Consider the following 72,089-nt stretch of genomic DNA (forward strand, 5'->3'; position numbering starts at 1 on the left):
TCTTTTTGCTACTTTTTCTTAACTTTGGCTTTTTGGATTTTACATGCCCGGTACTACGAGATTGGGCATCAGGCTTGGAAGACGATGTTGATGGCATTTCATCGTCTATGTCATGACTAGTGGCAGCAGCTTCAGCATTAGGAGGAAGTGGGTCTTGATCTTTCCCTACTTTATCCTCCAAATTTTTGCTCTCCATTATATGTAGCACAAGATACTGCAGAATGTGTGAACTTGGTAATATTGCAGTACCAATGGACTTATACTGCTGGATTGGTTTTGCAAATTTGGTTATAATTACTTTTTTTTTTTTTTTTTTTATTTTAATATTTTTTATAACTTTTTTTTTATTTTTTAAAAACTTGGGAATGATGGGGAAATAACTATGCCCTTAGAAGCACAGAGCACAGGACACAGCACCACTGGACTGAACAGGACACAGCACAGGACCCAGCAGCACTACTGAACTCAGCAGGACAGAGCACAGGACACAGCACCACTGGACTGATACTGCAGAATGTGTGAACTTTGTAATATTGCAGTACCACTGGACTTTTACTGCTGAATGTGTGAACTTGGTAATATTGCAGTACCAATGGGCTTATACTGCAGGATTGGTTGTGCAAATTTTGTGGTAATTAAAAAAAAATGTAATTAGTTTTTGGTATTTTTTTAAATAACTTTTTATTATTTTTTTAAACACAGGGGAATATTGGGGAATTAACTATGCCCTTAGAAGCACAGAGCACAGGACACAGCACCACTGGACTGAACAGGACACAGCACAGGACCCAGCAGCACCACTGACCTCAGAAGGACAGAGCACAGGACACAGCACCACTGGACTGAGCACAGCACAGCACAGCACTGAACAGCACGAGATATAGCAGGACAGAGGACCACCTAACACACCCTCCATCTACCCTGATCAATACCCGAGTGAAGATGGCGGCGACTAGCGGGGAATTTATAGGATCCGAGTATCGCGAGATCCGACAACGGGATTATGAGTCAGAGCCTCAGTTTCAGATTTGAATTTGGCGCCAATACCCGGATCTGTCTCGGATCTAACTCGAATCGGCAATGTTCGGGTGGGCTCGGATTTCATAAATCCGAGTGCGCTCATCTCTAATTCACAGTGATAGATTCTCTTCCTGTACATCTTAATGTACAAACTCCCCCATTGGCTCAACCTTTTACTCTACTAGATGTACACAGCTTACACCCTTATGCTCACTGATCCCATCATCGCTATCATCCCAACCATAGCCGGATTAAGGGGGGGGGCACAGGGGGCAAGTGCCCAGGGCCCCCCTCTCTCTGAGGGCCCACCGCCGCCAGTATTACTTCATCTGCTGTAAATTGCTGTCTCACAGCAACTGACAGCTACCGCTCCGTGCCCCCCTCTCTCCTCTCGCGCAGGGGTGGGGGCCCGCGAGCGGGGGAGGGGGGGTGAAATCGAAAGTTAATAAAAACATCCAGCAGCTTCTCTCCCAGGCGGGAAACTATGTACAAGGACAGACAGAAGATGGAATCAGGCAGACATGGCTTGTGGCATAACAGGAATACTAGATACACAGACAATGCAAACTGAAATTGGTGGTCAGTGGCAGCAAGGTGTCTGGATAATCCATTATTTATTGCTTACCCATGTCAATATGTACTGAGATTGACTCTACAACTCAGTGCATATATGATTTGTGAAGCTAAGCAAGCTAGCTGGGGTTTACATTTGGATGGGGACCTCTCAGTGTGATGAGACGAATAGATCCCGTTTCAGAATAATAGTTTTTTAAATGTACTAATTTTGTTTATTGATGTGAGGAATATGGGTCTTTATCAAATAGATGTCGGATTTATCCTGATGTCTTTTTATTTTATTTTATTAATTTTTATGCTTTATATAGTGATTAAGCTGCTTTTGTGATATCTATATATGTGTACACTAATATATTAAATTTTAGAGGAAAAAGGGTTTGCAGCTATAACAACTTATGAAGACAGAGATTAAGAGATATTGAAACACGGATTTTTCATGAACACACCAAAAAAATATATAAAAACTTTCTTCCTCCTGCAAACGATAGTGGAATCGGGTCATGTGACCATTTGGAGATTGAAAGTAATTAATGAAACAATTGGACACAGGGCTGGACTGGCCATCGTGCTCTTCTGGCAAATGCCAGAAGGGCCGATGGCTATTTGGGCCGGCAGGATGTCTGTCCGAGCAGCGCAGCTCACTGTGCGCTGCTCGGCGGACAGTGTCAATGCGATGTGCGGCCGCGTGATTTTAATCACATGGGACGGCACCTGTCACATGGTGCGCGTCCCATGTGATTACTGGCTGCGCATCACATTGACACTGTCCGCCGAGCAGCGAGGTGACAAGGTAAGTGTGTCTCTGACTTGAGGGGGGGGGGGGCTGGCTGTCACTGTCACTAGTCTCTGACTTGGGGAGGGGGCTGGCTGTCACTGTCAATATGTCTCTGACTTGGGGGGGGCTGGCTGTCACTGTCACTATGTCTCTGACTTGGGGGGGGCTGGCTGTCACTGTCACTATGTCTCTGACTTGGGGAGGGGGCTGGCTCTCACTGTCACTTATGTCTCTGACATAGGGGGAGGCTGGCTATCACTATGTCTCTGACTTGAGGAGGGGGCTGGCTGTCACTGTCACTATGTCTCTGACTTGGGGAGGGGGCTGGCTGCCACTGTCACTATGTCTCTGACTTGGGGGGGCTGGCTGTCACTGTCACTATGTCTCTGACTTGGGGAGGGGGCTGGCTCTCACTGTCACTATGTCTCTGACTTGGGGGGGCTGGCTGTCACTGTCACTATGTCTCTTAGTTGGGGGGGCTGGCTGTCACTATGTCTCTTACTTGGGGGGGCTGGCTGTCACTGTCACTATGTCTCTTACTTGGGGGGGCTGGCTGTCACTATGTCTCTGACTTGGGGGAGGGGGCTGGCTGTCGCTGCGTCTCTCACTGGTGGGGGGCTGGCTGTGTCTCTCACTGGGGGGTGTGTGTGTCTGGCTGGCAATTGTGCGTGTATCAGTACATTGTGTGGAGTCTGGACCTATGTATATATATATATATATATATATATATGTATATATATATATATATATATATATATATATATATATATATATATATATTTATTAGTGTGTGTGTGTGGGGCCATGTATATATTAGTGTGTTTGTGCGCGCAGTATTTTAATATGATATGTGAGGGAAGGGAGGATCTTAATATAGTGTGGGAGGTAGGCTATTTAATGGTGGAGTGTAAGTGGAGGCTAACTATTTAAGTTGAGGTGAAGGAATCTTTAATTTCATGTTAGGGTGGTTTAGGGCTATCAATTGAATATGGTGCTGATTTTGGGGTGAAGGGTTATTTATTAAATGTGAATTTGAATTATTTATTGCTGGCGATGGTTGTGGAAAATGGCTATATTTATTAAACTATAATGCTATTTAATTTATTGCTTAGACTGTCTGCAGGGAGGGAAATGTGTTTTGAGTAAATGGGTATATTGTTAATTTAATGTTGGGGCTGGTTAAAGGGAAATAGGTATACTTATTAAATGTGAATATTATTATTGTGGGGACTGGAGGGAGGCCTAATTATAAAACGTGAGTTGGAGTTTTCTAAATCTCATGTACCCCTTTTTTTCAGAATTGGGCATCCAATATTCCAGGATAAAGACAAGAAAGAACTGAGCTAAAGAAACCAGCTGCTACAAGCGGTGAAAGGGACCAAGATAGGTAGGAGAGAGCAGGACAGTTGGCAGACTGAATCTGGTGGGGCAGTCTTGAATTTGGGTGACTGTCTTACTTAGTCAGGATTTGGTCCGACTGCAAGGACAGTTGGGAGGTATGTCCCACTTCACAACTTACTGCTTGTGAAGGCAGAGCTGTGTGTTCTAACAGTAGTGCACACAGTATTCCCTGTGTATTTGTCTAAAATGATAACCATGTTACATAATTGGGGCCCTGCTGTCTTAAATACCCTGGGCCTCCTGAGCCTTAATGCAGCATGTTAGGGGAAGGGAACTGATAGCTGCTCTCAATTCCCGGACAGGACACAGCCTGCAGAGGAAGCCGAGGAGCTCCAAGTATCACAAAATTTGGTAATCTCGTGAGACAAAGAGCTTCGCTGCTCGCTCAACAGGAAGTTCCCACCCTTATGGATGTCAGCAGTACCAGAAGCATCCCCAGTGGGCTGGGGATGGCGTGATGTGGCTGGGAGGGCGTGATAAATGTAATGTTTTATTATAATATATGTATCAATGCCACATGTTGGCCACACCCAAAACACAATGTGGTCACGCCCTTTTTGGCGCCACCGCTACGCGGCGGCACAAGCTTTCTTTTATTCTGGAACTGAGGTGGACCTGTGTACTTTAAATGCCAGGGCTGATTTTTAGTCCCAGTTCGGCCCTGATTGGACACCTGTGAGATGCTTTAAATACGGCTATCGTTAACTAAGCTATACTTGCTTCTGATGAAACAGCTGAGGAGCTGAGAAACGCGTCAAGTTGCTGATTATATGAGTTTTGGCCATTGAGACCCCGGGGACTCCACACCACAAGTACGGATTGTCATTTACTGCTATTTGTCACCTAAAGGGGTGGAAAGCTCTATAAGCGCTGTATGCGTCGGACTGATAGGACCGAAAGAACGTCAGGTGAATTTCTCCTGCTAACTATACGGGACTTGCACTCATGGTTAGTGAGAACCACGATCTCCTGAATATGCACACGCACCTGTGCCCAAGAATTAGTTGAGAGAGAGGAACCTTTTCCTATTAGTTATTTGGGATATTTGAACATATCCTATATAAGGGACTTTGAGATTAAATTCCACAGGCTGGAATCTCTTTACACTCAGGCGATTCTACGTTTCTATAACTCTGGATCAGTATGGACTATATATATATCTAGGTCCTTAATGTTAGGAACCCCTCTAGCCGGTACAGCACAACCCGGAGTCTGCTCTGCCAGTCAGGTGTTCACTGGAGCCCCTAGTGGTGGGCACAGACTTGGCTGCAGACTAGCAGAGGTTCGTGAAGTGCGTACCGACTAGGGGGAACCCAGGTAAGCGGAGTGGAGTCCAAGCAGAGGTCAAGGGCCAGCAGCAGATAGCAGATCCAATAAACAAGCCGGGGTCAGGGGTCACGAGCAGACAGGATAGTCGGTATACAAGCCAGAGGTCAAGGTCACGAGAAACACAGGCAGGGTCCAAATCCAGGCAAGGGGTCATACACGGGTAGGCAATAGGATTTCCAAGAGACAGGAACAAGGCACAGAGCAGGTCAGCAGACTGGAACAGAAACTATAACCGGCAGTGAGGCTGCAGACCTCACTGCCTTAGCTCTGAATCATGCACCGCCCCTGTATTGCTAATCAATCAGCCCACAGGCTGATCTATTACACCTGCGCCTGGCTACTCAACCTGCCGGAGCGCCTACAGCCTATTTTCAGCGTCCAGCCGTTGCCCTGGCAACGGTCTGCCCGAAAAACCGGAAGTGACGCCCGGTCGTCATGGCGATGGCCGGGACGTCGGAAGAAAAGGAGGAGGGGGACAGAATGATGGCAAAGGAGGGGGACAGAATGATGGCAGAGGAGGAGGGGGACAGAATGATGGCAGAGGAGGAGGGGGACAGAATGATGGCAGAGGAGGTGGACAGAATGATGGCAGAGGAGGGGGACAGATGGCAGAGGAGGGGGACAGATGGCAGAGGAGGGGGACAGAATGATGGCAGAGGAGAAGGGGGACAGAATAATGGCAAAGGAGGGGGACAGAATGATGGCAGAGGAGGAGGGGGACAGAATGATGGCAGAGGAGGGGGACAGAATGACGGCAGAGGAGGGGGACAGAGGGCAGAGGAGGGGGCAGAGGAGGAGGGCAGAGGAGGGGGACAGAGGGCAGAGGAGGAGGACAGAGGGCAGAGGAGGGTGACAGAGGGCAGAGGAGGGGGACAGCGTGAGAGAGGGCATAGGAGGGGGACAGCGTGAGAGAGGGCAGAGGGGGCAACGTGAGAGAGGGCAGTGTGCCTGGATACAGAGGGGGCAGTGTGCCTGGATGCAGAGGGGGCAGTGTGCCTGGATGCAGAGGGGCATTTTTGCATACAACTAAAGAAGTATTTCTGTCGTGACCTAAATACTTATTGCAATTTTTTGACCCAACTACTTCTAAAACAGGACTGCTCAGTAATTATTTTGGAGGGGTGCCTTGAAAAAATTTGGAGACTCTAAGGGTGCCGCGAACTGAAAAAGTTTGGGAACCACTGCTCTATGGTATTAACCTTTTACTCTTTGAATTTTATTAGACTACTTAGATGAGATAGTCTTGTATACTGTATATATTTATACGTGTCTATGGCCATATTCACTGTCTATGTTATTAATGGTTAATAAAACACTATTATTGAAATGTATACCTAGCGCTCCTATTTTTTCCTTTTTTGGTATATTCTGTTTTTTTAGGTCCAGAACCTATTAGTGACGCTGCTGGTCTACATTTCTAAGATTGATACCTAGCGCCTAATATTTGTGTGTTATCTGTTGCTGATTGGCCTTAGACAGGAAGTGCTCATTTCACTTCCTGTCTGAGCAGCTTGGAGTGATGCAGCAGAGAGCAAGCTAAGTATCTGTGTGTCTGTCTGTCTTCCAGTCTTCCATTGTGCTTGGAATTTCAATTCACCAATGCATATCTCCCAGCATTTATAAATGGAAAATCGGGCCAAAACAAACTCCAATATGATTTACGTAACGCACACCCTCAATTTACACTCACACACTACCCAAATCTGCCCATTCATTAATTATAAAGCCCTTCACACTTCCCTCTAACTTGCCCCTTTCAATGTCCACAAATAGCTGGCATGTCCCCATGGCACCCACTCACCATAGATGGCGTGAGTTGTGGAAAACATGCTCTTTAAATCGATATTGTCCTGCTTAAATTGGAACAGTGGAGAGGCATGCTGCTCACACTTCAATAAATACAGCAATAAAGAGCAATGCACCTAATATTGCAGAACATGTAGACCCATAATCAGCCCTGAGCTCAATAATAATATAAATGGCAGAGCATTGCAGAGCTGGGGTCACAATGTGTAACTTGATCTTGGGGCTGAATTAAATACGTTTAATTTGACCACAATATGGCAGGGCATGTTTTAATGCATGGTGCTACATAATGTAGGAGGATACCCCTAATGTAATGCCATAGTGTGGGTGCATTTTATGATGTTGTAAAGGTCATTATTGATTTATTCTGTGACCTTAGGCAAGCATATATTTTATGTTCTAACATAAAACATATATATGTTATTACAATGCTGCCCTGCTTGTATATTTGAACAGCCAGTTTGCCACTATGTTTGATTGACAATATAATTCAATACATCTTGGGATATAAATTGCCCTTTGCAAATGTAAGAGAAGTAATTTTAAGCAACACTCACTTTTACCTTTGCAGTCTGGGTGGGCTGACTGCAAATGTAGACTTAACCTCATGTGTCAAACTCCCATTGACCAATAGATTGTAAGCTTGCGAGCAGGGCCTTCTCACCTCTTTGTCTGTTTTCCCCAGTTTGTTTATTAGTTTACTATGTTTGTCCCCAATTGTAAAGCGCTACGGAATATGTTGGCGCTATATAAAGAAATGATGGTGATGATGATGAGGGCAGCAGGGGGCTTGTGGCAATATAATGTGTGTGAGGGCAGCAGGGGGTTTGTGGCAGTATAACGTGTGAGGGCATCAGGGGGCTTGTGGCAATGTAGTGTGTGTGAGGGCACAAGGGGCTTGTGGCAATGTAGTGTGTATGAGGACACAAGGGGCTTGTGGCAATGTAGTGTGTGTGAGGGCACAAGGGGCTTGTGGCAATGTAATGTGTGAGGTAGGTAGTGGCTAATTAATGGGTATTATTTTGTTTGTGGGGTGATGGTGAGGCAATTTAATTTAATAGTGGGGTTGGTGCAGACTTATCAATGTAGGTTGGGATGATTAATTTAATGTTGGGGTGGTTTGGGCGCTATTAATTAAATGTGTGTCAGAGTTTTGGAAAAAGGATTGCTATTTCTTAAAAGTGAATGCAAGTTATTTAATGTATGGTAGGAAATTGGTTTATTTAATAAATGTGATTACTATTAATTTAATGTTGGGGTTGTTTGGGGGCTGTGGGTCTTTTTATTAAAGATGAATAAAAATATTTTACAGTCGGCTGGTTACAGGAAAGGGGCACTAATAATAAAACATGAATTGTTTTGATTTAATGTCGGACTGCATAGAGGCAGGGAGGCCTACTGAGGGGGACAGAGGGCAGAGGAGGGGGCAGAGGAGGAGGGCAGAGGAGGGGGACAGAGGGCAGAGGAGGGGGCAGAGGAGGAGGGCAGAGGAGGGGGACAGAGGGCAGAGGAGGAGGACAGAGGGCAGAGGAGGGGGACAGAGGGCAGAGGAGGGGGACAGCGTGAGAGAGGGCATAGGAGGGGGACAGCGTGAGAGAGGGCAGAGGGGGCAACGTGAGAGAGGGCAGTGTGCCTGGATGCAGAGGGGGCAGTGTGCCTGGATGCAGAGGGGCATTTTTGCATACAACTAAAGAAGTATTTCTGTCGTGACCTAAATACTTATTGCAATTTTTTGACCCAACTACTTCTAAAACAGGACTGCTCAGTAATTATTTTGGAGGGGTGCCTTGAAAAAATTTGGAGACTCTAAGGGTGCCGCGAACTGAAAAAGTTTGGGAACCACTGCTCTATGGTATTAACCTTTTACTCTTTGAATTTTATTAGACTACTTAGATGAGATAGTCTTGTATACTGTATATATTTATACGTGTCTATGGCCATATTCACTGTCTATGTTATTAATGGTTAATAAAACACTATTATTGAAATGTATACCTAGCGCTCCTATTTTTTCCTTTTTTGGTATATTCTGTTTTTATAGGTCCAGAACCTATTAGTGACGCTGCTGGTCTACATTTCTAAGATTGATACCTAGCGCCTAATATTTGTGTGTTATCTGTTGCTGATTGGCCTTAGACAGGAAGTGCTCATTTCACTTCCTGTCTGAGCAGCTTGGAGTGATGCAGCAGAGAGCAAGCTAAGTATCTGTGTGTCTGTCTGTCTTCCAGTCTTCCATTGTGCTTGGAATTTCAATTCACCAATGCATATCTCCCAGCATTTATAAATGGAAAATCGGGCCAAAACAAACTCCAATATGATTTACGTAATGCACACCCTCAATTTACACTCACACACTACCCAAATCTGCCCATTCATTAATTATAAAGCCCTTCACACTTCCCTCTAACTTGCCCCTTTCAATGTCCACAAATAGCTGGCATGTCCCCATGGCACCCACTCACCATAGATGGCGTGAGTTGTGGAAAACATGCTCTTTAAATCGATATTGTCCTGCTTAAATTGGAACAGTGGAGAGGCATGCTGCTCACACTTCAATAAATACAGCAATAAAGAGCAATGCACCTAATATTGCAGAACATGTAGACCCATAATCAGCCCTGAGCTCAATAATAATATAAATGGCAGAGCATTGCAGAGCTGGGGTCACAATGTGTAACTTGATCTTGGGGCTGAATTAAATACGTTTAATTTGACCACAATATGGCAGGGCATGTTTTAATGCATGGTGCTACATAATGTAGGAGGATACCCCTAATGTAATGCCATAGTGTGGGTGCATTTTATGATGTTGTAAAGGTCATTATTGATTTATTCTGTGACCTTAGGCAAGCATATATTTTATGTTCTAACATAAAACATATATATGTTATTACAATGCTGCCCTGCTTGTATATTTGAACAGCCAGTTTGCCACTATGTTTGATTGACAGTATAATTCAATACATCTTGGGATATAAATTGCCCTTTGCAAATGTAAGAGAAGTAATTTTAAGCAACACTCACTTTTACCTTTGCAGTCTGGGTGGGCTGACTGCAAATGTAGACTTAACCTCATGTGTCAAACTCCCATTGACCAATAGATTGTAAGCTTGCGAGCAGGGCCTTCTCACCTCTTTGTCTGTTTTCCCCAGTTTGTTTATTAGTTTACTATGTTTGTCCCCAATTGTAAAGCGCTACGGAATATGTTGGCGCTATATAAAGAAATGATGGTGATGATGATGAGGGCAGCAGGGGGCTTGTGGCAATATAATGTGTGTGAGGGCAGCAGGGGGTTTGTGGCAGTATAACGTGTGAGGGCATCAGGGGGCTTGTGGCAATGTAGTGTGTGTGAGGGCACAAGGGGCTTGTGGCAATGTAGTGTGTATGAGGACACAAGGGGCTTGTGGCAATGTAGTGTGTGTGAGGGCACAAGGGGCTTGTGGCAATGTAATGTGTGAGGTAGGTAGTGGCTAATTAATGGGTATTATTTTGTTTGTGGGGTGATGGTGAGGCAATTTAATTTAATAGTGGGGTTGGTGCAGACTTATCAATGTAGGTTGGGATGATTAATTTAATGTTGGGGTGGTTAATTAAATGTGTGTCAGAGTTTTGGAAAAAGGATTGCTATTTCTTAAAAGTGAATGCAAGTTATTTAATGTATGGTAGGAAATTGGTTTATTTAATAAATGTGATTACTATTAATTTAATGTTGGGGTTGTTTGGGGGCTGTGGGTCTTTTTATTAAAGATGAATAAAAATATTTTACAGTCGGCTGGTTACAGGAAAGGGGCACTAATAATAAAACATGAATTGTTTTGATTTAATGTCGGACTGCATAGAGGCAGGGAGGCCTACTGTGTTCACTCATTGCTAATATTTCTATATGTCATGTACCTATTCTATTTCCAAACAGGGAACCAACATGCCAGGATCCAGACAAGCACAACTTGGACCCAAGCATCAGCAACAAGTATTTAAAGCGGGAAAAAACAGGTAGGAGAGAGCAGGACATTCTGCCAACTGTCCTGATTCTGGTGGGGTAGGCCTGAGTTTAGGGACTGACCCACTAAGTCAGGACTTTGTCCCGACTACAGGTACAGTTGGGAGGTATGTCCCACTTCACACTGCTCTACTCATGAAGGGGGAGCTGCCTGCACCTAACACTAGTGCACACAGTATTGTCTGTGTATTTGTCTAAAATTATAGCCATAGTGCACTTTAGGGGCCCCTCTGTCTAAAGTGCCCCGGGACCCCCAGAGCCTTAATGCAGCTCTGATCCCAACAGCTTGCTCTGTGTCCTTCTTGTTATGGGCAAATTCTCCAAACAGTCAAAAGCTCAATTACTAAAAAATGCTACATTTAGTAGCTTCCTATATTTCTTCCTCACTATATATTGCCACGTTATTTAAATACCACTGTTTTGTATCATTAGACTGGCACTTGAATGATTAATCGTGTATTAGGAATAGACATCTGAACTAGTGGAGAAAAAGCTGGTTGCTGCATGACTCTGAACAGCAGACCCCAATAAACAAATATAATTCTTGCTTTTAACATCCCAAGTCTTTCAATCTAAATGCAATTGTTTGAGAGGAAGTATCATTGACATCTTTAATAAGCGGCAACATAACAGGGTGTTCTGTGACTCTGAGAAACACCTTACAAAAATAATATATTTCTTGCTTTTAACATCTCAAGTGTTTCACTCTGAATGCAATTTTGTGAGGGGCAGTATCAGTGACATCTTTAGTAAGGAGCCAAAACACAGGGGGCCTAATTCATCAAGGCATGCGTAACCCCCATTCAGAATGATACGCATGTATTTAGGTTTTCTGTACTCCAGAATTCATCAAGGATCTCATGATATGTTGCTAGATAAACTCGGTGGCAACGCCAAACTGGCATGGTGTACCACTGCGACTGACTGCGGAAGTGTTCCGCTACAGAATACAGTACACCTGTATGGTTGAGTACACTAGACATTTCTATTGCCTGCTTGTTATAAGTAGGATGGTTGAACAGGGGAGCTCTTAGAAGCAGAATTTGCATCATCTACCAGTGTTTTGGTTTTATGTGAATCCTAATAAAGAAATGCAAGTTGCTCAAATCAATTTATAGGCTATAGCAGGTGCATGAAAGGGTGGGGTTATCCTAAAAGGAACAAACACACAGAGAGATCGCCCAGCACACTGCTATAGCCAGCAACATATCTGCCATTTTTACTGTAGATAAAAATGCAAAAGTCTTAGTTGTACACATTTTACAAATGTATGTTAAAGCCACCCGCCACTCCACGGCGCTTTTGCTAATAGGGTGGTCCTAACTTTAAACAATGAGAGTCCCATTTATTTGGGCCATACATATGTGTTTTTAAATTGAGAGCTAACTTACCAAAGAGGTACCCTGGAAGCCTCCAAATAGCAATCCAATGTCAGCACTCCCCCTCAACTACTGACACCAACATGCCTCTCAGATAAATAAAGAAATGGAAGTTGCTCAAATCAATTTATGTGAATTATGTGAATCCTGCAATATATTTCACCCTTCATGTAGATGACCAATAAATGGTATTTAAAATTATGTTTACACCGTGTCTGTGTTTCATTTACCAGCACAATTGTGGCACTATTATTATTTTTTTACTGATTTATTTATGGCGATATTGTGACTGTATCCTAAATGATGATAATGACATAATCAGTGTTGGACTGTGGTATGAAGGGCCCACCAGAGAAATGCAATTGTAGGGGACCATAAAATATTGTTTGTGCAGGATGGGCTTAGCCAGCCAGAGGGGATGAGGCCACCCACTAGAGGGGGCTTGGTACTATTTAATTAAATGGGCACCACTCTAGCTCCTCAGTGCTGTGCCCCATCTTCCATTTCAACTGCTTTTTCAAATCCCCCGCAGCCAGTCTGATGTTGGTAAATAAGTCATCACATCATTCAGACAGCAGAAGATTTGAAAACAAGGTCTCAAGTGGGATTATTAACTACTACCAAAAGAAAATAAATAAATTAATAAAGTTTAATTTAAAAAAATAACATTTTATATGATACTTTATATATTATCTATATTTTAAATATTTTGTACCAGAATCTTAAAACTAAAAATATTTATAATAATAGCAATGTATAAAAATAATATACATGAACTTACCCATGTCAACTTTAATGCAATCTCTTCTTTCTTACTTTTGCTCTCTCTTCTGTTATCTCTCTTCTGATGTCTCCAGTGCAGCTATGACAGTTGTGCAGGGAGAGTGGCGTAGCGTCTGGTATGGGAGAATGGTGGCAAGCAGGGCCGGACTGGCCATCTGGCACTTCTGGCATTTGCCAGAAGAGCCGATTGCTCTGTGGGCCGGTCCCGCTCCCGGGTCCCGCTCTCGGGTCCCGGCACTTTATGTTTCGAGCGACCACGCGGCCGTGAAGAAGCCAACGCAATCTGAGGTTCAGCTGTCGAGTGCAGCGCAGAGTGAATGCCAGCAGGCTGATGAGGTAAGCGTTTTCGATTGTCTTTTTATTATATCAGTATCTGAATTCATTTCGGGGGATAGGGACAGGTACTGGAGGGGAGGGGGAGGAATAAGTAAAAATGACTGCAACGGGGGGAGTAAGTGAACATGTGTACAGGGGAGGGCTGAGTGAGTGAACATGGCAGCTGGGGGGGGTTGAGTGAGTGAACATGGCTGCTAGGGGGGGTGCTGAGTGAGTGAACATGGCTGCTGGGTGGGGTCTGAGTGAGTGAACATGGCTGCTGGGGGGGTCCGAGTGAGTAAACATGGCTGCTGGGGGGGGGGCTGAGTGAGTGAACATGGCTGCTGGGGGTGCTGAGTGAGTGAACCTGACTGTTGGGGGGTAGGGGGAGTGAAATTGTATGTTAATATAGTGTGTACGTCATACTTGCCTACTTTCAGTAGGCAACGTCCGGGAGAGGGGCGTGACTAATTGGTGGGAGGGAGCAGGGCGCCTCGGATCGCTTCATTTTGGCCCCGCCCCACGAGTTAAATTACGTTTGTCGTGGGGGCGGGGCCAAAATTACGCGATTCTCTGTGAATTCCATCATTTTAACAAGGGAATTCCGGGATGTGGGAGAAATGCCAGCTCTTACGGGAGCCCAGGAAACTGACCCGAATTTCGGGAGTCTCCTAAACTTTCCGGGAGAGTTGGCAAGTATGGACTGTACGTGCTATGTTAATATAGTGTGTGCGTGCTATGTTAACATAGTGTATGCGTGCGTGCTATGTTAATATAGTGTGTGCGTGCGTGCGTGCTATGTTAACATAGTGTGTGTGTGTGTGTGCTATGTTAATATAGTGTGTGTGTTTGTGCGTGCTATGTTAATATAGTGTGTCTGTGTGTGCGTGCTATGTTAATATAGTGTGTGTGGCCGCAGTATATTAATTAGATGTGTGTGTGTGTGTGTGGCCATAGTATTTTAATATGACGTGTGAGAGAAAGGAGGATCTTAAAATAGTGTGGGAGGTAGGCTATTTACTGGTGGAGTCTTGGTGGGGGCTAATTATTTAAGGTGAGATGACGGAACCTTTAATTTAATGCTTGGGTGGTTTTGGGCTATTAATTGAACATGGGGCTGATTTTGGGGAGGAGGGCTATTTATTAAATGTCAATATGAACTATTTAATGCCGGGGCTGGTTGTGGAAAATGGTTATATTAATTAAACGTAAATGCTATTTAATTTATTGCTGGGACTGTTTGGAGGAGGGAAATAAGTTTTGATTAAATAGGTATACTGTTAATTTAATGTTGGGGCTAGTTGGAGGGAAATAGGTCTACTTATTAAATGTGAATATTATGATTGTTAGGAATGGAGGGAAGCCTAATTATAAAGCGTGAGTGCTATTGATTTAACACCGGGGCTGGTTGGAGTTTTCTAAATCTCATGTAACCACTATTTTCAAACTAAGGCATCCAACATCCCAGGATCAAGACAATAAGGAACTGAGCTAAAGAAACCAGCTGCTACAAGTGGTGAAAGTGACCAAGGCAGGTAGGAGAGAGCAGGACAGTCTGCCAACTGTCCTGAATCTGATGGGACAGCCCTGAATTTAGGAGGCTGTCTCGCTTAGTGAGGATTTGGTCCGACTACAAGGACAGTTGGGGGGTATGTCCCACTTCACAACATACTGCTTGATCTGTGTGCATTTAACAGTAGTGCACACAGTATTGCCTTGTATTTGTCTAAAATTTGTCTAAAATGATAACTGTTATGTAATAGGGGCCCCACTGTCTTAAATACCCTTGGCCCCCCGAGCATTAATCCAGCTCTGGTTAGGGAAAGGGACACAGCCTGCAGAGCAAGCCGAGGAGTATCACAAGATTTGGTAATCTCGTGAGACAAAGAGCTTCCCTGCTCACTCTACAGGAACTTCCCACCCTGATGGATGTCAGCAGCACTAGAAGCATTGATAACTACAGTGGGCTGGAGGTGTCATAATGTGGCTGGGAGGGCATGATAAATGTAATGTTTTATTACAATATATGTATCAATGCCCCATGTTGACCACACCCCAGCACAATGTGGTCACGTCCTTTTTGGCGCCGAAGCTATGCGGCGGCACACAATTTATTTGTTACTCGCCAATGGAGGTGGGCCCCAAAAGTTCCCAAATTTCTCTTGCTGGTCCTGTACATACTATTTGCTGATACTGGTAAGCCCTATGCTACAAATAGAGAGTCAAGCTGCACGTAATGCATTTGTATCTCACTGGATACTGTATAACAATGACCTTTACAAAAAGTACTGTAAGATTATTATCTGGAATAGAGGTGGGCCTGTGTGATTTAAATGCCAGGGCTGATTTTTAGTCCCAGTCCGGCCTTGGTGGCAGGTGAGGTACTGCAGCAGTGATGTATGGCAGAAGGAGAAAGATGGGGGGGCAACAGATAGATACAAAGGGGAGCAGGTAGACTGTGTATTCCCCAAAAAATGAACTCACACATAGAAGTAACCAAACTTTCACCTCTATTGTGCCTATTATGTAAAACTGCTTGGTTGTGTTTTAATGATGATGAAAATTCCGACACAGAGGAGGCCTACAAATAAAACCCAAATTCCCCAAAAGTCAATTTCAATATAAACAGACTTACCTCAATACTGACGCTGCAGATGCGATTGGAGATCTGCAGCGATCTGCAACTTATTCTGAATAGACACCTCTCTGGCACTACACTTTCACGTCACTGCGACCTCTATGGATATTAATTTAAAGCGGCAATGTTGGGTTAAGTGTTTGAAAACTTAACCTGCGGGGTCCCGACTGGTGCGATCAGAGATCTGCAGTGTCGGTTATTGAAATCGTGTTTTGGTCAGTTCGGAGGTTATCTGTATGCCTCGTTGGTGGCGGATTTGTAGATTACCACCGATGCAAAACATGACTCTGACACACACTAGTACATGTCTCCTACACACAAACACACACTAATACATGTTTCATACACACAAACACATACTTAATGTCACGAGCCGCGGCGGTACGCCGCATCCTGGCGTGCTCTAGCAGCCGGGCACGTGCATTAGTTTCAATGCACTGTTATTCTTTCTTGGGCTTATCTCTGTGGCATAGAGTAGGAGGGTGTAGGGACATCCTCCAACACCAGGGGGAGCTCTCCTATGATTTTAATTGGTTCATTTATATAATTGATACATGTTCCTGGTTTATGTTATTATCAATGCCAGTTCTAAGCTAGCAATTAATTAGCAGCCTCTTGAGGCTGATTGTCAGCCCTGTCCTCCTGTTTTTTGATTGACACATCAAAGTATTTAAGGCAGGGAGGGCTTAGCCTCACTGCCGCTTATAGCGTCCAGTTTCTCTGAACATGTGTTACCCTGACCCATTGGCCTGTACCCTGGACCCCGCTGTGTTGCCTGTGACCCTGACCTTTTGGCGTGTTTACTGACTATCCTGCTTGCCTGTGACCCTTGACCTTGGTTATCATCTGACTATCTGCTGCCTTCTATTCAGCCTCCTGGCCTGCCGCTACGGGCTTGTATTACCAATTCACACTAAGTCTGGAGTTAAGTCTTGCGGGCATCTGAGTACCGGTGAGCATATAAAGTTCTAAGGGAAAGGCGGCTGCTATAGGTGAAGACCTCCACCATCTGGTTCTGTGAGTTGGTGATCAGACCGTCAGCCTAACTTAATACATGTCTCCTACATATACTTAATACATGTCATACACACAACACACACTAATACATGTCTCATACTGAGAAATGTGATTTTGCTAAGCTGACGCCATCTTGTTGCCTTTTAGCCATTTTGTTTTGTTATAGCTTAAATACAATTAGATGCACCTGTTTTGTAGGAGTAATTCATTATTTGCAAGGCTAAGCTTATAACCTAGGACATACCAGACAGGAGATAAGCCAGCCCCCCCTGGGAAGTTCTAGTGTGGATAATGAGAGAATATACTAACATCTGTGTGAAGGGAACATGAGTGGTTAAAACCTTTTGGGGCGTAGTTTTCTGTAATACGTGATTTTTGCTATATAGATAGGAACTTGTAACTAATAAAGCAGAGTTTATTTGTACACTCAAACCATGCAGTGTATTTAATTCTCTCCAGCTGATGAGCTCATAACTGATAATCTGACACTTACAGGTGAACAATCTGATATAGATTCGACAATACACACAAACACACACTAATACATGTCTCATACACAATAATACACGTCCCTTGGTCGCTGTCCACAGTTCTATTGGCAAAACACCAATGATCTGCGGTGGTATATGCGCTTTTGTGCCAACAGGGATGAGGATGGATGTCTGGCCAGGTGATGTCTCCAGGTGCCATGGCTCCTTACTAAAGGGCAGTGTGGTGATCAGATCAACATATTGTTTTTTAAATAAATAAAAAAATTAAATATTTGGGAGTGTTTAATGTTCCGTGCCAACACTGCATGTCTGGTACTAGTCCTGGGAAGGGTATTGGGCATTACATGTTTGATGCATTGCTATGCAATGCTTCATGTATGCACTGAGCACTAAACGATGGCCCCCACAATACTAGTAGTCAGCGCTGTACATATATGTAGTGCCCTTTGGAAAGCTTGTGTAGGGGCTGGTCTAAGGGGAGATGGAGAAGGATCTTTGCTGTTAAGCACCATGGGGAATAAAAGTTAAGAGAGAATAAGAAAAATACTCAATTTAAATCTAAACAGAAAAATACTGAAGCTTTCATTTTATGCACAACTTATCATAAATGCATGTGCAGTCCTCATGAATTATTTAATTAAATAGGGTGTCTATATTCACATAACTCTACATTAAGAAACTGATTGCTCTCTATGTATTATAAGCACATACTCCTTCCCAGGTACTGTGCTATTAGCAAATAACCTATTAAAAAGGTCTAAGCATTGTTATGAGTATAATAGGAGCTTCATACAAAATATTAAAGCATTTGTCCCTTCTGGCTGTAATCCTTAACAATGCCTAGACCTTCTTAATGCTTAAACCTTTTTAAGAGATAATTTGCAGTTCATAGGAATGAGTATGTTGTTATGTTATATGGAGAAAAATCAGTGCTGATTAATTAATTAATTAATTAGTGTTGATTCTTAATGTACAGTTATGTGAAGTAATACCCTCATCTAATGCAAGATACTTATATTTAATTATATCAGTAGGATGGCATTGTGCATGGGTAGAACATGTCCCCTCAATTTCCAGCGACCAATGCTCTGTAAAATAAATACATTTAATGAACTATTGTAGACACAGATAAATGGATGCTAACAATATACATTATTACACACAGTTGAATATGTGAAGATGTTGCAGAACATATAATAATTTGTCCTATATGCTAGATAAGTGTCACATCAAGATGATTGGTCTAATATAGGAGGAAATGTCCTTCCTATAGGACTATAACAGCTAAACAATTACACATGCAACCAGTGCTCACATAACATAATACATGTCTCATACACACTGACACACAACCTCTCTCGTACACACTGACATACACATGTCTCATACACACTGACACATACATGTCTCACACACACATTTGTCATACACTTACCTTTTCCTGCTGTGCTGCTCCAGCTTCCTTCATGGCAGTATGGATAGGGGACATGTCTATGCTCTGATTGGCTGAGTTACTGTGTCAGGCAATCAGAGCACAGCAGAGGCAGTGAGGCGGGGTCATCGGGTAGTGGGTACCCCTGGGGATCTCCCTGGAACCCCGCTGGGCCAGTCCAACGCTGGGTATAATGGCTTTGTGCCCATGATAGTGTGTGTTGAATGCAAACTATTGTCAACCTTGTTCATTACAATAATAGAATGTCATATTTTTTTTAGCCCTGTTACCTAAAAATGTCTGGGAGTGAATATAAAGTAGAAAGGGACAAATGTATATTGGATATTAGTTTACATTAAAAATGTCCCTTCATTATGTCATTATGGTACAAATTTAAATGAATATACTGTACGTTTGAATTTTTTTACAAAAATACACACACACCATTGTTTGGAACAATTTTATTTTACTATATAAACAAATAGAAAAATAAACTCAACCACTTAAAATTTGTCAATAAGTTCTATACTTTTTTTTATATATATATTTTGATTTTTTTCTAATAAAACAGAAAACATGGGGGATTGTCAGCAGGGTGAGAGGGGTGGGTGGATATCCAGGTGAGGGGGCTGCCAATATGGCTGTTTACTTGAGCTGTTAAAAAGAATGTAATAAAAAAAGGTTAGCAGGCTTAGGTAATTTTGACAATATATATATTACTTCTGGCATCGTCCTTGTCACTCTCCAGTGACATTGCTGAGGTCTATTGCTCACAAAGAAAACAGGAAAGGTGGCAGTGTTCTTATCAGTCTCCAGAGACATAGCTGTGTGCCATTGCTCATTCAGAAACAGGAGGGGTGGCAGTGTCCTTGTCACTCTCCAGTCTGCAGTCACATTGCTGAGTGCCATCGATATGGCCTCCGATTAGTCCACAGAAGAGAAGGAGCACCAAGCAACTCCTGGCACCAGTCATGAGGATACTAGACCCTCTATGTCATCTGCTAAAGCCTATGTGCAAGTGCATAATGGTTTTAAGTAGAGATGCTCACTGACCCCCTTGTTTTGGTTTTAGTTTTGGATCTGGATTACCTTCGGGTGTTGGGTTTGGTTATGGTTGTGCCAAAACCGCCCTTGCGTGTTTTGGTTTTGTTATTTTTTACAAAATTCAATTTTTTAGGCTAAAATCACATAATTTAGGTATTATTTTATACCTACATTATTATTAACCTCATTAACACTAATTTCCAGTCATTTCCATTCAATTTTTACCATCTCACAGGTCACAATATGCTTTTCATGCGGTTAACTTGCTGAACAGGAGCTCCTTGCATCTCTTCAGATCTCGGTCAGTTGGAAACAAAGAACCTACTTAGGTCTTAAACCTAGGATCAAGCATAGTCGCCATAACATAGTGATCCGATTTCAAGATTTTATTAACTCTTGGATCATGGCGAAGCGAATTAAGTACTTGATCTACAAGGCCAACATACTTTGCGGAATTGCTTTCTTTCATCTCCTCTTTCAGTTTCTCAAGCTGCTTTTCCAAAGGTCGAGTTAAGGGAATGACTTGGCTCAAGCTAGCAGTGTCTGAACTCACTTCACACATCACAACTTCAAATGGTTTCAGAATCTTGCAAAACACAGAAAGGATTTTCCCCTGTGCAAGACTGAAATACATTCCCCCTTCTTTCCGAATGTCATGGCTTGTGCAATACGCTTGTATGGCTTTGCGCTGTTCCTCCATCCTCTGAAGCATGTACAGGGTAGAATTCCACCTTGTTAACACCTCTTGCTTAAGTTGGTGGCAGGACAAATTAAATTGTTCTTGTAGCTGCTGCAATCTCCTACATGCTGTGGCAGAATGCCAGAAATATCCCGAAATGTTACGGGCCACATTACTCCTCTTATCATCCATGGATCAGTCTACAGATCAGGAGCATCCCTGTACCGGTACTGGCAGTAGTAGGACTTTCTTAACCTTGACTAGTAAAAAATGACTTGCGGAAACAAAGTGTAAAAAAGTTCAAAATCCAAACACTGTTTGTCAGTCTAAAAGAAAACATAAGCTCTTGATATACGGATTCAGAGAATAGTTTCTGATAAGCTTTTATGAGCAGGGCCCTCTTTCCTACTGTCTAGCTACCTACTGTTCTGCTCAAACTTCACTATAATCGCTATACCTCTGAAGACATGGTATTACTGGTTTACTGTTCTGATATACTGTTTGTATAGTGTACGGTGCTGCAGAAATCTTGTGGCGCCATATAAATAAAAGATAATTATAATAAAAATAATTTGGTGATTTGTCCCAAAAAATTTAAATAGTTAACATTCCAGAAACTGACCCGCAGAGACAATAAAATTATCAGACTACGCCCACTTTCTGCTGATAGGGGTCCTTCTACTGCTGGTAATTATACTAGAATGCCCATTGTAACAGAGAGTATTCAACACGGACATGCATCTTTCTTATCTTCCCAGGCACCATCTTCTCGCTCAGACTGTAGGTCTGTCACTTCCAAAACAGCCACATTAGTGCATGAGAAGAAAGCTGAGGATAAAGAATAACTTGGGCACTCACAGAATCCTAAGGAGAGTCTAATTTCCACCATGTGTTGGAAGAACTCAGGAATGTCATAGCAAAATGGCTAACCCGGCAAAGACTCTCCTCAGGACTTCTTATTGCCGATAACAGAGCAAACATTATGTGTGCATTACGACTGGGTGAGTTTCAACACATACCATGCTTTGCACACACAATAAACTTGGTGGTGCAGAATTTCATACAAAAATGAGAGGTCAGTGCAGGAGATGCTGTCCTTGGCCTGTAAAATTCAGCGACTGCATGTAGAACATTGCAGAGCTGCAAATAAAATATCATCTGCCTTCCACTAACTGAAGCAAGAGCTAGTATTAAGGTGGAATTCCATACTTTATATGCTTCAGCGACTAGAGCAGTGTTTCCCAAACTCAGTCCTCAGGGATCCCTAACAGTGAATGTTTTCCAGGTCACAAGTAGGATAATTAGTACCACCTGTGGATCTTTCAAAATGGGTCAGTCAACAATGAATACACCTGTGCTGCAGTAAAGAGATATAGAAAACAAGCACTGTTAGGGGTCCCTGGGGACCAGGTTTGGGAAACAATGGACTAAAGGAACAACAACTAGCCATCATGACCTACACATGAAGTCATGAAATAGGGAAAGGGGGACATGATACCTTACTTTCTGTTTTATGCAAGCTACTCAAACCATTTGAAACTGTAACAAATGAAGTGAGTTCAGAAACTGCCAGCCTGAGTCAAGTCATGTCCCTAATCCCTAAACCTGTGGAAAAGCAGCTGAAGGAGGAAATACAATTTAGCAAATATGACAAGTATGTTGGCCATGTAGATCACGTTCTTGATTCACTTTGTCAGGACCCAAGGGTTTACAGTATCTTGAAATTGGATCACTACATTTTGGAAATCATACTAGAGTTAAGTCATATGTAATGTCTTTCTTTCCAACTGACACAAATCTTCAAAGATGCAAACAACTCTATGTGATCAAGCTGTCGGCTCAAGTAGCACATGACACGTCCTCTGCTTGAGCTTCTCCTGCAAATACTACTGTCACTGATTATGAGTCAACCCAGGTTTTAAAGACATCTTGTTAGGCTTAAAAAAATTACCAAATATATTGATACCTCTACCATGTTTCCATCTGAAACACCTTGCATTAGGGGAATGGTGGAGGATTACTTTCATGACAATGTACAAATTAGCATCTCAGACAGTCGCTTTGAATTCCGTGAGGAAAAAAAGGAAATTTCGAGCCCCTTGTACAAGCTAGCTATGGTTCTCCACCCTCCAGTGTGTACTAAAAAGAGTGTTTAGTACAGCCAGGAACATTGTGAGTGATCATCGGAGGAGACAACTTCCCAAAAGTGTAAGAAAACTGTTGCTCACTAAAATGAAAAACAAATTGTATGAGGAACACCATTGTAAAGTTAGATTCCAGTGGGGATGAACTTATATTTGTGATGATCATCTTGACATCAGTGATGAGGATCATCATGAGGGTGATGACATTGTCAAAATAGAGGAAGGTGACCACTGTTAGGAAAAATGTTCATTAGTAAATTGCTAAAATCCTTATCTAGTCTTCAGTTCAGCAACAAACAGTCAATATGTTCTCTTTTGTGGGGACCAAAGCAAATCAAGCACTTCAGCCACAGGCATTCCCAGTCGATGAAATGCTTGGTTTGTTATACTATGCAAATCCTCTTTAACATATGGGTGGGAGTGTGTGCAGGGCCAAGGACAATTTCATTTGCACTATTCTACTTTATGGCCTTGGTCTATCATATTGTGTTAAATGCTCTGCAGACAACAGCTAGGCATTCATTTGTTCGCTATTCAGAAAGTCAACAATATTAGGTGGGCAATTCAGGTGTCTACAGTATTACAGGGTTAGGGATACTATTGTCGATCTAATTATACTGTCTACAGTTGAACTGTCAATGTCATTATTGTCAACTTTCCAACACTGTCTATATTAGGGTGTCTGACATATAAGATGCTTTAGAACCAAAACCAAAACAAAAATACGGATGTCTGTGCAGATCTCTAAAGTTAATATTGAAAGGCATAAAGAAGCAAGTATGAGAAAATGGAAAAATTTTATTTTGTATATTTTTTTCAAGCAAAATTATTTACATTATGAAAACATGCAATTACAGGAATAAGGGGTATTCTTAGTAAACAAGCATAGTTTAAGAGAATACATGTCAGCAATAACATTCAGTGATGAAGGGTGAGCAGGTCACCAAGGAAAACATAAGAATGTGATCAAGTGTTTCTAAAGATATGTACTATGCTGGTGTTAGTTGTTTTCTACAATCATTATATTAATGTGATCCATATGTTACTTTTATTTGACTAGGTAAAAAGAGCTGAAGAGATGCAACATTACCACACAATTGCATATTTTTGACCAAAAAATTATTAAGCCTGCCACCACGTCAAGGTAGACTCTTGCAGCAGGGCCCTAACCTATCCTACCTAACATTATTCTTTATCTTCTAATAATTTATTTCTTTTTTATTCAATATTTACTAAATTTTATCATAGTGTTTGCAAAAATGTTATTATATCTTACTTTATTTTAATCTATTCACTATTCTTACATCTTCCTAATCAGACCACTTATTCTCATACTGTCCTATACAATACAATATTTTACCTTCAAGTAGCTGGATTATTGACTGTTTTAATAATATTCTTTATTCTGTTTAGTTCAATCTATTTAAATTTGTCTTTTTCTGATGTATCCTAGCATATATTATCATTATATCTACGTATAAGTGTGTTTCTATCAGTTCATTAAAGATACTTCACTTGCTACTTGCTGTTTATGTCATCTTTTATCTAAATTATTGCATGTCATATTTTACTATAATATATTATCTACCGTATAAAATGGTTTTACATTGTGTCTAATATATATGATCTTATTATATCTGGTTTTACATTGTTCCTATCATAGATGATCTTATTATATCTGAGTATTTATGAAATAAGAGTCATTTAGTTTAATCGTTTGGCCAAAAATACACCTGAAAAAAATCTATAAAAAGTCCCTGCAATCACCGCTGGGCATTGTGTATGACTATTTAATTTTATCACAGTTCTCTCAGTATCTCTAGGATGTATTTACCCTTATAATGTTGTGTCTGTATCTACATGTTTAGCTTTATACTCTATTTCTAAGAATTATTTTCTGATTAATTAATGTGAGTTATGTTTAATTGGGATTCCAGAAAAATGTTGGTATGTTAATGTAATAAAGTGTTACTCTAGGGTAGGCAAAAGGGAAATAGAAGGGCTGAGGCGGGTTACAGAGGTGACAAGGTTTTCTGGCATATTTCCTTATGGCTCCGCCATGATGGTCTTTACGTTTCCTTTGCCAAGCCCAGTGGTCTTCAGCTCTCATCACCTAATAAACAATACAAAAAAAACTGTGATTCAACATATGGAGCCTGAGGGCCACACAGATGATTTTGGGGGTCACATTTGGCTCAAAGTCTGCTGATTGGACATCCATACTCTAGAATAGAGATGCACATCTTGTGGGCTTCAAAATCTGTTTTCAGGCACTGTCAAATATGCGAAACATGCTATTGGGAACCACATTTTGTTGACCTCCATTGTTCTGGAATACAGTGCTTTTAGTTTATATTGTCAATAGGAAAATGTTGAAAAAGCTTTCCATTCACAGTGAGAAAAGCGTTCCTTTTTTAATTTTACTTGACTAAATTTTTTTTGACATTTTTCCAAGTGACAATATGACAATAGCCCGTTGAGCCAATACTTTACCCTTAAGTTATTCAGAGCATAATACTAGGAAATACTAAGAGACATCCCCATCCACAGAGGGACAATTTCATTTTGTTTAACGTTCCTTAATGTTGGGTAGTTTACTGTTTTCAATTGCAGAAAATCCCCTAGAAAGATCAGTCTCCCACTTGACTTTATGCTCATATATAGTCTTTTTTACCGCAATAATTTATGATTTACAGCTGAAATGCCCATCGGTAGTTATTTAACTGTCAAATGTTCATCATTAATTATATGTAACAGTACAGTATAGTCACATTACTGCTACCTTCTGGTTCTCTACAACAGTCTCTGCTGTGTCCCAGTCTTTTCTTAGAAACACTTCCTGCACAGCTTTCTGTGTCACAAAATGTGTGCTCGTTATGGCATTCTAATTGAGCAAGGTGAATAACAATTAATAATTTGAGAGAGCTCCCTTTTATGTCGGCTTGACATTAAGCCCTACCAGGTAGGTATTACAATTAATCCACAACTTTGCCAGAGCTTCCCATATGCTTTAACTGTGTCAATAGAACCGAATGTGAAAATTATGTGCACCGATCCCCACCCACATTACATCAGTCTATAAGGAATCCCATCAAGTGACATCTCTGAGCCAATTGTCCCCCAGGAGACTCACTTATTCTGGCTGTGTGTATAGAGAAGGTGGTAGGCAATGGAGGCAGTGGGTGGACAATATGCTACTCTCAACTGCAGTCCTTATTTCTCTGCATGTGGTGCTACACTGACATAAGATGTGAGGTTGGCTTGCAGAATGTCACATGGTGTCATTAGGAAGCACGTCCCCTCATCCTTGCTACAATCTGGGAGTCAATTACATGTATTCTGCTGTACCCAGTCATTGGCGGTACAGTGCTGACAGCTGTGCGCTCACTGAGCAGTGATAGGAAATTTAAAACTAGACAAAAGTAGACCCAGGACAATGAGCCTACAACCCTGGGGCACAGTCTAGTAATTCCACTGTGTGAACATAATTAAACAGAATCCCTGTGTAAATCATAATACTTATTACTATTCCAAACTGCTTTGCAAGTTAATTTTGTTAAATTGGAGCAACATGTTGTTTTCAGATACATTATACTGCACAATGCTTATAAGAGATGTTTTTCCGCTGAATCCCATAGTGGTCCATGAATTTCTTCTACTTCTACTTATCCTACTATTTTACACACCTCTTCACATTGCTCCAGAGTCACAAGTGTTTGGAGCTGCATTCTGACCCACATGGCTTCGGTATTCTTCAGGAACATCTGGAATGGTATAAGTTGTGCAGCATAGGAATAGATTGTGCGGTACGATGGTTCTTCTTCCTCCATTTTATTTGCAAGCACCCTACAGAAACAGAAGACCATAAGGAGTAGATACATTTCTGTCATATAGCCACCAGGTGTATAAAACATGTGCAGGCTATGAATACACTGTGGTGTAGAACAGACAGAGGTGTATTTATCATAGAGGTAGAGCCATCTACTGGTGAAAATGCTCTAAAGAAATCTTGTTACCCTGCTTAATGTGTTAATGAGATTTCCACCAACAATAACCACTCCAGTCTAATTTATCATATATCCAAGTATCCAACACAATCTCTGTTTTGTTAGTGACATCTCAGGATGGCATTAGTAGAAGGAATACAATGAAAAATATCATTAGTAAATAGATTTTAGAAATAAATGGCGCTGTTCTTCTGCCAACACAAATAAACTGTACTTTATGGGGGCAGGGCAGACATAATATAACATATTTCATATCTACAGGGCATATTTTTCATATCTTTATTTTCATTTTTATCATTATTCTAATAACATTGAGTACAAGGGGAACAGACAGAAATATAACAATAAACCAACAATTGAACATATATAGAAGTTCAGAACCAAACACTAGATATATCGAAAGCCTAGTGAATTATTCTTACTAAATAGCTCACTAGTGGTTATTAAAAAAATATGGATCAAAGTCAAAATATATTAAGTTAGGAATACAATGGTTTGTGTGATTATTAAAATGTATGATTGCATTAGTGGAGCAGGAAATGGTAGAGAGTATACATAGAAGATGAGCAGGTGGTTGTTATACAACGGGGGATTGGGAAGGACAGAAGAAGGAGCTGAAGCCGGGGGTTTAATGTATTGGCAATAGATGTCATTTATTGCGTGTCTGGAAGGTATGTGGTAAAATCAGGGTTCCTAGTAACGTGTGTGCTGGGCCCCCCGCACATGCTCAGAGGAGAACAGGGGTATCTAGAGCGATAAGTAACTTTTACCACTCTGCATATTTTTCTCTATCACAGCTGAGTATCGCTCAACTGATAAATTAATGTTGAAGCACTGAGATAAGTATATGTATATTGTCACTATAAACTGCGATTAATGATTAGACTTATGGCCATGATAAGTGTTTCAATATTAAATATACCCCAGAGTGCTGCCCCGTAGTGCTGAAAGCTGCCTACATTTCTACTTTTCTTTTATAGCACATTAGGTAGAGTGAGGGGAATCTTTCTCATTATGTATTACATATCCTGTACATTGCTTTGAACTGATATCATACCCATAGTTCCTGTGTCATTTGGGGGCTTTAGTTTAGTTCAAACACAATATATTTTATTGTCTGGACATGCAGTAAATGATTTACTTGGAGACTATATAAACCATGACCCTGGCTAAAACGTTCTTCTGGGACATATTTCATGTTGTATTCCAGTTGTATATGACTAGACAACAAGGGTTAATACTTACAGTGCGGAGTAAAAATTGACACAGGTGTATTCCCTCACAGATAGGCCGGCTCTCCGGAAGTACACCAACACCATTGCCAGTATGTACTAGAATACAAATACCAGTTACATAGTCAGAATGGAGAAATACATATGTATATCCTCCAACAGTCCTATTGTCCATGGACTCTGTTTCATTTTCTTTGGCAAAAAGGCTGAGTTCCCAAAAATTGGCGTCATGGCTATAGGAATTGGGGGCATAGTTTTGGTGAATCTATATGTGGGCTGAGCAGATCAGAGACATGGCTTAAAATGTCCTGATTTTAAAATCAGGAATGTAGGTGAGTGTATAAACACATTACAGATAACATTAGACACAACACAACCTCTTGCTGGAAGAGACAGTCTTTGGTAACCAAATCCAAACAATCAGACATTACCTTTAACTATGTCAATTTGCACTACCATGGTGAAAGGTAATACCAGACTGATCACTATGTATTACACACTATTGAGTGCAAATGGAATAAAATAGTAATGCTTAAGTAACATTGAAATAAATACCTTGTCTGACATTCTCAGGCACGAATCCATTGTCAGAAAGCTGTAGATGGTAGGGTGCTCTGCAATAATAAGCAAGAAATGTTCAAGTCTTATATGATTTAGTGGGGAATATTTATAGTAACTTTTTTGCAGGTAACTGTGAAGAAGAGTTGATGTTGCCCATAGCTGCCATTCAGACATTTCCTTTCATGCATAAAATACTAGAAAATGACAGCATCTCATTGGTTGATATGGACACCTGCTTTTCTATACAGTTACCTATAAAACATTATTCAATATGTTATACGTGTAGTAATGTAGCATATTAGACTGTACCTTCCAAAAGAATTTTGTATACTAAAATTGAAATTGCATCATGATGCAAAGTGTTTACTCTGCCACCTTGGTTTATAGGGTATTGCTGGTTGTCAGAAGCTAGTTATCACTCACTACTCTGACTGGCACAAATTGGCCAAAACAGCAACTAACCAAGTTTGAGTGCTAACTAGACCAACGTGATATCCCCAGTTGTAGGAGGGTATACTGGCACCACCAGGCTGCTTTAAAGGCACCTTGAGCCACTCATGCTTCTTGTGATTGTGTAGCTGCTGCCGCACCTCTTTTCTGGTTGTGCTGACTGAATCCTTTCTGACCTCTTACTGTGAAGCAAGACTGCAGGGTATTTATTGGCTCAAATAACTCCTTTAAGTGCATACATGCACCATAAGAAAGTAGTGATGTTTTCCACCTTTCTACACTGCAAACATTTAATCTGGGCCCGGAAATATAAACACTAGGTACCTCACCCAAAGATTGTCCTTAAGGTCTAGGACCCCTCTCAGCCAAATTTGGCTTTAGGGCGTTTGGATCTTGAAGTAGATAATTGTATTTATTTTTACTTACAAGTACTTAGTACCTCTAATATAAAGTTAAATTGTTTCCCTCATTATATGTGGGGAGGGGAACAGACCCAACAAATGATTTCTTTTGGTATTTGTTTTTGGAGAGGGTGATATTATTTGAAGATATAGCTGTTGTTTTTATATTTTATTATTATGTTGACATTGCTGCTATTTTGTTTTGTTGTTTCCCTCTACATGTATTGTGGCCCTTTGTATCCTTTCTCCATATTCACCATTATACTAAAATATAAAGATTAGTTGAAATGTTTCTCCTTCTAAAGAAGAAGCTTTGTGGACTCCATTGTCTTGAATTTGGCTTCCAATCAAAATATTGCATTATGAAACATATAATGTGATTTGGGAGCTAAAATCTCAGTTTACCACTGGCAAGATAGTAAATATTGGAGCATTCCCAGAATGTTCCCATTGAAATCCCTTGCAATGGCGCATACCGATGATGGACACCATGGTTTATCAAGGGACTTATGTACTGCAACCTGAATATGGGGCACTCTCATTAGAGGCACATTTGGTAACTCTAAAAAACATACTAGTAGATTAATTGGCTGCTATCAAAATTGATCCTAGTCTCTCTCTGTCTGTGTCTGTGTGTGTGTGTCACGACTGGTAGTGGGTGTATGACTGGTAGAAGGTACCTGCTGTTGTTGGCGCAACTCAGAGAAAGGCGCGGAGTCTAACGTGCCCCTGGTATTCACCAGGAACCCCCGCAAGGAAGTATGGACTCCGCTGCAGGGACACGCAGGTCGCGGTCCTTCCTAGAGTCCACAGCGAGATACAAGGGGTTGTCAGACAGGCTGGTTCAGCAACGTTCAGGTAGATGAGGTACAAAGGGAGATCCAGAAGAATGGTGAGGCAAGCCGGGTCGGTAACGTTCAAGGAGTGCAGTACAAAGGCAGAATCCAGATAGGGGTGGTCAAACGGTCCGGGTCAAAAGGGTCACAAGCAGCACGAGGAATGTCAGGGACAAATACAGCAACTGGAACAAACAAACGCTGGAGGCAGGAAGACCTGATACTCTGGCACTGATTAGAGGGCAGGAAGAGGTTTAAATAGTGTGGAGGTCCAATCAGCATCAGCGCTGCAGCGCTGTCATACCTGCCGCCGGGAATCCTACATAGCGTCCCGTTGCCTAGCAACGGGGCGCGTCATACAGCAAGGGGTCAGGCAGGGGGAATCCGGAAGTGATGCGTCTGGTTGCATAGCAACCAGACGCGCGGTCAGGCAGTCAGGCGGCCGTGCGGACGGCGCCTGACAGTATACCCTCCTCTTCCTCCTCCTGTTTGAAGGAACTTTTTGAGAATTCTAGGAGCGTGAAGGTCCTGCTTGTCCACCCATGATCTCTCCTCTGGGCCAAATCCTTTCCAATGGACAAGAAATTGCTGTTTGCCACGAAGAATGCGAGAGGCCAAGATCCGATTGACTTCGAATTCAGTTCCAGAAGAGGTTTGTATTGGTGGGGGACGACAGGGAGGTCGATAGAATTTATTGAGTACCAGTGGTCGTAGTAGTGAGACATGAAAAGTATTATGACATCTCAGAGAAGGAGGAAGTTTCAATTTAAAGCATACAGGATTAATGACTTGCATGATGGTGTATGGGCCAATAAATCGAGGAGCCATCTTCATAGAAGGAACCTTTAGTCTTAGGTCCCGGGTGGATAGCCATACTTGGTCTCCCACCTTTAAGAGAGGAGTGGCCCTCCGATGACGATCTGCAAAGATTTTGTGATGCTGAGTAGCCTTGAGTAAAGCCATCTTAGTCTTAGCCCAAATGAGAGAAAACTCCCGATACAGAGTATCTACGGCTGGAACCGGTGAAGAGGACACTGGAAAAGGATCCGGAAACACAGGATGACTTCCATATACAATAAAGAAAGGGGAGAATCCGGTAGACTCATGAATGTGTTGATTATGGGAGAACTCCGCCCACGGAAGGAATTGAGACCATTTATTCTGGTTGTCGGAGGTAAAACAGCGGAGGAATGTCTCGAGATCTTGATTGATTCGCTCCGTCTGTCCGTTGGTTTGCGGATGATATCCCGAAGAGAATTTCAATTCTATGTTCAATCTCTTACAAAAGGTTCTCCAGAAATGGGACGTGAATTGGACTCCACGGTCCGAAATGATCTCCTTCGGGCAACCATGTAGTCTGAATATCTCTTTGATGAAGATATCTGCCAAACGACTGGCCGTGGGCAGTCCAGTTAGAGGAATAAAATGTGCCATCTTCGAAAATCGATCAATAACCACCCAGATAGTGGTAAACCCTGCACTGAGGGGTAGGTCCGTAATAAAATCCATGGCCACACTTTCCCAAGGAGCATCGGGGATAGGGAGTGGACGAAGAAGGCCTGCCGGAACTCTTCTACAAGTTTTGTGTTGAGCACAAGTAGTGCAGGAAGCAATAAATTTACCAATATCGGCACGTACATTAGGCCACCAGAAGCGTCGGCAAAGCAGCGATGTTGTCTTCTTTATTCCAGCATGGCCGGCAATGCGGGATGAATGAGCCCACTGCAGGGTCTTGAGCCGGAGATGGGGTTCCACGAATGACCGGCCTGGAGGAGGAGAGGACGTTTTGGTCCTAGTAAGGGCTACGATATTAGCAGGATCAATAATATGCTGAGGAACCAACGGTCTTAAACGGTCGGAATCGTCAAATGAGCGAGATAATGCATCGGCACGTCCGTTCTTGGCTCCCGGGCAGAATGTGAGCTTCATGTTAAATCGAGCGAAGAAGGATGCCCAGCGGGCTTGCCGAGGATTAAGGCAACGAGCCTCTTGAATGAACACTAGGTTCCGATGGTCGGTAAACACAGTAACAGGAAATATAGCCCCCTCCAACAGATGTCGCCATTCCTCCAGAGCCGCCTTGATGGCCAGTAACTCCTTGTCCCCTATTCCATAATTACATTCACTAGGAAGAAATCGTCTGGAGAAAAACCCACACGGGTTGTGTGAGCCAGCCGGAGACTCTTGAAAAAGCACCGCCCCAATGCCTACAGAGGATGCATCTACCTCTAGGAAGAAAGGTCGTTCTTGATCTGGCTGGGACAGAACTGGGGCTGAAGAAAATGCTTTCTTTAACATTATGAAGGCAGACATGGCTTCCGAGGGCCAAACCCTGGGGTTGGCAGTCTTCCTGGTTAAGGCTGTAATGGGGGCTATAATGGTGGAGAATCCCTGAATAAATTGGCGATAATAGTTTGCAAAGCCGATGAACCTTTGAATAGCTTTAAGGCCTTGTGGCTGAGGCCAGTCCAGAATAGCTGACACCTTGGTGGGATCCATACAAAGACCTTGACCCGACACGATGAAACCAAGAAAAGGTACCTGGCTGATCTCAAACACACATTTCTCCAGCTTGCAGTAGAGGTGATGTTTCCGGAGTCTACGTAAGACCTCCTTTACTTGTTCCCGATGAGTCTTCAGATCTTTAGAAAATATTAATATATCGTCTAAATACACTACCACAGAAGTGTACAACAGGTCATGGAAGATATCGTTAACAAAGGTTTGGAAGATGGCTGGGGCGTTGCAGAGGCCGAAGGGCATCACCAGGTACTCGAAATGTCCATCTCTGGTGTTAAAGGCCGTTTTCCATTCGTCTCCTTCTTTGATGCGAATCAAATTATAGGCCCCACGGAGATCTAGTTTGGAAAAGATTTGAGATCCACTGAGTTTGTCAAAGAGGTCGGAGATGAGGGGTAGTGGATATCGATTCTTGACAGTGATGCGGTTGAGAGGACGATAATCAATACAAGGCCGAAGAGACCCATCCTTCTTCTTGACAAAAAAAACCCCTGCACCCGCTGGGGAAGTGGATTTGCGGATAAATCCCCGTCTCAGGTTTTCTGAAATATATTGAGATATGGCTGACGTCTCTGGACGAGATAGAGGGTAGGTCCTTCCTTTAGGGATGGGTTGGTCAGGAGATAAAACAATAGCACAATCCCAGGGACGATGAGGAGGCAAGATCTCCACTTCCACTTTACTGAATACATCTTGGAATTCTATATAGGCCTCGGGAAGGTGGGTTAGCTCGGAATGAGCCATTACTTGACATTTTGGAGGCAAGACTCTAGACAGACATTCAAAGCGACATCTTGAACCCCACGACATGACTTGAGCGTGGTCCCAATCCATCTGAGGAGAATGTTTTCTCAGCCACGGTAGCCCCAAGATGAGGGGATTAATGGACCTCGGCAACACCAAAAGTTGGATCATTTCGCTATGAAGTACTCCTACCCTCAACCGAACAGGAGACGTCACGGAGGAGATGGAGCCGTGAGTGACACGACTTCCGTCGACTGCCGTCAGAGATAACGGTTGGGGCAATGGGTTTAGAGGTATTTGGAGCTGCGAAGCTAGATCTGCCGAAATGAAGTTCCCGGAGGAGCCGGAGTCCACAAAGGCTGTGGTGGAAAAGGTACCCTTGGGGGTGCTCAGGATGACAGCCATCTGAAATTCTGGGGAATTTTCTTTAGAATAGGGAGCAACTGTGGATTCTCCTAAAACGGCCTCCCCGCCACCGTTTAGGAGGAAGAGTTTCCCGGTTTCTTGGGACAAACTCTTAGCAGGTGTCCCGGATCTCCGCAATACAGACACAGGCGTTGTTTGAAGCGTCTCTCCCTCTCTTCAAGGGATAATTTAGAGCGGCCTACTTGCATTGGCTCGTCCACTGGCAGGATGGGATTTTGGAACTGGGGTGCTAGCCGTGGTATGAACCGTTTGCCGGGAGAGCGTTCTTGCGTGCGCTCTTGGTAGCGCAAATCCACCTTGATGCACATGGAGATGAGAGGATCTAACTCAGCCGGGAGTTCTCTGGAAATTAGCTCATCCTTAATCCGGTCCACCAGACCTTGTCAAAAGGTTGCCACCAGTGCTTCGTTATTCCATTTTAACTCGGAAGCCAGGGTTCGAAATTGAACTGCGTATTGCCCCACGGACAGGTCACCTTGGCGGAGGTTTAACAAGCTGGTAGCTGCAGAAGCAACTCTTCCGGGATCATCGAAGACTTTCCTGAAAGCTTCAATGAAAGAGTTGGAGTTGTTAAGAAGTGGACCCCCTTGTTCCCATAAAGGTGAGGCCCAGGCAAGGGCTTGACCACTGAGGAGGGAGATGAGAAAGGCTACTTTGGTGCGTTCTGAAGAAAAGGCCCCTGGGTTGCACTCAAATTGAATGGCACATTGGTTCAAAAAGCCCCTGCACTTCTTGGGATCACCGTCAAACTTTTCGGGTGTCGGGATGCGTACACCGGAGGCCGCTGTAGAGACCGTAACCACACTGGATGCTGTGGATGCCGCAGAGGTTATGGCTGGTGTAGCGGGTACAGCATTCTGAAATGTATCGAAGCGGGAAGCAATCCCTTGGACACATTGTAGAAGATGCGCTTGGGCTGCTTCTTGTTGCTCCACTCGTTGAGCCAAATGCAGGAGTAGGTCACGAGCAGACGGTTCACCAGACCCCTCCGTTGTCATGGCCAGAGTATACTGTCACGACTGGTAGTGGGTGTATGACTGGTAGAAGGTACCTGCTGTTGTTGGCGCAACTCAGAGAAAGGCGCGGAGTCTAACGTGCCCCTGGTATTCACCAGGAACCCCCGCAAGGAAGTATGGACTCCGCTGCAGGGACACGCAGGTCGCGGTCCTTCCTAGAGTCCACAGCGAGATACAAGGGGTTGTCAGACAGGCTGGTTCAGCAACGTTCAGGTAGATGAGGTACAAAGGGAGATCCAGAAGAATGGTGAGGCAAGCCGGGTCGGTAACGTTCAAGGAGTGCAGTACAAAGGCAGAATCCAGATAGGGGTGGTCAAACGGTCCGGGTCAAAAGGGTCACAAGCAGCACGAGGAATGTCAGGGACAAATACAGCAACTGGAACAAACAAACGCTGGAGGCAGGAAGACCTGATACTCTGGCACTGATTAGAGGGCAGGAAGAGGTTTAAATAGTGTGGAGGTCCAATCAGCATCAGCGCTGCAGCGCTGTCATACCTGCCGCCGGGAATCCTACATAGCGTCCCGTTGCCTAGCAACGGGGCGCGTCATACAGCAAGGGGTCAGGCAGGGGGAATCCGGAAGTGATGCGTCTGGTTGCATAGCAACCAGACGCGCGGTCAGGCAGTCAGGCGGCCGTGCGGACGGCGCCTGACAGTGTGTTAGGGAATTTAGACTGTAAGCTCCAATGGAGCAGAGACTGATGTGAATGAGATCTCTGTACAGCGCTGTGGTATTAGTGGCGCTAAATAAATAACTGATGATGATGATAAAAAGCGTCTCTCAATCCCTAAGGTCATATTGTGTGATAAGCTGATAGTTGTACACGTTCTACTTCACACTTTAAAATTATTTGTTTTTGCAAATTAATGCATAAATATCCCCCCATCAGTGCTTGTCCTACTGCTTAGATTTTTCTGCCAGATTTCCCATGTTCCATAGCTTCTGTGTGGATGTATTTTGCATAACCAAACTTATTGTTTTCCAAGTGTCTATTGTGGCCCTAATAAATGTTTGTGTCCTTAATAAATATTAATACATGTTAAGACAATAAGTCATACCCAGCAATTTGTAAAATGCCGCTTTCTCCACTTGTCCCAGGCTAGGAGAAGGGTCAGCAGTGCGAGGTTGTCTCTGGTCTACATATAGTTTCCTTCTCTTTGCAGAGTTCAGATTGTCTTCTGTTGTCTTTCTTCTAATGAATGAAAACTTATTTTTAAATTAAATATAAGTGATTTAGCATCCATAAATGCACCCTATAGTTCAATGTTTTATGCAGAATTGCACCTATCTCCTCACCTAGAACATGAGGGCCACATGCTGCTTTTGGGAACTGCTGATTTAAAATGGACATGCAGCTACTTTGCAGGATTGCACCATGGAAATGCACATGGTGAAAAGAATAAAAAATTCACTTTAAAATTCAGCTACTAAACTTTTACAACTATCTCCTTCTTTAAATGTAAAATGTTCCTTGTACTATTTGTACTATTTATTCCATTTATGTTGTAACTGAATAATAAGAGTGAGAGGGCACCAGACTGTCAGTATTTCATGTGTTATTTTTGTGTGTGAATATTTATATCACATGGATATTGGGACATATAATGCACATACCAATATCTAATGCACCTGGATGGTTATAAAGTTGTCCCACATTTTGAGGGTCATATCGGCACACTGAGTGCATGGATGAATGCTTTATTTTTGCTTACATTTTTATGGAGAATTTTTGATCTATAACTGTCTATACCACACTTAGTTACACATCTATACACTCAGTTAGTAATATTGTGTATCTGCATAATATTTGACACTATACCCACAGCTAACATCACAATGTTTTTAGCCTCTTACCAGAGTGACCCCTTCTACTACTCCTCCCATAACCTTCTATTTGTAGTGACTGACTTATTGCACTTACCTCCTGTCCATTCTCAGCAACTCCGTCACACCCGACAAACAACGTCAAAGAAGTTAAAAAAGAAGGTGGGGGTTAAAATGGGCAATAAATATAGAAATATAGGGACAATCAGCACGATACACTATATTATACAAGATTAAATACTAAACAGGTAAACTAAAACCACAATATATGTTATAAATAAATGCTATACTATAGATAACTTAACAAATCTAATTACAAATATACAATGTAATAAAATATAAAGATATATATATATATATAAATATATGTATAAAATAGGTAATATAGTATAAAATGCGCAGATAGTAAATCTCTCAGTATAGCAATGAATCCAAGGTTCGCCAGTCACAGTGATGTGTGAGCTGTCTGCCACCAGAGCTCACGGCCAGTTTGAATATATACAACTGACATCACCTTGACCACCTGCCATGCAGTGATGATGACTGAGGTTCTAATGCTGTTGCCATGGCGTCAACTAGACTTAAAGGGCCACTAGAGTTAAATTGCTGCATTATATAAAGGAACTAATAGTAACATTTACACATTTACATATCAAGCTAATCTATCAACTCTATTTAGGAACCTATCACAAATTTGACATGAGACAGTGATTATGGTTGAAGACTTTGTTATATGCACTCCAGTCTTTCTGTTTTTAGGACTACTGAAAGTCACTGCAGCTAATCTACAGTTATCTAAACTTTCATTAACAATTTATCTATTTTAAGTCCCTGATCATGCGCATTTTCGCATCAATTCATAAATGGTATCAGCAGTGGTGTAACTAATGCCACTGCAGAGGGTATGGCTGCTATGGGCAGGGCCAGTTTAAGGGTCACATGGGCCTAGTTAGCGCCTCCCTCCAACCACCTACATCTCCCTAACATGCATACAGCACTAACTGGTTCACTCTGCATTTAAGAAAAATGAAGATTGGGAAACACGTCACAACTGCCCCTCATGTGGGCACAATACATTATTTACAAAAAAAATAGTAAAACAAGAAAAATATAATATGGGGGACACTATTCACTATAACAGTTTGTGCAAATCCTGCCAAACTTAGAGTAATAATCTTATGAAACTAGTGTTACCAGATACCATTCAAATTTCACAGGAAAACATTTTTGAGTCAAACTATTTTATAAAATTAAGTACAAGCAAGGTATAAACAAAAAAGTATGGGCTCTCCTACTTGTATATCCAGAAAATGTTAAAAAAACAAAAATGACACCATAAATAATAGTAGCTGTTCAATTTCATGAAGAAGGGAAGACAATGGGTATTTTTTAAAATGTAGGTAACAGGCTTGGTGCTCCAAATTATAAGAATATCTTTTATGCATAAAAGTCCAAGTTCCGATCATTCACAGTGATAGATTCTCTTCCTGTACATCTTAATGTACAAACTCCTCCATTGGCTCACTCTTTTCCTTTACTAGATGTACACAGCTTACACCCTTATGCTCACTGATCCCATCATCGCTATCATTCCAACAGCTAGTTCTGTGTCCTTCTTGTTATGGGCAAACTCTCCAAACAATCAAAAGCTCAATTACTGACAAGTGAGGCTTTTAGGACGAACGCACTTAAAGGGCGACAGGGTTTGTAACAAGCTGAGTAATTACCTGGTGTAGTATGTCATGGGGTGGGTTCCAGCCAATGGTTGCTCACCTGGGAGGGACCTTGGTAGAATATAGCAGGCTGCACTTCCTGCTTGTGTTCACTTGCAGCACGAGATTCCTGTAGGAGACCCAGCAGCAAGAGAAACGGATAAGTACCACTTGTGGATTTATTCATTGCCTATTATCTTTATTCCTATCTGCACTCGTCTTTCACTTTATATTTTGCTCCTCTCTATTATTCCCTTCTCTCTCCTCGTTTTCAACCTCTTTTTTTTTTTTCTGCCTTTTTTCCTTTCTCCCAAATCTTGCCTTTTTCTCCTCTTATTCCTCTCCCTCTCTTCTCCGCTTTCCCTGCTCACCCCGCTGTCCTCCTCTGTCCTGCCAACATGCCCCGTCCTAGGAGAAATGCCCCACGCCCGGCGCGCCTCAGGTCCCCCTCCCCCCCTCGCTCCCGCCGCCATCTTGCCTCCTCTCCCCCCTCGCTTCCATCATCCTCCTTCCATCCAGCCATCACCTCTAGCGGTGCCCCGCTTCTGGCCCCCCTTGCAGGTCATCCTCCCGCTGTTACAGCCGCACGGCGCGGCCGCGCCACCCCCTCTCTTCTCCCGGCCGGTTCGCGCATGCGCAGAACGCGCGCCCCATCGCGCCCGGCCGGGTCCCGCCACGCAGACTCCTCGGCATGGCTGGCTGCAGGGTCAGCCAGCGGCCCTGTCAGTGACAGCAGCGGTCAGCCCCAGCAGTGGCAGGCAGGCACCCCCCCTCCCACGGCAGGCGGATATGCCCCCAGTCCTGTCAGGAGCAGGGGCCAGGCCCTAGACACCCTATGCCCCATCACCCCCCCTGAACCAGCAATGAGGGCTAGGTATCAGGAGCACAACCCTCCTGCCCCCCATCAATTGTCCTTCCCTCCCAGCCCATTTCTCCCCCATAGTAGTGGGGCATCTGCATGGGGGTCTAATCCAGGTAGGGATCATCAGGGTCCCAACATGTCCCAGGCCCGTACCCCACCTCACGGGGACCACCGTCACCGACTAGGGGGGGGCACACTTCCCGCCAGACACACAAGAGTTTTTGGAGACAACACCCAGGCGCCGGTGTGGCCCTATTTTCAACGACAGCGTATATCCCCTCCAGCGTCTCGCCTATACACGTCTCATTGGGCCTCTTCCCCGGGGTACGGGGCGGGGGGGCCTTATTACGGGGGTCAGGGGGGTAGGTCCGACAATTTCGTAGTCGATTATCACCATTCCAGCGGCGGTAATTTCGGTTCAGGGCCCCCTCCCCTCCTTGGGGATAGCCGCTTAGAGCGGAGGCGGGAGTCATTTTCAGCGTCCCCCAGTACGGCCCGCGGGCCAGCCCCTAACCTCTCTACCGAAGATAGGGATAGTAACACGGCGCGGCGGCGCTTGGACTATTTACCCAGACATCAGATAACTGTCCCCCTTTCCGTTTCAGAGCCTACTGTTATGCATCCGGAGACGAGGGTCGGCAGTCGCGACCGTCCGTGTGCTGAGGCTCAGGATCAGACGACGGCAGAACGAAGGGAGGAAGTGATCCAGGACACGTCAGGAGGACAGGCCACAGCGGTGTCGCTAGGGCAGACATCTGTCGGTGATGGGAATCCTGCTCCTGCTGGTGAGTCCAGTTCCGCTACTATACATAAGTCACACTTGTTGGATTCACCCGTCCTCTCCACAGATAGTGAGTCCTCTGGCTCGGGTGATAGACCCAGGAAACTAATTAAGTTGTTGGAGACTGAATTGCTAGGTAAGCGGGGTAAGCACGCATCCCAGTCAGGAGACACAGATCTACCAGCGGTCCGTAGCGAGTTGGGGCAGGTAGAATCCCTTGAGATCACTCACGGTATTAGGCCCAGTGTGCGGGATAGAATCAGAAGGGGCAAGTACGTGGATATGTACTCGTTAACCGGTGAGGATAAGAAGGCGCTGGCAGCAGCCTGTGAAAAATCGGGCATGGGGGAGGAGAAGTACAGATCCTTCTCTAGATGGGCGAATGCATTTTCCATTTTCGCCACAATATATCTAGAGTCCAGGCCCAGCGAGCAAGCGGAGGTGTGGAGATATATGCACTTGATTAGCGGGATGTTCATAAAGGACGGCCCGGTAATCTGGAGAGCATATGACGAGCTTTTCAGGAAGCGGATGAGCGGGCGAGAGAAGCTTCCGCTCGGATATAAGGACATTGACACATGGTTGGAGCTAATGAGGCCTAGCAATCAGACTGCAGAGGGTAGCGCAGGTAGACGGTTTCAAGGGCCGGGGAGGGCGCAAAACGCCCTCCCCCCGAAAGGAAGGTGTTATGATTTTAATGCAGGGGCCTGTCAAAGAGGTTCACTCTGCAGATTCAGGCACACTTGTACAGCCTGCGGCGGCCATCATCCAGCCACCGAGTGTGCCAAGGCTCGGGGAAGTGGAGGAAGGGGAAGAGGCGCTGGTTCGACTCTGCCGAGTCAAGGGGCCATCGCCAATTGATCTGGCCGAGCTGGACAAGTGGCTGTCGTGGTTTGATGATAGGGAGACCGCGGCCCTACTCCACGACGGCTTCCATTTTGGCTTCAAACTTCCGGTTCAGGGTAGCATTTCCACAGCAGCTCCGGTGAATCTAAAATCTGCGCTCGCTTTCCCGGAGGTGCTAGACGAGAAAATAGGCAAGGAGGTTGGTTTGGGGCGCATGATCGGCCCGTTCCGACTCCCTCCTATTACCAACCTCATTTTGTCCCCGGTAGGCGTAGTTCCCAAGAAAACAGAGGGAAAGTTTAGACTTATCCAGCACCTGTCTCATCCCGCTGGTCAGTCGGTTAACGATGCTATTGACGTTAATCTCAGTTCAGTCAGTTACCAGTCATTTGAATCGGCTCTAGCCCTGGTGCAGGAATGCGGCAGGGGCTCATTGCTGGCCAAAGTGGATATCGAATCGGCCTTTAGATTGTTACCCCTTCACCCCGAGTCGTATCAATTCATGGGTTTTCGGCATCGTGGCGGATACTATATCGATCGCTGTCTTCCCATGGGTTGTTCGATTTCATGTGCACTATTCGAGAAATTCAGCGGTTTCTTGCACTGGTGCATTCAGGCGGGGACGGGGTGTCGGTCGATTGCGCACTATTTGGATGACTTTTTGGTGATCGGGCCTCCTGACTCCACGAGTTGTCGTGATACCCTTTTTTCCACGGAGGCGTTGTTTAGGGTGTTAGGCGTTCCCATCGCAGCAGACAAGACAGAGGGCCCTACTACGTGCCTATCATTCCTCGGGATCGAGATCGACACGAAGGCAGGGTTCTGTAGGCTCCCAGAGGATAAGGTTACTAAGATGTACGAGGCCATTGCGGAAGTGTTAGAGGCAAACGCTAGTCCCCTGAGGCAGATACAGTCCTTGTTGGGGCGGTTCAACTTTGCTTGCCGGGTGATCCCCATGGGGAGGGTTTTCTGTAGGAAGCTGCAAAGAGCCACGGCAGGTAGGAGTAGGCCACACGCAATCATAAGTCTATCCAAAGTGGTTAGGGAGGATCTGCAGATATGGCTCATTTTCCTTAGGGGTTTCAATGGCAAGCGTATCTGGCCGTCACCTCCGGTAACAAACTCTGAAATCAATTTGTTCACGGACGCTGCAGGGGCTTCCGGTTTTGGGGCTTATCTCGACGGACACTGGTGTGCGGAGGAATGGCCCGAGGAGTGGCATAGGGACGGTATCACTAAGAACTTGTTGGTTCTCGAACTGTTCCCGATTGTGGTAGCAATCGAACTGTGGGCTCCCGCTTTGCGGGGTAAGCACATAGTCTTTTGGTGTGACAATATGGGGGTGGTCCAGTCCATCAATAAGCAGAGCGCTTCGGCCCAACATGCAATTTCGCTGCTGCGTCACCTAGTTCTGCGCTGTCTACAGTATGACATCTCGTTCAGGGCGGAACATGTCCCGGGGGTGCAGAATTGCCTAGCTGACGCGTTATCTCGTTTCCATTGGAGCAGGTTTCGCAACCTGGCTCCTCAAGCGGACGATGTTGGTACCCCGTGTCCCCCTTGTGTTTGGCAGATCATCAAGCCGGCATAAGAGGGCTCGCGGAACAAGCAATAGCTCCCTCCACCCTGAAAACATATCAGTCGGCGTGGAGACGGTGGTTGCTTTTCAGCAGACAAAAGGACCAATCAGAGGCAGGTCAGCAAGATGCCATGCTAGCCTTTATGTGGGATAGGTACTCGGAGGGAGATTCAAGGACTACTATGGCATCCACCCTGGCCGGGATATCATTTATGGCTAAGCTGCACGGTTACCCTGACGTCACAAAAGGATTTTTGATTAATAAGGCCCTGAGGGGATGGGGGAGAGTCCGTCCCTCTCATGCCGATACCCGTTTACCGATTACCTCTAACATTTTGGAAGATCTGATAGGGAATGTGGGGTTGGTTACCTTAGATAGTTACGAGAAACTTTTATTTAGTTTGGCCTTTTCCATGGCTTATTTTGGAGCCTTTCGCATCTCAGAGTTGGTAGCCAGGTCCAGGGGACATCAGGAGTCAGGTTTGAGAGTTGAGCATGTCAGTCTGGGCGAAGGGATCTTAGCCTGCAAAATAGTTAAATCAAAGACTGACCAAAGCGGCAGGGGATCATGGGTCCAGTTAACCTCCCAGCAGCCATGTCTTATTTGCCCGGTCAGGTTAGCATCATTGTTTATGAGTAAAAGACCTCATGCTAATTTGTTTCTGTGTCACGCTAATGGTATACCGTTGACAAAATATCAATTCGCGACCATTTTAAAACGTACCTTGCAGTCTATTAATTTAAACAGTACATTATACGGGACACACTCATTTAGGATCGGTGCAGCTACATCCGCTGCCTTGGCAGGTTCTTCTAGCGAAGCTATAAAAGCACTGGGGCGATGGAAATCTGCGGCTTTTAAGTCATATGTTAGAATTGACAAGGTTGTTGACTGATGTTGTAATGTTTAATCAATTTGGTTTTTACAGTTTTTTCGTTTCTACCTCTACTTCTCTCCTGAGTCTTCAACCGTCCCATCCCATTTCCCCTACCCATCCCATCTTTCCCTCCATTTGGTGGGCTACCCTGGGCTTTTCCGCTCGCCGCTTTAACGTGGGGGCGCGAAGGGATTTTCACCCGGGTTTCCCTGGGCGTAAGTCCTGATTAGTGGTGGCTGCCGGGGTTTTTCCGGGTGTTGTTTACCTTCGCCTGGGTGGTCTGCCCCCCATATGTGTGTCCTCCCCTCCCCCCCCCCCCCCCCCCCTTGTGATCGAATTTTCCGCGTACTATTCTTCTCATACCTTCCTATACCAAACCTGGCTGTCTTCCCAACTTCAAGGCATGTTTGTTAACACGGTTTTTCTGATTTCAGGTGATGGTGTTCCAGCTAAGGTGGTGTGGATCATCGGTCATTCATTTATATTTTGGGCCGCTGGCCACCCTGGGTCTAAGGTTATTCCGAATCTTGGCAGTACGGTTATAAGATGGTGGGGGAAAAGAGGTTTAGGCTGGCCGGATATTATTCCGTGGTTGACAAGGCTCATTAGACAACAAGGCCCACCAGACGTACTGGTAGTACATGCAGGAGGTAATGATTTGGGAAAAGGAAAGTCCTTAGATCTCATCATAGTAATTCGGGAGGACCTGCGACGTATACACGAGGCGTGGCCTGATATCATTATTGGTTGGTCGGCTTTAATTCCCCGATTAGCATGGAGAACGACCATTCCCTTAAAGAAAATGACGGTTATGGTTAGGAAGTTAAATAGCGCCATCCGGAAGGTAGTTCGGTCCTTGGGAGGTATAGTCATCGACCATCCGGGGTTGGGGGTGGAGTCACCACACCTTTTTAGACGGGACGGCGTTCACCTTAACGAAGAGGGTATGAGGCTCTTCATAGATAGGATCTGCGGGGGAGTGGCGGCGTGTTTCGGTTAGTTGGTGGCGGGCTGCGGCGTCTGTAGGGCGCAGCGGGGTAGGAAGGCACTGCGTTCAGCGGCTGATTAATGGGCGCACGGGTAGTTGGTCGTAGGTCACTGCCCCCTTTGAAGCATCAGTAACTCCTTTTGGTCCTTCGGTGAGGAGGGTCCCTGTTCGGCTCGGTGAGGGAGGGCAGTGTGAGTTGTAAGGGGCAGTCACTCTGACGTCAACTCAGCGCTAAGTATGTAGGGATTTGTTCCCCGTGATTTGAGGACTCACGGCGGTTTGCGCCAGTCCACTAAGTGATCTTGTGCTATCAGCTCGTGAGCTGTTACGCAGTGCTCTTTCTCCGCCACCATAGGTTTTAGTTAAAATAGAATCCTTACAATAAAATTCCTGCCATTTTTTAATAACTTATCCAGGTCTACGCGTCTTTATTTGCATGCAATGTGTAAAGTTTAAGGTTGATGTGAAGTTTGTGGGAACATACACAGTGAGCCCTTTATGACAAGTGAGGCTTTTAGGACGAACGCACTTAAAGGGCGACAGGGTTTGTAACAAGCTGAGTAATTACCTGGTGTAGTATGTCATGGGGTGGGTTCCAGCCAATGGTTGCTCACCTGGGAGGGACCTTGGTAGAATATAGCAGGCTGCACTTCCTGCTTGTGTTCACTTGCAGCACGAGATCCCACCCTCCCATCCCTCAATTTTAGTGGGGTCTTTTGAGGTGGGGTAGGAAGGCACTGCGTTCAGCGGCTGATTAATGGGCGCACGGGTAGTTGGTCGTAGGTCACTGCCCCCTTTGAAGCATCAGTAACTCCTTTTGGTCCTTCGGTGAGGAGGGTCCCTGTTCGGCTCGGTGAGGGAGGGCAGTGTGAGTTGTAAGGGGCAGTCACTCTGACGTCAACTCAGCGCTAAGTATGTAGGGATTTGTTCCCCGTGATTTGAGGACTCACGGCGGTTTGCGCCAGTCCACTAAGTGATCTTGTGCTATCAGCTCGTGAGCTGTTACGCAGTGCTCTTTCTCCGCCACCATAGGTTTTAGTTAAAATAGAATCCTTACAATAAAATTCCTGCCATTTTTTAATAACTTATCCAGGTCTACGCGTCTTTATTTGCATGCAATGTGTAAAGTTTAAGGTTGATGTGAAGTTTGTGGGAACATACACAGTGAGCCCTTTATAAAAAATGCTACATTTAGTTGCTTCCCATATTTCTTCCCCACTATATATTGCCACGTTATTTAAATGCCACTGTTTTATATCATTAGACTGGCACTTGAATGATTATCATGTATTAGGAATAGACATCTGAACTAGTGGAGAAAAAGCTGGGTGCTGCATGACTCTGAACAGCAGACCCCAATAAACAAATATATTTCTTGCTTTTAGCATCATAAGTCTTTCAATCTAAATTCAATTGTTTGAGAGGAAGTATCATTGACATCTTTAATAAGCGGCAAAATAACAGGGTGTTCTGTGACTCTGAGAAACACCTTACAACAAGAATATATTTCTTGCTTTTAACATCTCAAGTGTTTCACTCTGAATGCAATTTTGTGAGGGGCAGTATCAGTGACATCTTCAGTAAGGCGCCAAAACACAGGGGACCTAATTCATCAAGGCATGCGTAACCCCTTCAGAATAATACGTATGTATTTAGGTTTTCTGTACTCCAGAATTCATCAAGGATCTCATGATACGATGCTAGATGAACTCGGTGGCAACGCCAAACTGGCATGGAGTACCACTGCGACTAACTGCGGAAGTGTTCCGCTACAGAATACAGTACACCTGTATGATTGAGTACACTAGACATTTCTATTGCCTGCTTGTTATAAGTAGATGGTTGAACAGGGGAGCTCTTAGAAGCAGAATTTGCATCATCTACCAGGGTTTTGGTTTTATGTGAATCCTAATAAAGAAATGGAAGTTGCTCAAATCAATTTATAGGCTATAGCAGGTGCATGAAAGGGTGGGGTTATCCTAAAAGGAACAAACACACAGAGAGATCCCCCAGCACACTGCTATAGCCAGCAACATATCTGCCATTTTTACTGTAGATAAAAATGCAAAAGTCTTAGTTGCACACATTTGCAAATGTATGTTAAAGCCACCCGCCACTCCACGGCGCTTTTGCTAATAGGGTGGTCCTAACTTACCAAAGAGGTACCCCTGAAGCCTCCAAATAGCAATCCAATGTCAGCACTCCCCCTCAACTACTGACACCAACATGCCTCTCAGACAAATAAAGAAATGGAAGTTGCTCAAATCAATTTATGTGAATTATGTGAATCCTGCAATATATTTCACCCTTCATGTAGATGACCAATAAATGGTATTTAAAATGATGTTTACACTGTGTCTGTGTTTTATTTACCAGCACAATTGTGGCACTATTATTATTTTTTTTACTGATTTATTTATGTCGATATTGTGACTGTATCCTAAATGATGATAACGACATAGTCAGTGTTGGACTGTGGTATGAAGGGCCCACCAGGGGAATGCAATTGTAGGGGCCCATAAAATATTTTTGTGCAGGATGCGCTTGGCCAGCCAGAGGGGATGAGGCTACCCACTAGAGGGGGCTTGGTACTATTTAATTAAATGGGCACCACTCTAGCTCCTCAGTGCTGTGCCCCATCTTCCATTTCAACTGCTTTTTTCAAATCCCCCGCAGCCGGTCTGATGTTGGTAAATAAGTCATCACATCAGTTAGACAGCAGAAGAATTGAAAACAAGGTCTCAAGTGGGATTATTAACTACTACCAAAAGATGAAAAAATTAAATGAATAAAGTTTAATTTAAAAAAATAACATTTTATATGATACTTTATATATTATCTATTTTTTAAATATTTTGTACCAGAATTTTAAAACTAAAAATATTTATAATAATAGCAATGTATAAAAATAATATACATGCACTTACCCATGTCAACTTTAATGCAATCTCTTCTTTCTTACTTTTGCCCTCTCTTCTGTTTTCTCTCTTCTGATGTCTCCAGTGCAGCTATGACAGTTGTGCAGGGAGAGCAGCGTAGCGTCTGGTAGGGGAGAATGGTGGCAGGCAGGGCCGGACTGGCCATCTGGCACTTCTGGCATTTGCCAAAAGAGCCGATTGCTCTGTGGGCTGGTCCCGCTCCTAGCGCTCTCGGGTCCCGGCGCTTTAAGTTTTGAGCGGCTGCGCAGCGTGACATCATAACGTCATGCCCGGCCGCGAAGGAGCCATCGCAATCTGCGGTTCAGCTGTCAAGTGCGGCGCAGAGTGAATGCCAGTAGGCTGATGAGGTAAGCGTTTTCGATTGTCTTTTTATTATATCAGTATCTGAATTCCTTTCGGGGGATAGGGACAGGCACTGGAGGGGAGGGGGAGGAATAAGTAAAAATGACTGTACCAGGGGGAGTAAGTGAACATGTGTACAGGAGAGGGCTGAGTGAGTGAACATAGCTGCTAGGGGGGCTGAGTGAGTGAACATGGCTCTGGGGAGTGGGGGGGAGTGAAAGTGTATGTTAATATAGTGTGTACGTCATACTTGCCGTTTGGGAGAGGGGCGTAACTAATTGGCAGGAGGGATCGGGGTGCCTCGGATCGCTTCATTTTGGCCCCGCCCCCACGAGTAAAATTACATTCTGTCGTTGAGGGCGGGGCCAAAATGACGCGATTCTCTGTGAAACGCGTCATTTTAAAAAGGGAATTCTGGGATGTGGGAGAAATACCAGCTCTTGTGGGAGCCCGGGAGACTGACCCGGATTTCGGGAGTCTTCTGGACTTTCTAGGAGAGTTGTCAAGTATGGACTGTACGTGCTATATTAATATAGTGTGTGCGTGCTATGCTAATATAGTGTGTGTGTGTGTGTGTGTGCGTGCTATGTTAATATAGTGTGTGTGTGTGCGTGCTATGTTAATATAGTGTGTGTGCGGCTGCAGTATATTAATTAGGCGTGTGTGTGTGTGGCCGCAGTATTTTAATTAGACGTGTGTGTGTGTGTGTGTGTGTGTGGCCATAGTATTTTAATATGGCGTGTGAGGGAAAGGAGGATCTTAATATAGTGTGGGAGGTAGGCTATTTACTGGTGAAGTCTTGGTGGGGCTAATTATTTAAGATGAAATGACGGAACCTTTAATTTAATGCTTGGGTGGTTTTGGGCTATTAATTGAACATGGGGCTGATTTTGGGGAGGAGGGCTATTTATTAAATATGAATATGAACTATTTAATGCCGGGGCTGGTTGTGGAAAATGGTTATATTAATTAAACGTAAATGCTATTTAATTTATTGCTGGGACTGTTTGGAGGGAGGGAAATAAGTTTTGATTAAATGAGTATACTGTTATTTTAATGTTGGGGCTGGTTGGAGGGAAATAGGTCTACTTATTAAATGTGAATATTATTATTGTTGGGAATGGAGGGAAGCCTAATTATAAAACGTGAGCACTATTGATTTAACACTGGGGCTGGTTGGAGTTTTCTAAATCTCATGTACCCACTGTTTTCAAACTAAGGCATACAACATCCCAGGATCAAGACAATAAGGAACTGAGCTAAAGAAACATGCTGTTACAAGTGGTGAAAGTGACCAAGACATATAGGAGAGAGCAGGACAGTCTGCCAACTATCCTGAATCTGATGGGACAGCCCTGAATTTAGCCCTGAACTCTCGCTTAGTGAGGATTTGGTCCGACTACAAGGACAGTTGGGAGGTATGTCCCACTTCACAACGTACTGCTTGATATGTGTGCATTTAACAGTAGTGCACACAGTATTGCCTGTGTATTTGCCTAAAATTTGTCTAAAATGATAACTGTTATGTAATAGGGGCCCCGCTGTCTTAAATACCCTTGGCCCCCCGAGCCTTAATCCAGCTCTGGTTAGGGAAAGGGACACAACCTGCAGAGCAAGCCGAGGAGTATCACAAGATTTGGTAATCTCGTGAGACAAAGAGCTTCCCTGCTCACTCTACAGGAAGTTCCCACCCTGATGGATGTCACCAGCACTAGAAGCATAGATAACTACAGTGGGCTGGAGGTGTCATAATGTGGCTGAGAGGGCATGATAAATGTAATGTTTTATTACAATATATGTATCAATGCCCCATGGTGACCACACCCCAGCACAATGTGGTCACGCCCTTTTTGGCGCCGAAGTCACGCAACGGCACACAGTTTATTTGCTACTCGTCTATGGAGGTGGGCCCCAAAAGTTTCCAAATTTCTCTTGCTGGTCCTGTGCATACTATTTGCTGATACTGGTAAGCCCTATGCTTCAAATAGAGAGTCCAGCTGCACGTACTGCATTAGTAGCTCAAGGGACACTGTATAACAATGACCTTTGCAAAACGTACTGTAAGATTATTATCTGGAATAGAGGTGGGCCTGTGTGATTTAAATGCCAGGGCTGATTTTTAGTCCCAGTCCGGCACTGGTGGCAGGTGAGGTACTGCAGCAGTGATGTATGGCAGAAGGAGGAGCAATGTGTTGGTGGGGCCAGTGGCAGCATGTGGTGAAAGGTAGCAGGGAGGGGGGGGACAGGGGTTTTAGCAGATGGGAAGACTAGCAGCAGGGAGGGTGAAGTCTGGCACATGGGGTGTCTGTCAGCAGGAATGGGGAGAATATATAAGTAAAGGAGGAGCACCACAATGTACAGTCTGGAAGATGGGGGGTGGGCAATAGATAGACACAAAGGGGAGCAGGTAGACTGTGTATTCCCCCAAAAATAAACTCACACATAGAAATAACCAAACTTTCTCTTTCCTACCAATTGTGGGACACTGCGACATTGGGTATAGTAGGTGGTCAGGAGTTCTTGTCACTTAAACTGTTAATCTTTGGACTCTACCCCTGCTATGCCCCTCCTCTCCAGAGAGATCCTCAGTTTTTTGTAGGTGACCTAGAGTTCGTTCACTGGAGTATAGGCTCCTGCCTATACTCAGTCTAGTTATAGTTTGTCATGTTTTAATTTTATCTTATAGGGTGCAGCGCGGGATCCCTGAGCCCAGCAGAGTGAGCAGGACTTAGCTCTACACACTCTGGATCCCAGCGCAGGTAAGTGAAGCCCAGCGCTCATGTTACCAGCACCTCTGCCGGCAGTTACTCATAGGGGCCATAGTTTATTAGGATAAAAAGCTAAGACAGGCAGGGCTCTCTGACCAGCAGCACTGATCCCCTAGGCAATGAGCACAGGGAGAGCACAGTTCAGGGCAGAAGCAGCGCTCACTCTCGTGGAGGTGAGCGGCTGCTCTGTCAGAATTCAACAGCTGGGCATAACCGCTAAAAGCGCTATAGCGCTGGGGAAATGACAGGCGGAGAAGGAATCCCCGTAAATTTGGCCGCGGTTGTTCACTCCTGGCGGCCATTGGAGGTTGGCACCAGGGAGTTCTCGGGAGGCAGAGGTGACACAGCAGGAAGGGTAGGAGTGACAAGCGCTTCCTTCCCGCGCGGACAGAGGAGTCTGATCGCCATTACAGCGTGCAGCTCTGCATTTTCTTTAACCCCTGCTCTGCCTCTCTTCTCCTGGAGTGTTTTCTACAGTCCCTAATCGGCTACACTGTGCATTAGTGAGCATTGGGGGAGACTGTATATGTGGGCTTGTATGTTCTTGTGAGTCATTTCTGAATAGGAGATTTTTACAGACACTACTATTTAAATCTGCTTGTATTGGAGAGGTGCTTTGTCAGAAACTGCCTAGCACAGTCCTTTTCTATTTAGTCGCCTTAAATTGTCTGCATTACTTTTAAAAATTATTTTAAGAAGCAGAATTATGGCGGAGAAGGGGACAGCAAAAGGCAAAGGGGCTTCTGTGCCTGCTGCATTGTATTTTGCCTGTTCAAAATGTAACAATAAACTTTCCGTTGCCCACACAGACCGAGACGCCCTTTGCGCAGCTTGTCTTGCTGACGCTCAGAGGCATGGCGATTCAGCCCAGGAGGGGTCCTCTGCAATGGTGGAACCGCCCTGGATGCGATCCTTTTCTTCGGCTATGGAGAAAATGACGACCGTGATGCTATGAGCAATTGAGGTACGTGACAACACTACCACATTTACACTTACAGGCAGCCAGTCTGTGGGAAATGCTTCCACATCACAGGCAGGGTCCACTCACGGAGACTATAGGCCTGTATCTATTCCCCAGAGGGGTAAGAGGGCCGTTCCTGAGACAGAGCTAGAATTAGATCAGCTTTCTGATCACTCATCAGCCGAGGAAGGTGAGGTGGATATTGACCCTGATGGGGAGTCCCTTTATGATGCTGACTCTGGATCCACAAGTGTGGATAGTCTTATTTGGGGTATCAGACATGCCTTAGGGTTAGCTGACCCGGAACCAGTAGCACATAAGGGTATATCCTTGTTAAAAGGGCCCAAGGCACAGTTAGCTCTTTTCCCGCATTCCCCAGAAATGTTGGAAATTATTTCTGAAGCTTGGCACAGACCAAATAAACAGTTCATGATGCCGGGAAAATTTAAGTCCCTCTATCCGCTGCCTCCAGAGGACACGGTAAAATGGGAAACGCTGCCGAAGGTTGACGCTCCAGTAGCTCGGTTAGCTTCATCTTCAGCTATCCTTGTCCAGGAGAGGATAACCCTTAAAGATTACACAGATAAGAAGTGTGATCTGGCTCTTCGTTCAGCTTACACCGCTGTGGGAAGTATGTTTAGGCCAAATTTGGCTGTAGCGTGGGCCAACAAAGCCGTTCAGTTATGGATGGAGTCTTTGATTAGGGGCCTTAGCGATAACACTCCGCGTTCACAGCTACTTAATCTAGCAGAACATGTTCTTGAGATTTCGGAGAAGGTAGCGACCGCTGCCATTGATGCAGTCTCAGTTAATGCTAAGACTTCGGCTCTGATTATAGCAGCTCGTCGTAACCTATTGTTACGGACGTGGTCAGTAGATGCAGACTCTAAAAGAGCTTTAGAAAATTTACCTTTTGATGGCCTAACTCTATTCGGGGCGGAGCTCGAAAGGGTTATTCAGGAAACCATGGGAAGTAAGAGTACGGCTCTACCTACGGTTTCAAGCAGACCCCGTCAGGGTAGATTTCGATCCTTTCGAAGTTTTTCCCGGGGGGGGGTGCCTTTAGTAGAGGGCATTCCTCAGCATCTAGACCCTCGGCCGGTAGAGGCAGAGGAGGCAGAGGAGGTAGAGGCACGACTGGGAGAGGCTCTGTTCGTCCAGCGGACAAGCCCTCCGCGTGACTGGGTCCCCCAGGGGGCACATCTGGTGGGGGCACGACTTCTTCAATTCCGGAATCAGTGGTTGAAATCCACGACGGATCTCTGGGTTCGAGGAGTTGTGTCCCGTGGCTATGTCTTAGATCTAACCCACTCCCCCCCTCACAGGTTCTTTGTCACTCCTCTCCCCTCTTGCCCCCGCAGACGTGTAGCACTTCAGGAAGCCATGCAAAAGCTTCTGGCTGCTCAAGTAATAGTTCAGGTTCCTCCTCTGGAAAGGGGCCGAGGTTTTTACTCAAACCTCTTCCTGGTGCCAAAACCAGATGCATCCTTCCGCCCCATCCTGAATCTTCGGTCTCTAAACAAGCAGCTGAAGATTCAAAAGTTTTGCATGGAATCCCTTCGCTCTGTGATAGCAGGGATAGAAAAAGGGGAGTTTCTGGCATCGTTAGACATTAAGGATGCCTACCTGCATATACCAATCTGGGAAGGACACCAGAGGTTCCTTCGGTTCGCTGTAGGAAAGGCGCACTTTCAGTTCAGGGCACTCCCCTTCGGACTGGCTACTGCCCCCAGTGTCTTTACCAAGATCATGGCAGTCATGGCAGGCCTATTACGCCAGAAGGGCATAACAATCGTCCCTTATCTAGACGACCTTCTGTTGAAGGCACCGTCTGCGCTCCTTTTATCCCAGCAGATTCAGACTGTCATACAGTTTCTGCAGAGTCACGGTTGGGTGTTGAATTTACCCAAATCATCTCTGGTGCCATCTCAGCAGATGCGTTTCTTGGGCCTGTTGTTCGATACTCAGTCTCTAAGAATTTATCTCCCAGCAGAAAAAGTCTCAGCTTTATAGTCAAAGACAAAAGCCTTGCTGAGGAAGAGGAGTGTCTCCATTCTCAGTTGCATGAGGCTTCTGTGGACGATGGTCTCGGTATTCAAGGCAGTGCCGTTTGCTCAATTCTACTCCCGTCCACTTCAGGGAGAGATCCTGCGGAAGTGGTCAGGGTCACAGATAAATTTGGACAAACAGATTGTTCGTCTGTCCACACCCACAAGACTATCTCTAGTCTGGTGGACGTCCAGATCCAACTTGAACAGAGGCCAATCCTTACAAATTTGGTCTTGGACTCTAGTAACAACAGACGCCAGTTGGGTTGGGGGGGAGTAACAGGAACCCTGAGGCTTCAGGGTCTCTGGTCCCCTCAGGAATCACGTCTTCCAATAAACATCCTGGAACTAAGAGCAGTGTACAATACTCTGATAAGTGCTCAAGAGTTTCTAAAGGGAAAACCTCTTCAAATTCAGTCCGACAACGCCACCACGGTAGCGTACATAAATCATCAGGGGGGCACTCGCAGCGTAGCAGCTATGCGAGAGACCACACGCATACTAGCGTGGGCGGAACATCAGGTCCCCAGGATCTCTGCCATCCACATTCCGGGGGTAAAGAACTGGGAAGCGGACTTCCTCAGCAGACACACCCTGCATCTCGGGGAATGGGCCCTAAACAGTCAGGTATTCTCCCTACTGGTGGAGCGTTGGGGTTGCCCGGAGATAGACCTGATGGCGTCCAGTCTGAACCATCAGGTACCGCGCTACGGCGCAAGAGCACAAGATCCAGCAGCAGAAATAGTAGATGCCATGTCAGCTCCTTGGCAGTATCAGATGGTGTACATTTTCCCGGCCATCCCTATGATTGCGCGGGTGCTAAAGAAGGTGAAGAGGGAGAAAGTTCCCGCAATCTTCATAGCTCCATTCTGGCCACGCAGAGCGTGGTTCTCGGATCTGCTGTCGTTAGCAGGAGCTCCTGCATTTCGGCTTCCCATACAAGCAGATCTTCTGGTTCAAGGTCCATTTCTTTTCCAAGGTTTGGATCAGCTGGCTTTGACGGCCTGGCTGTTGAAACCCTAATACTTAAGGCTAAGGGTTTCTCGCAAGAGGTCATTAACACCATGATTAGGGCTAGGAAGCCTGCGTCATCTTCCATTTATTATAGAGTATGGAAGACATACATTGTATGGTGTGAGTCTAGGGGGCTTCATTCCTCTAGATTTAAGATTGCCCGGGTCCTGGAATTCCTTCAGGAGGGCGTTCAGAAGGGGCTGCGGCTTAGTTCCCTCAAGGGGCAGGTATCCGCCCTTTCGGTCTATTTTCAGAAAAAGATTGCTGAATATGTGGATATTAAGACTTTCCTGCAGGGGGTGTTGCGTTTGCAACCTCCTTTTTGTCATCCTGTGGAGCCTTGGGACCTCAATGTGGTTCTTCGGTCTCTTTCTAAGCATCCGTTTCAGCCATTACAGTCTGTTGATTTGAGGTATCTTACGTGGAAAACAGTGTTTTGGTTGGCCATAGCTTCAGCACGAAGAGTATCTGAGCTTGGGGCACTTCGCTGTGACCCTCCTTTTCTTATCTTTCACGCTGACAGGGCAGTCCTTCGGACCAAACCGTCTTTTGTCCCTAAGGTGGTTTCCAGATTCCACCTAAATCAGGAAATTGTTGTCCCTGCTTTTAAGGCAAAGAGGGACTCTTCAGCAGGGTCTATGCAATACTTGGATGTGGTGCGAGCTCTACAAATTTATGTAGATCGTACAGCGCAGGTTAGAAAGACCAGAGATCTTTTTATATTATATGACGCAAATAAAAGAGGCTGGCCTGCTTCTAAGCAGTCAATTGCCTGATGGATTACGTCCACGATTCGTGAGGCTTACGTTTCAGCTTCTCTACCCGTTCCGCTATCTTTAAGGGCACATTCTACTAGGGCAGTGTGTGCCTCCTGGGCGGCTAGGCATGGCGCGTCGGCGGAACAGTTGTGTAGAGCGGCGACTTGGTCTTCCGTCCACACTTTCACCAAATTCTATAGACTTCAGGGCTTTGCATCGGCTGATGCAAGCTTTGGTCGCAGGATTATGCGTGCAGCTGGTCCAGAGCATTCCCACCCTTGAGGAAGCTTTGGTATATCCCCAATGTCGCAGTGTCCCCCAATTGGTAGGAAAGAGAAAAGGGGATTTTTACTCACCGTAAAATCCGTTTCTCTGACTCCATTGGGGGACACTGCGCACCCTCCCTTGCTCTGTATATAGTTCTGTGTGTGAAAATTTTTGATAATGGTTCTTATTTTTAAGACCTGTCTAGATTATGTTACCTCCTTATGTTCACTCTTGGTTAGTCAAAACTGAGGATCTCTCTGGAGAGGAGGGGCATAGCAGGGGAGGAGTCCAAAGATTAACAGTTTAAGTGACAAGAACTCCTGATCACCTACTATACCCAATGTCGCAGTGTACCCCAATGGAGTCAGAGAAACGGATTTTACGGTGAGTAAAAATCCCCTTTTCACCTCTATTGTGCCTATTATGTAAAACGGCTTGGTTGCGCTTTAATAATGAAGAAAATTCCAACACAGAGGAGGCCTACAAATAAAATCCAAATTCACCCAAAATCAATTTCAATATAAACAGACTTACCTCAATACTGACGCTGCAGATCTCTGATCGCACCAGCATGCGATTGGAGATCTGCAGCGATCTGCAACTTATTCCGAATGGACACCTCTCTGGCACTACACTTTCACGTCACTGCGACCTCTATGAATATTAATTTAAAGCGGCAATATTGGGTTAAGTGTTTGAACACTTAACCTGCGGGGTCCTGACTGATGCGATCAGAGATCTGCAGTGTCGGTTATTGAAATCATTTTTTGGTCAGTTCGGAGGTTATTTGTATGCCTCGTTGGTGGCGGATTTGGAGATTACCACCGTTGCAAAACATGACTCTGACACACAGTAGTACATGTCTCCTACACACAAATAAACACTAATACATGTTTCATACACACAAACACATACTTAATGTCACGAGCCGCATCCTGGTGTGCTCTAACAGCCGGGCATGTGCATTAATTTCAATGCACTGTTATTCTTCCTTGGCTTATCTCTGTGGCATAGAGTAGGAGGGTGTAGGGACATCCTCCAACACCAGGGGGAGCTCTCCTATGATTTTAATTGGTTCATTTATATATATGTTCCTTGTTTATGTTGTTATCGATGCCAGTTCTAAGCTAGCAATTAATTAGCAACCTCTTGAGGCTGATTGTCAGCCCTGTTCTCCTCTTTTCTGATTGACCCATCAACGTATTTAAGGCAGGGAGGGCTTAGCCTCACTGCCGCTTATAGCGTCCAGTTTCCCTGACCCTGTGTTACCCTGACCCATTGGCCTGTACCTTGGACCCCGCTGTGTTGCCTGTGACCCTGACCTTTTGGCGTGTTTACTGACTATCCTGCTTGCCTGCGACCCTTGACCTTGGTTATCGTCTGACTATTTGCTGCCTTCTATTCAGCCTCCTGGCCTGCCGCTACGGGCTGTTATTACCAATTCACACTAAGCCTGGAGTTAAGTCCTGGGGGCATCTGAGTACCGGTGAGCATATAAAGCTCTAAGGGAAAGGGGGCTGCTATAGGTGAAGACCTCCGCCATCTGGTTCTGTGAGTTGGTGATCAGACAGTCAGCCTAACACTTAATACATGTCTCCTACATACACTTAATACATGTCATACACACAACACACACTAATACATGTCTCATACACACAAACACACACTAATACATGTCTCATACACAAAAATACACGTTCCTTGTTCCCTGTCCACAGTTCCATAGGCAAAACACCAATGATCTGCGGTGGTATATGTGCTTTTGTGCCAACAGGGATGAGGGTGGATGTCTGGCCAGGTGATGTCTCCAGGTGCCATGGCTCCTTACTAAAGGGCAGTGGGCTGATCAGATCAACATATTGTTTTTTAAATAAATAAAAAAATTAAATATTTGGGAGTGTTTAATGTTCCGTGCCAACACTGCATGTCTGGTACTAGTCCTGGAGAGGGTATTGGGCATTACATGTTTGATGCATTGCGATGCAAGGCTTCATGTATGCACTGTGCACTAAACCGGGGCCCCCACATTACTAGTAGTCAGCGCTGTGCATATGTGGTGCCCCAAAGCCCCGTTGCACAGCACAGAGGAGTGCATAAGCGCTTTTAAAATGCAGGGCTACTAGGGGTTAATTGTGCTCCTCGAGACTTGTGCCCAGGAGTGATTGACAGGAGGAGTATGAAGGCTCTGATTGGCTGGGGGAGTAACAGGAAGAGGATGTGCTGGAAGGAGGAAGAGAGAGCCGCATGGTAGAAGAAAAAAGGGGCTGATGTGCAGCCAAGCAGAGAGAAGACTGAGCTGCTGCCAGTGACATTGCCAGCACATGCGGACGGAGAACGGCTGGGGACACACAGTGGGGCGCCAAAGACAGTCTCCACTAACTGCAGAACCCTCTCAAGGTAAAACCCTAGCCTGCAGTGTACTGCCCACACCCCAGTGTCAGGGGGAAGAGTGTTGAGAGAATCTACCCAAAACTGCCATTCCATTCTTGTACAAGGAAGGATACTGTTCCCTTTGTGGGAGCTCTTCCCCAGATCATACCTTTACACAGGCTGCAGGGAACAATTAAGACTGTCATTTCAGCTATATCCTGTGTGTTGCTGATATCTGGATCCTATCCCCTGTTTCAGAGCACATGTGCTAGTAGAGATTCATTGACTGGTGAGAGAACAGCGCCATCTTGTGGCTGAACTGAGCAACAGCCCTGTGTTCTACTATAATACTCAACTCAGCCTACAGTTTTTAACAGCTCCCCTTTTCAGAGGAAGTACAGAGACTTAACCGGGACTGTTAACCCTTCTGGAAACCTCAGCAGGACATTTGAACACTACCAAATTCCTGTGCACAGGTCAGCCCAGGACTGAGTGGAAAATATGGTAACATTACCGGGGATAATATTGGTGCACCAAATGTTTTAGAGGGATGTTAATGTTATGTGATTTACCTAAGAGTGTATTCATTGATATTGAGGGTGTGACATTCAGCGTTAGTGGTACCGCTGCAATTCAAGTTAACCCAGTAGTAGATGCTAAGAGTGGGGCGCCTGACCCAGAGGGAATAGCACGGTACCCCAAACACTTGAATTGGAAGGAGCCCTCTAGTGGGCGCGGTAGTGACCGTAAGAGTCTTGATTGGATATTATCGATGGTTACTTGCAGCATCACCAGTCAGATATCGTTAACTTAAGAGTAGTACCTGTGATTACCAGTGTGCCTTATTAGACAAAGTGCATTGAAGATGTTATCGCTATTGTGCCTTATACTCACCAGGTGTATGTTATATGTTAAATGCTATTGTGCTCTATACTGACAAGACGTATTATTTTGTCATTACTATTGGGCTGAGGGGGTCAGTGGTGCGGTGGCCTACCAAATCTATCTGTACCGCATTCTCAATAAATCCAAGTTGTTTGACCAATCCCTGCCCCTTTCATTGAAGTATTTAACTCCTGGCCACCAGATATCCGAAACAGAAAAGAACCTGACTCGTATCTGGAAGACAAGGTAAAGGAAAGACTTCCCATTGAGTACTCGACCACCACATAAACTTTGGCCTCCCCGAACAGGATCTGAGTGCATCAGGAGAGTAACACCTCAGTGAAAAATGGATCAGCAACAAGGCGGGGGAGCAGCGCAACCGGCAGTGCCACAAAACAGGCCGCCCCAGCAGAAACACCAAATGTGCCCATAACCCTACCGTACTATTTAGGGGCCCCATGGCTCCCGAAGTTTAGCGGAGACGACGACAAGCTACAGAAGACTTCATTCACAGAATTCAAGAACAAACTGAAATCCATGTTCCGGCTATACCTATTGAATGAACAGCAGAAAGTGGAGATCTTAATAGGGCAACTCACAGGGTCGGTGCTCAGAGAAGTAGTCTCATGGCTGATGGACGACAAGAAAGAAGCGGCACAAGTTTTAAAAAAAATCTCCACGACGTTCGAGACAAGAACTCTTCCGGAGCTGAAGATGAAACTATATGCTCGCAAGCAAGAACCGAATGAGACGCTGCGGGACTACACCCTGAGCCTACAAGAGATGCTAAGAGCCATTCAGGCAGTGGACAAAGAGGAAGTACGAAACGCGGACAAAGCCCTTACCGTACAGTTCGTAGAAGGAGCCGCCCAAGAAAGCGTTAAGATTCAGCTACACTGTTGAAAGCACAGATGCCAGGCAAAACCTTCCGAGAGTTTAAAGAGACCGCCATCACCATTGTCGGTAACCAACGGGAAAGGGAGGAAGAATACCCAGAATTGGTGGGCTTCAGAGAAAGCGCAAGCTCGACGGGAGCCATGGCAAGCAGCACAGAAAAATCAAAACGGGCCCAAGAATCGGTAATACAGAGCGGTCAGTATCCCACCGGAGACCCAATGCAAATGCTCAAAAAGCAAATGGAGGAAGCTGGCCGTCGGAATGGCAGAAATTCAGCGAGAGATGCGCCTAATGGCCAGGCCACCGGTACCCACCTACGGGGAACCAAAGTGGAGGCCCGAAAGACAAAGACCAGTCCGAGGCAGGTGGGAACCACCTCGCGAGTATATACGGCGATCGTCCAACCAATTTGATGGTCAAGGGCGCCCGATATGCCGCCGGTGCCATGGGGTAGGACACATAGAACGAAACTGCGATGAGCAAGACAAGCATTTAAACTCCAACACCCCGAGATCGAGGGTCGAATCTCAGGGCGAGCCCCGGGAATAGATCCGGATCCAGAAAACTGGAGGCCCCAGTTCATCTGACAATGTCCCACGTTACCCATTACAATTAATGGAGTGGAGACTCTGGCTATGCTTGACACGGGGTCGCAGATTACGACCATCCGACTCCCTACATTCCACAAGTATTGGGGCAAAGAGCAGCTGTTATCACCACCCCCAACCTGGTTGCAGCTGATCACCAGTAACTGCCTCGAGATTGCGTGTGAAGGGTATTGGGAAGCGGACATCCAGATCGGAGCGACCTTGTTGCCAAGACAAAGCTGTCTTGTCACCGCCCCCTGTGAAGGGAAAATAGCCCCTATCATCCTGGGGATGAATGTGCTGCAAAGATGCCCGGATAAGCTAGTGGCGACATTGAAGGGTAAATTAACCCAAGCAGCTACCCCCGGTCATCAGGCCTTACAGAAGACGATCTTGGTCCTGCAAGGACATCAGCGTTTTGTACAAAAGACGGGAGAGATCGGCAAGGTCCGTTTGACGGACGGAAAACCTGTAAAACTCCAACCCAACGCAGAAACGATCGTGTGGAGTAAAGCCCGCTGCGGACCCAGCGGTTGCAGATATGAAGCCCTGATCGAGTCATGTTGTCTCCCAGCTAGACAAGAGGTTGTGGTAGCTAGCGCCTTGGTGGCAGTTACAAATGGGAGGGTCCCAGTGAGAGTGCTGAACCCACACAACCACGTGGTCAAGCTGCATCGGCATCAACCATTGGCCACCCTTTTATGGACCACGTTCAGAGACGTGCTGCATCCATCCTGGCCCGTTCAACAGGGCCACACGACGGCTGAAGACAGCCACAAAAGTGACCTGGGCACCCCGTGGTGGGACGAAATACATGTTGGTGATGGAGCAACTCATGAAGACCATAAAGAAGGAGTGCTAAAGGTCGTCCGAGAGAATGCCAAGGCCTTCAGCAGGAATCCATCCGAATTGGGGGTCGTAGAACAGATCTGACACCAGATCCTGACGGGGGATGCCCGTCCCATCAAAGAGCGACACCGGCCAATAGCCCCAGGACTGTATCAACCAGTCTGACAGATGCTGGAGGACATGAGGGCCAATGGGGTGATCAGGGAGAGCCACAGCCCCTGGGCGGCGCCCATGGTACTAGTAAAGAAGAAGGACGGACAATTGCGCTTCTGTGCAGATTACCGGATGCTCAACAGCGTAACGCACAGAGACGCGTACCCGTTGCCCCGCATAGAGGAGTCACTGACGGCTCTCAAGACGGCCAAGTACTTCTTCACCCTTGACTTGACCAGTGGCTATTGGCAAGTGCAGATGGCAGAAGAGGATAAGGAGAAGATGGCGTTCGTGACGCCCATGGGGCTATACGAGTTCAACAGAATGCCCTTTGGGCTATGTAATGCCCCGCCCACGTTCCAGCGAGTGATGGAACACTGCCTGGGACACAGGAATTTTGAGACCGTACTCCTGTACCTGGACGATATTATTGTCTTCTCCCGAACATACCCCGAGCATATCCAACATCTGCAGGAAGTCTTACAGCAACTAGTGGGATACGGGTTGAAACTGAAGCCAGCTAAATGCCATTTGCTGAAACCCGAAGTCCAGTACTTGGGACACATCATAAACGGAGAAGGCATCTCCCCTGATCCGGAGAAAATACGAGCGGTGCTGGAATGGCCTGTGCCACGAACCGTTAAAGACGTCCGGCGGTTCCTCGGCTTCGTCGGGTATTACCGAAGGTTCATCCGTGATTTTGCTAAAGTGGCCACCCAATTAACAGAGCTCTTTTGTGGGATCCCCAGGGACGGGTATAACCGCAAGATGTTAAGCAGATATATTCATAGTAGAATGGCTGCAAAGCCAGTGATGGCTGCTTAGTTAGTGTGTATAGCTCTAAGTGTATAGATACAAGTGTGAAAAAAAAAATTTAAACAGCATAATTCGGAGTTATACCAGACATCAGGCTATGAGAAGTGTCTAATCTCTGCTTCCTCTCTTTCATCAACAGGTAATTACTACTACAGCCTTATTGCCTTATTGCAAACAGTCTGATCCGAATTAAGAAAATGCAGTTTTATTTCTAATGGTAATTACTACTACAGCCTTATTGCCTTATTGCAAACAGTCTGATCCGAATTAAGAAAATGCAGTTTTATTTCTAATGGTAATTACTACTACAGCCTTATTGCCTTATTGCAAACAGTCTGATCCGAATTAAGAAAATGCAGTTTTATTTCTAATGGTAATTACTACTACAGCCTTATTGCAAGTTGTCCTTTCACTGTTTGTTTGTTTAAACATTTTACTGCTAAAGTTTGTGGGGGGGGGGGGGGTTTATTGAGGGCTTGATAGAAGTACTCTGATCACATGTGTCTGTTAAGCAGATATATTCATAGTAGAATGGCTGCAAAGCCAGTGATGGCTGCTTAGTTAGTGTGTATAGCTCTAAGTGTATAGATACAAGTGTGAAACAAAAAATTTAAACAGCATAATTCGGAGTTATACCGGAGGAAACAGGAGATGAACATTCTGCCTATTAACACAGCTTCACAATGACAACAGTCAGTATTCACCTGAAATTCCATATTCTACCTCTCATGTTTTTCAACTCACTCTGGCTACAAGCTACATGCAACATGAGGTCTGTTTTGGACTCTGATCTCATTTTCCTCTCATCTCATGAAAGTTTGTTCTATTTGTCAGTTTGTTTGCAAAGCAAAATCCACTCTGTTTAATCAGACTGCTGTACTACTTGCTCAACCACTCCCTACCCATGCTACAGTTATTTCTGTCCCCTATCTCACCAATGTACTTCAATTCTATTTAAGCTTTGTCTCCCTTTACAAGTAGGAAGAAATTATACTATCTTTCAACCAATCTCCTCTCTCATGAGTCTGCAAAATCTCAGCTACTCAATTACCTGCTCTTTATTACTCTCCATTCAACACTTCCACCCACTCCCCCACATGGCTCCCCACATCATTACTTTATACTATCCAGACATCCAGGAATACACTACATTTGCTGCAGCCTAGCTCTACACTACTTATCTGATTACACTGGACATTGCAATTAGGCAATTCCTTTAATTCCTCATTTTTGCTATTTGACTACTAGTCTCAATGCTTACCAAAATATTTTTCTTTCTCTCTTTTCATGGCATTATCTTTAGGACTATATCATCCCTCACCCATCCTGCAACACACACCTCTGTCCACATTGCCCCTTCATTACTTCACTCACCTCTAGTGAACACTCATGAACTCTTTTGCTATTTAAATTCAATAACTTTGAAAGCCTCACCCTGCCGCCAGAAACTAAAAGGACACACATCTTACAATCATCTTTCCTACCTTTCTTCCTCCCTGCTTCTATTAGCTGGTGATATATCACCTAATCCATGTCCCCCTCACTTCTCCTACACACATATATCTGAACACTACAGAAATCTGGCAAACCTCAAACACATCACCTGTCTCCCCTCTCTTCCAAAGTCCTTTAAATGTGCCCTTTGGAATGCACGCTCTGTTTGTAACAAATTTACCTCCGTACATAATCTCTTCCTCTCATACAACCTCAACCTTCTAGCAATAACAGAAACATGGCTCACGCATTCAGACACTGCCTCACCTGCAGCCCTTTCACATGGTGATCTCCATTTCACCCACACCCCCAGACCAGTAGGCAGACAAGGAGGGGGGGTTGGACTACTTCTCTCTCCACAGTGCACATTCACAGTTCTACCAAGTATCCCTTCACTCACATTCACATCTTTTGAAGTACATGCTGTTAGGATTTTTAACCCATTCTCTATGCGTGTTGCTGTCATCTATCGCCCCCCTGGTCCACACCAACAATTTCTTGGACACTTCTCTGCATGACTCCCTCACTTCTTATCTACTGATATCCCCACCATCATCATGGGTGATTTCAACATTCCTATTTCTAATCCACGTTCCAATGCTGCTTCCAAACTACTCTCTCTAACCTCCTCACTTGACCTCTCCCAGTGGATTGAATCTGCTACTCATCCGGATGGCCACTGTCTTGATCTTGTTTTCTCTAGACTATGCTCAGTTTCTAATTTCCTTAACACTCCTTTCCCCCTCTCGGATCATCACCTTATTAGCTACGCGCTCACCCCCAGTTCTTTACCCTCCCTAGTGTCAAACTCTTCCAAGCCTCCTCGTACCCGCAGGAATATCAACGCTATTGATTTTCAACAGTTTTCCACCTCTCTCCAACACCTTCTCTCCCCAATTTCTACATTCTCCTCCCCTGATCGGGCAGTGCCCCATTTTCATCAAACCCTAGCAACTGCCCTGGATTAAGTGGCTCCAGCGACACTACATACTTCGCGTAGAATTCGTTGCCAACCATGGCACACTACAGTAACACGAACTCTACAAAAACTTTCTCGTAAAGCAGAACGTCACTTGCGTAAATCTTGTGCCTCTAATGATTTCATCACATATACTGATATCTACCACTCCTATAGAAATGCTCTGGAAACTGCTAAACAAGCATACTACGATCTCTCATCTATGCTCAGGCTTCTAACCCCAAATGCCTCTTTAACACATTTAACTCTCTTCTGAATCCTCCCGCCCCAAATCCTCCAACTAACATCAGTGCACAGGATCTTGCTTCCTATTTCAAGGACAAAATAGATAAGATCAGGCTTGAAATGGTATCTCCCTTGACAAGCAATCTGCTCAATTCCTTTGTAGCACCCTCTGACACTCTCTCTTCATTTCATCCCACAAATGAAGAGGAAGTTTCTACTCTCTTCTCATCTTCCTACTCTACCTCCTGTCCTCTTGATCCCATTCCCTCACAAATGGGTATGTCCCTGTCTCCTGTGCTCATTCCCCCTCTAACTAAAATCTGTAATCTATCTCTTTCCACTGGTATTTTTCCATCTATATTCAAGCATGCAGTGATTACTCCCATTTTAAAAAAACAGAATTCTGACCCTAACTCTCTCATAAATTACCGCCCCATCTCCCAGCTCCCAGCTCCCATGCCCCTCCAAGCCTCTCGAGAGAATTGCCTACACACGCCTCACACACTTTCTTACAGCAAACAACCTATTGGATCCTCTTCAGTCAGGCTTTCGCTCTCAACACTCCACAGAGACTGCACTGACCAAAGTTGTCAATGATTTGATCACAGCAAAAATAATAACCAATACTCTCTTCTAATTCTCCTGGATCTCTCTGCTGCATTTGACACTGTTGACCACTCTCTCCTCATACAAACGCTGCAATCCCTAGGTCTTGAAGGCACTGTCCTATCCTGGTTCTCATCCTGCCTATCTAATCGCTCTTTCAGTGTTAATTTCTCTGGATCCACCTCTGCTCCGCTTCCTTTATCAGTTGGAGTTCCACAAGGCTCAGTCCTAGGTCCTCTGCTATTTTCTATCTACACCAATTCTCTTGGAAAACTAATAAGCTCCTTTGGATTTCAGTATCATCTCTATGCGGATGATACACACATTTATCTATCCTCTCCTGATCTTTCACCATCTGTGTTGTCTCGCGTTACTGACTGTCTTTCTGCCATTTCATCTTGGATGTCTTCTCGCCAACTCAAACTCAATCTTTCAAAAACTGAATTAATAATATTCCCACCCAAGAACAGAAGCTTCCTGCCTGACATTTCTATTTCTGTCGATAACATGACCATAAATCCCACCCCGCAAGCTCGTTGCCTAGGTGTAATCCTTGATTCTCAACTGTCGTTTATTCCCCACATCAACTCTATATCTAAATCATGTTACATAGACCTAAAGAACATTTCCAGAATACGCACATATCTGACACAAGACACCGCAAAAACATTAATTCATGCACTCATCATCTCCCGCATCGACTATTGCAATTCCCTCCTTACTGGTCTTTCCAAAGTCAGACTTGAACCCCTACAATCTATTTTGCATGCAGTGGCTAGATTGATTTTCCTTACAAACCGTTATTTCTCTGCTAAGCCACTCTGTCAGTCTCTACATTGGCTGCCTGTATTTCAACGAATCCAATATAAAATTCTTCTACTAACATACAAGGCCATCAACAAAATTGCACCGACATACATTTACTCACTTGTCTCGAAATATCTCCCTACTCGACACCTCCATTCTGCACAAGATCTACGTCTCTCCTCCACTCTCATCACATCCTCCCATTCTCGGTTACAGGATTTTTTCCGGGCTGCACCCACTTTGTGGAATTCCCTCCCACGCACAGTAAGAATTTCCTCTAGTCTTCAAACCTTCAAGCGTTCACTGAAAACCCACCTCTTCAGACAAGGTTATGATATTCCTCAACCATCATCTTAATTTTCCTAGATTACCCTATTGTCATCCTCTACACTGCTAACGCAAGACAACAACCTTCTGACCAACATTGCAACACACACAGCCCACTCAGTACTTTTACCTTTGCAGTCTGGCTGGTCCATTGTGCAATATGATGTAGCACATGCCCTTGTGTTTCTAACTCCCATTGTCCTATAGATTGTAAGCTTTCGAGCAGGGTTCTCTTACCTCTCTGTCTGTATGTATTACCCAGTATTGTCTTATTAATGTTTGTTCCCAATTGTAAAGCGCTACGGAATTTGCTGGCGCTATATAAATAAATGTTGATGATGATGATGATGATGAAGATTCCGATTGAGTGGAGTGACGCCCGACAATCTTCGTTTGACCACCTGAAGAGAGTGCTCACAGAAGCCCCGCTCCTGGCATACCCGAATTATAGCATCCCCTTTAAGGTGTACATGGACGCCAGCAAGCAGGGACTGGGAGCGATTCTGGCCCAAGTGCAAGGGGGGCAAGAACGCGTGATCGCCTATGCCAGCCGCAGCCTGAGAAAGACCGAACGAAACAACGCTAATTACAGCGCATTCAAGTTAGAATTTCTGGCCCTGGTGTGTTCGGTGACCAAAAAATTCCGGGACTATCTGGCGGCCACCCCCTTCATCTCGGTGACGGACTGCAACCCCATGGCTCACCAGGATACCGCCCGCCTAGGAGCACTAGAACAACGCTGGGCCTCTAGGCTCGCCAACTACCGCTACACAGTCGAATATCGGAGCGGGCGTAGCAACATATACGACAATGCGTTGTCCAGGTTGCCACTACCCAAAGAAGAGGAGCTGGAAAGCGATGGCAGGGAGCAGGACGAGATCCCGGTCTTCCGGGGTCCTGCGCAGGCCCCCATCCAGAACGTAATGGACGTCGCGGACATGTCGAGGCCAGACACAGTGGGCCACGAAGAATGGACTAAGTGGCAACAAGGGTGCCCACACATCCAACGGGTGAAGACTTACCTGATGGCCCGACGCGAACTATCCCCGGCTGAAAGAGACGTGGCTCCCGCAGAGTTTCTACAACTGTGGAGGCAGCGGGAGCAACTAGTAATCCGTGGGGAACTGGTGTATCGCAGATGTATCGACCCAAAGATGCACCTGGCCAAGGAAAAAATCCTTCTACCCAGAGTTGCCATAGACACAGTGCTGCAAGCCTACCATGACGAGTTATGGCACTTTGGGAGTAAGAAGAGCGAAACTACCCTGCAGAACCGATTTTACTGGCATAACTTGCCCCAAGACACCGAAGATTGGTGTAAGGCCTTCATGGTTTGCACGGCCCGGAGGCCAAACACCGCCACAGAAAAGGCACCACTCCATTCCATTTGTATCCGCAGGCCCCTCGAGCTGGTGTCCCTCGACCACGTGAAGATGGAACCCAGTCCAATGGGATACACATACGTCCTCACCATGGTGGACCACTACACGAAATTCGCAGTGGCCGTGCCAGTAAGAGATCTTACAGCCCGAACCACCGCCGAGGTCTTTTGGAGGGCGTTTGTCCGACCCTATGGGTTCCCGCAGAAGATCCTGTCCGACCAAGGTCCGTCTTTTGAATCTCAGCTTTTCAAAGAATTGTGCGCTTTCTACGGGTGCAACAAACTACGCACGACCCCTTACCACCCCCAAGGGAATGGCGCCTGTGAGTGTATGAACCAGACGCTCATCCACATGCTACGAGCACTGACCCCGAGTCAAAGATCTGAGTGGCCCAGGTTGCTTGCCGAACTGACCTTCATCTATAATAAAACGTGTCACACCTCGACCGGATACTCACCCTATTACTTGCTGTTTGGACAAGCAGGGAACACTTCCAGCAGACATGCAACTCGACCTCCCTGACACCAAAACCCCTTTGCCCTGATTGTCCAGCAACGCCTGGAAGAGGTGCACAAACGGCAGAAGAAAGACTACGACCGGGATGCGCAGGCCTGTTGGCTGCCAGAAGGGAGCATCGTCCTCAAGAATAATCGACCCCGGAGTAAGCTGGATCCCAAGTGGGAGTTGAACCCGTATGTGATTACGGCCGAACCCATATCAACGATGGCTGTTTACCAGATTTGGAGACCAGATGGCACCCGTCCACAGTGGATTCACCGAAACCAGCTCAAGCTCCGCCCAACCCAGATGAAGGGCCAGAAGAAACATCAAGGGATAACTGGGACGAAGAGCCAGATGATGGCGAAGGGACTTTGCCTCAGCTGCCCACTGACCCTCTCGAGCTACTATTGGCGGTAGGATTGGCTACCATGCCACTGCAGAGTCAGTCTCGGCTGCCAGTCGAGTTACCATTATCCCTTGCGCCTGTGGAGGTGGCCCCCAATCCCGAACAAAGGCGCTCCGCGAGGAGTACGAGGGGTACATTTCCACGGCGGTATCAGGATTAGAGATCTTTCTCACTGAAACTGTTGTATATAATGTATATTAAAACTGCTGTCATTGAAAATTATAAATGTTGTAGATGTGTGATTTGAGTTAATGAAGAACAACCCACCTTTATGTCTTAATGCGTGAGGACACGCACCTGGAAAAGCGGGGGTGAATGTGGTGCCCCAAAGCCCCCTTGCACAGCACAGAGGAGTGCATAAGCGCTTTTAAAATGCAGGGCCACTAGGGGTTAATTGTGCTCCTGGAGACTTGTGCCCAGGAGTTATTGACAGGAGGAGGATGAAGGCCCTGATTGGCTGGGGGAGTAACAGGAAGAGGATGTGCTGGAAGGAGGAAGAGAGAGCCGCATGGTAGAAGAAAAAAGGGGGATGATGTGCAGCCGAGCAGAGAGGAGACTGAGCTGCTGCCGGAACCGGTGACATTGCCAGCACACGTGGACGGAGAACGGCTGGGGACATGCAGTGGGACGCCAAAGACAGTCTCCACTAACTGCAGAACCCTCTCAAGGTAAAACCCTAGCCTGCAGTGTACTGCCCACACCCCAGTGTCAGGGGGAAAAGTGTTGAGAGAATCTACCCAAAACTGCCATTCCATTCTTGTACAAGGAAGGATACTGTTCCCTTTGTGGGAGCTCTTCCCCCAGATCATACCTTTACACAGGCTGCAGGGAACAATTAAGACTGTCGTTTCAGCTATATCCTGTATGTTGCTGATATCTGGATCCTATCCCCTGTTTCAGAGCACATGTGCTAGTAGAGATTCATTGACTGGTGAGAGAACAGCGCCATCTTGTGGCTGAACTGAGCAACAGCCCTGTGTTCTACTATAATACTCAACCCAGCCTACAGTTTTTAACAGCTCCCCCTTCCAGAGGAAGTACAGAGACTTAACCGGGACTGTTAACCCTTCTAGAAACCTCTGCAGGACATTTGAACACTACCAAATTCCTGTGCACAGGTCAGCCCAGGACTGAGTGGAAAATATGGTAACATTACCGGGGATAATATTGGTGCACCAAATGTTTTAGAGGGATGTTAATGTTATGTGATTTACCTAAGAGTTGATTTATTGATATTGAGGGTGTGACATTCAGCGTTACTGGTACCGCTGCGATTCAAGTTAACCCAGTAGTAGATGCTAAGAGTAGGGCGCCTGACCCAGAGGGAATAGCACGGTAACCCAAATGCTTGAATTGGAAGGAGCCCTCTAGTGGGCGCGGTAGTGACGTAAGAGCCTTGATTGGTTATTATCGATGGTTACTTGCATTATCACCAGTCAGATATCGTTAACTTGAGAGTAGTACCTGTGATTACCAGTGTGCCTTATTAGACAAAGTGCATTGAAGATGTTATCGCTATTGTGCCTTATACTCACCAGGTGTATGTTATATGTTAAATGCTATTGTGCTCTATACTGACAAGACGTATTATTTTGTCATTACTACTGGGCTCAGGGGGTCAGTGGTGCGGTGGCCTACCAAATCTATCGCATTCTCAATAAATCCAAGTTGTTTGACCAATCCTTGTCCCTTTCATTGAAGTATTTATCTACTGGCTACCGGATATCCGAAACAGAAAAGAACCTGACTCGTATCTGGAAGACAAGGTAAAGGAAAGACTTCCCATCGAGTACTCGACCACCACACATATGTGTGGTGCCCTTTGGGAAGCTTGTGTAGAGGTTGGTCTAAGGGGAGGTGGAGAAGGATCTTTGCTGTTAAGCACCATGGGGAATAAAGGTTAAGAGAGAATAAGAAAAATACTCAATTTAAATCTAAACAGAAAAATACTAAAGCTTTCATTTTATGCACAACTTATCAGAAATGCATGTGCAGTCCTCATGAATTATTTAGTTAAATAGGGTGTCTATATTCACATAACTCTACATTAAGAAACTGATTGTTCTCTATGTATTAAAAGCACATACTCCTTCCCAGGTACTGTGCTATTAGCAAATAACCTATTAAAAAGGTCTAAGCATTCTTATGAGTATAACAGGAGCTTCATACAAAATATTAAAGCATGTGTCCCTTCTGGCTGTAATCCTTAACAATGCCTAGACCTTCTTAATGCTTAAACCTTTTTAAGAGATAATTTGCAGTTCATAGGAATGAGTATGTTGTTATGTTATATGGAGAAAAATCAGTGCTGATTAATTAATTAATTAATTAATTAGTGTTGATTCTTAATGTACAGTTATGTGAAGTAATACCCTCATCTAATGCAAGATACTTATATTTAATTATATCAGTAGGATGGCATTGTGCATGGGTAAAACATGTCACCTCAATTTCCTGCGACCAATGCTCTGTAAAATAAATTCATTTAATGAACTATTGTAGACACAGATAAATGGATGCTAACAATATACATTATTACACACAGTTGAATATGTGAAGATGTTGCAGAACATATAATAATTTGTCCTATATGCTAGATAAGTGTCACATCAAGATGATTGGTCTAATATAGGAGGAAATGTCCTTCCTATAGGACTATAACAGCTAAACAACTACACATGCAACCAGTGCTCACATAATATAATACATGTCTCATACACACTGACACACAACCTCTCTCGTACACACTGACATACACATGTCTCATATACACATTTCTCATACACACTGACACATACATGTCTCATATACACATTTCTCATACACACTGACACATACATGTCTCATATACACATTTGTCATACACTTACTTTTCCCTGCTGTGCTGCTCCAGCTTCCTTCATGGCAGTATGGGTAGGGGGCATGTCTATGCTCTGATTGGCTGAGTTACTGTGTCAGCCAATCAGAGCATAGCAGAGGAAGTGAGGAGTTTCCTGCATTACCGAGCAGCACATGCTGCTCCTACACTTCTTTCTCAGTGAGGGCCCTGGTGATAGCATTCCTGCCCCGCCCCTTAGTGAAAGGGGCGGGGTCATCGGGTAGTGGGTACTCCTGGGGATCTCCCTGGAACCCCGCTGGGCCAGTCCAACTCTGGGTATAATGGCTTTGTGCCCATGATAGTGTGTGTTTAAAGCAAACGATTGTGAACCTTGTTCA

General features: G+C 45.0%; 1 protein-coding gene and 2 long non-coding RNA genes across 3 annotated transcripts; 1 reads left to right on the forward strand and 2 right to left on the reverse strand.

The window, feature by feature from the left end:
* Positions 1-23,965: 23,965 nt before the first annotated feature.
* LOC142140382 (uncharacterized) lies at positions 23,966-28,157 on the reverse strand. The gene is made up of 3 exons (XR_012688441.1): positions 28,082-28,157; positions 26,516-26,675; positions 23,966-24,942 (listed from the first exon to the last, which is right to left on the reverse strand). It is a non-coding gene; the product is annotated as an uncharacterized LOC142140382 (long non-coding RNA).
* A 448-nt stretch (positions 28,158-28,605) lies between these two features.
* Positions 28,606-37,023, reverse strand: LOC142140384 (uncharacterized). Its single transcript, XR_012688442.1, has 3 exons — positions 36,944-37,023; positions 36,081-36,214; positions 28,606-28,682 (listed from the first exon to the last, which is right to left on the reverse strand). It is a non-coding gene; the product is annotated as an uncharacterized LOC142140384 (long non-coding RNA).
* A 2,898-nt stretch (positions 37,024-39,921) lies between these two features.
* LOC142138967 (uncharacterized) lies at positions 39,922-43,543 on the forward strand. Its single transcript, XM_075196152.1, has 2 exons — positions 39,922-40,205; positions 42,621-43,543. The coding sequence occupies exons 1-2, from the start codon at positions 40,037-40,039 to the stop codon at positions 43,520-43,522; spliced, it is 1,071 nt and encodes a 356-aa protein (XP_075052253.1). The 5' UTR covers positions 39,922-40,036; the 3' UTR covers positions 43,523-43,543.
* The last annotated feature ends 28,546 nt before the right edge of the window (positions 43,544-72,089 follow it).

This window comes from Mixophyes fleayi, chromosome 2 (assembly GCF_038048845.1).
Source record: "Mixophyes fleayi isolate aMixFle1 chromosome 2, aMixFle1.hap1, whole genome shotgun sequence".
NCBI classification, from domain to species: domain Eukaryota; kingdom Metazoa; phylum Chordata; class Amphibia; order Anura; family Limnodynastidae; genus Mixophyes; species Mixophyes fleayi.

Coding starts and splice junctions, on each gene's coding strand:
- LOC142138967 (XM_075196152.1), top strand. CDS start 40,037: ATGCATCCGGAGACGAGGGTCGGCAGTCGCGACCGTCCGTGTGCTGAG. Junction 40,206..42,620: donor TGGGAATCCTGCTCCTGCTG/GTGAGTCCAGTT, acceptor TGTGTTTGGCAG/ATCATCAAGCCGGCATAAGA.